A 72,089-nucleotide genomic window follows, 5' to 3' on the forward strand; every position below is an offset into this window, starting at 1 on the left:
ACCATGGAAGTCCTGAACTTTAATCTTTCTCCTACCAGCCTATATTTGGCCTCCAGGCCTCTTTCCTACTTTTCTCCATGTCACTGGTATCTACATGTACTAAGATACTGACTCCTCCCCAGCACTTTACATAAGTCTGTCTAGATATCTCGTGATGTACACAACCTTCGCTCCTAATAGGCAATTCATAGTGCGATTCTTCTGCTCATCACAGACCCACCCACCTAGATTTTAATTATTGAATTCCCCAGTGCTATTATCTATTTCTTACAAATAACTGGGGTCCCCTCCACCATAGAGGTATCTTCAGTTAAATAGTATACCATTGCATCATCTGGAAGGAGAGTCCCAAATATGGGCTCCACTCCAGTGATGGGTTCAAAGGTGGACCCATGAGCAAAAAGATCCAAGCCAAAAACTGAGATAATTTCCTGATCCATGATCTCCTTTTAATCTCTTTTGGAATAATCTTTTTTTACTCTGCTATCCTATGCTATTAGTGCTGACTAGGACTCACTCACTATCAAACAGTGCTTGATAAAATCCCAAACATTTTTTATTGAATAAAGTTTTTTGCTATATATTGTATAAATGTCTATTCTAAAATGCTGTATTTTCTCCACCTCAATATTAAACACTTGCTATTGATTTATTACAACAAATACAAATTCTGGGTTCCTTAATTCCCTCTTCTTCCTTGCATGAAGGAACACTGCATCTATGGATATGGTTAGTGAGTGTGGAAGTGGTGGGGAGCATTATCTCCATGGCATGCTCCTCTCTTCCTCACAATTCTGCTGTCACCCCTCCATGGATGTTCTGCAAGGTTCCACCTCCATGGATGAAAGGGGTCGGATACAGTCAACCTTCACTGGCTTCTTCCCCAAATCTACATCAAAACCCAATTAGGGGAAGTCAAAATTGTCTACTTCAGGCAATGACTCCAGTAACTGACTTTGTCCCTCTCCATGGTTTGGAATGTCTCTCATCTGCCTGGATCATGGGGGATCTGCAAGAATCCTGGAATTCTAACAAAGGTTATTACTGGAGAACTGAAAGTCTTCACTGTAAATTAGTTTAGCTGTATTTAATTACTATAAATATCAGAAAAAATAAATTCTGGAGAGTATTTGTAGCTAGGAGTGTGAAAACACAAATGTGACAAGATTCTTGTCTACTAACGTAAACAATTTTAGAGTATATTCTGTCTCCTTAAAATCCTTCATTTCAAATTGAATATTGTATTCTTTTTCACTTTTTGTCCTAAATGTTGGGCAGGGTTTCTATAAATCATTTTACAGCTGTTGTACTCTACTCTAGTGGCTGTTGCATTTGAATGAAGAATATTATTATGTTAGATTCATCACATAGTTTAAAAAAGTGAATACTTTGTAAAATGAATTTGCTGAATTCTCTTAATTATGGTTTGTGGAATCAAATGATTTTTTTATTCATGAATATATTCACCACCACTATGCATTCATGGAAAGATTTATTAACCCTGAAAGTCTCACTTAATTTTAGCATAGTTGTATGCCCAAATAGTTATATGCAAGCCTGGGGGCTTTTTTAGTTTGTGGTTTTTTGCGATATGTTGTTCTCTCATTTAAAAAGTTTGCCATGCAACCAGAGAGCAGAAACAATATCACATGATTTAGGTGACCAGTGACTCAGTACAAATAACTAATGATGAATGGTCAAAAAGAACAGTCCCAAACAACTCAGTCCGAAAATTATTCATCCAGGGTGTTCAGCTGATACTATGAATAGTAACAACATTCACAGAAAATCAGGATCAGTCCACAAATTATTTGTTTACTAAAATAGAGGTTAAAATCATTAAAAAAATATTCTAAATGAATAGCTCAGCATGCTGTGGTCGCTGGGCATTACAGCTATTGCTGCAAAGGGACAAATGTGTATTTTTTGTTCTCTTCAATAAGTTTATGATAGTGGGTACTGTAAAAATATATCTCCAAAAAGAAAGTGTTTGGTATCCAGTGGAAGAGTTGGCAAGTTAATATGGAGAATTTTGGAAAAAGGAAGAAATTCAGAAACAGAACATCCACCTGGTAAGACTGAGAAGATGCCTGGACCCATATGAATGCTTCCTGTAGCTGATGGCATCAGTCCTCTTAAAACATAATACAAAGTGTTAGTCAAGGTTGGATTTCACTTTCTTTAAAAAATATAAATATGAAATGGAAGTCCTGATTGCCTTACTGACAGCTTCTTTGTCATTTGACTTGAGCATCTTTTAGAATTTTTGTTTTAAGTTTCTTCAAGTAGAAATAAAAAGGATGGCTCTTTATTTAGAACATATCTTTAAAAGCTAAGAATGACTATTACCCTTTTACTAATAAGGCTGAAGTCATTAGGAACATTCAGGTGAGCAGGATATGGTCCACTCTGTGGTGACAATATTTTAAGGATTTATAATCCTGTTGCCCTTTGTGTGCACAGACCCAATGTATGTATAGCCCTCACTAAGGGATCTAAGGGGAGTTTCTTATGCTCTTGCATAGTCCGAATCCCAATGTAGCCCTCAGGATTTAGGAAGAACCTAAAGAAGAACTGGAATGTTTAATGTGTATGTTACACGATATGTATGTGGTACCTAAGGGCTGATTAGAAGACAACTGTGATCCTTTTTTTTTTTTTTTTTTTTTTAAAGACAGAGAGGCCAGTCACTACCCACTGGTAAGTCTGACTAGAAAAAATGGTGCAACCATTCACTAGGGATGAAATGTTATGTCACTTAGATGAAAATGAAAGTTGTAGGTACTTCCCAGCATGGGTTCATTAAGAACAGATTGTGTGAAACAAAAATGATTGATTTATTTTTTTAGACGTAAAAGAACATAGATGAAGCTAGCTTAGCGGATGTGATTTGCTTAGACTGCAGTATCTCATAAGTTACTACACCAACAGATGGTGAAAAAGATAAAATATACTCTTAATTGCTAATGTCAGAAGAGATTACTGGGAGTTGATTGGCAAGAAGAGCCCAGAGATGATTATTAGAGCTGATTAGAAACTAGATTTCTGTTACATGGGAAATTCTGACATTTCAAACAAAACAAAAAAACATGTTCTGAAAAATTCTGATTTGGGACCATCAAAATGTTTCATTTCAATATTGTGGTATCATATCACTTTGCTAACGTAAATATTTTGATTCCATATGGTATAAATGTGTCATTTTGATAAGGCACGTTATCATTTTAATTAAGTTCATATAGACTTTTATAGTAAAATATTAAATATAATCTATTACATAAATTTTAAGTATACTTGCTCTCATGGGGGGGCCCAGTGTGTCAAGCAGGGCCACCCCATTGGCCCAGTACTGGGTTGGTATACCCCATCACATGATCATCAGGACTCCCTGTTGGATCAGGCAATTGCAATGAGGGGAAACACAGAGCCCCTGGCAGGGCCCGGGTAAACTCTGTCTATGCCTCCTGAGCCTCCTGGCTGGGGCAGTTGGGGCTTTGACCCTCTGGGCAGGGCAGAGCAAACAATCAGTCTATGGCTGGAGCCCTCCAGTATCCACACCTACTGGCAAGTTGGGACATAGGGAAACCCATGCCCAACCAATTCCACCAGATTTCAACCCTGGGCCATTTGAAGCTGGGAAATTCCCAGTTAATGGTTCAAGCATCAGTTTCTAATACATTCCCTGGGTCATTTTCTACCGCAAGGCTCACCTCCTCAGCTGACAGCAGCTCAGCATCCCAGTCAGACTCCATGGTCGGCTGGTTGTCTGCAGTGTAGTTTGGATCCACAGTTCCCACTACTTGGAGAGTCGCAGCTGCCTCTACAGGAGTCTGCAGTACACATCCTTCCTCGTCCTCAACCAGCTGGAGCTGGGCTACCTCCTTTTATCTGTCCCTTTCACCTGGAGCATGCACAGCAGGGATGAGGGGGCATGTCTCCTGGGCCCACAGTGATTGGTCAGGCCCTCTTGGCCCAGTGCAGGGTTGGTACGCTCCGTCACATTTACATATGTAATATTAAAATCAATAGTTTACTATAAAAGTAAAATGAAAATGAGCTGAAACAATAAAGTCAAAACAAATCAAGTTGTTGAAATACAAGAAAGTTGAAATGATTCATTGGGGGGGGGGGTTCCCATCAAAAGTCTCATCCAAACTGACACATTCCCCAAAAAGGTTTTGATTTAGACAAAACTGTATTTTTTGACAGAAAACTATTTGTCAAAAAAAATTCAACCAGCTCTACTTACTGTACTTGCAGTGAAGAGTTGGGTCTTACAGGACTGATTGCTAAATTGTCTTATGGATGATCTCCCTTCCCATTTGTGATCACATGGACCACTTCCCCACTCATTTGTGAGCATATAATATAAACAGGCTTAAGGGAGAAAAAATATCTATTATGGACTTAGAATGAGGCATCTGATTTGGGTATGCACATTCATTACTGTGGGGTAAAGGGATGGACTAGCTAGACCTTTGCTTCTGTCCATTCATAAATGCTGTTTCCTTTTATGGATTCTACTCAGATTATTAGGAATTAGTTAAATAAATAAACAAATAATATTGGCATTACCTATTCATATCTTTTCAGATATCACACTGCAGGTTAGTTGGTTATGTTGTCCATCATATATGCACAGTACATCCAGCAATCAAATCTGACTGCCTTTCTTTCACTTTGTTTAGCTATAAATAAAATCTCACACAATGGCAAAGTCAACAAAATTTATGTTCTTACCAAAAGCTCCTGGCATGTGGTGTCAGAAAGAATACTTATACTCTTAAAATTGCTTTTGGAGGCACTGTAGAAATAAGCTTGAATGTTTCAATTTTTTTCATCAGCTCTAAGAAAAAAAAAGGTTTCATAGTTGTGCCATTCATATTCACCACTTACAACTTCATAAAATGCTTTATTCTTCTTCTGCATATATGTCCCCATCCTAAAAAGCCAAAAACGTTAGCTCAACAAAGCAAAAGATATTAACAAAGTATTTCTAGACTTTTTTTCCCCTCCTCATGTAGGTTGTTAGCTAGTGTAAATCAGCATGGTGTCATTGATTTTAATGGGGCTATATTAACTTACACCTGCTGAGGATATGGCCCTAAATATTTCATAAGCAAAAGATCCCTTTGATTACATTTTGCTTCTGTTAGGTAGAAGCATTGTTCCATTCAAACACAATCACCACCTATTGTTCTAGCTGTGTATTCCCTTTAAAGTAAGCAATCACCACATGGTTTTGAATGTTCCTTGCCTATGTAAGCCATTAAAAAGGCACGTATTAAATCACTGATATTTAATAAGGCTTGAAGAGATACAAACGATAGAAATAAATCTGAAGACTGCATAAAAGCAGCTCCAGATTTTTCAAAACTTCTAAACTGTGATAAGACTCTACAAGGGTAAATTAAACTCAACAGTATTTATGAATATAGACTCCTGCCATATCTGGAGCAAGAATTGGGGCTGGGCCTTCCACAGAATTATAGATACACTCTGTTAAAGCTAGTTATAATTGAAGAAGTAATAATGATACTGAAAATAGAATTGCAATGAATTGCTTTGCAGTGTTACAAATCAGTCTTTCTGAGCTTGCATTACTACTCATTAACAATATTTGGCACTCATTAGGGTAGCAACCAGTATTGATCTACAATAGGATGGATAAAATAAAGAAAAAAGTGAAACCTTGTCACTGACAGATGAGAAAAATCTCCAAGTTCAGGAGCCACCAAGGAGAAGGAGATCACTCCCTTGTCATCTTGTTCATCTTATTAAAATACCACCTAGAGGTCCTAGCTGAGAATGGGGCCCCATTGTGTTAGGCACTGTTCAGACACATAGTAAGATATGGTACTTTCCCCAAAGACTTGAAATCTAAATATACAAGGGATGGGGAAAGGAAGAATGACTATCCCCACTTTACAGATCAGGACCTAAGAGAGATGAAGTGACTTCCCTTGTAACTCAGGAAGTCTGTAGAAGAGTCAGGAACTGACCCAAAATATCTTGGTTTCCAGTTGTGAGCTTTAACCACAAGACCATCTTTCCTCCTCTTATCTGTCAATCAGGGTGACACTTTGGGTGACCAGATGTCCCAATTTTATAGGGACAGTCCCAATTTTAGGGTCTTTTTCTTATATAGGATCCTATTACCCCCCAACCCCTGTCCCAATTTTTCACATTTGCTGTCTGGTCACCCTATGTGTCACCCTGATTGACAGATTCTCCGCAGTGCCCAATCTCTGATTTATCCACCAATTTCCCTGATGTTGAGGCAGCTAGAGGCTCATTTTCTCAGAGAAACAGAGGAGAAAACAAGGTGAAGGTACATTCTAGTACATAACCCAACATTTAAAATAAAATTCCATAAATATCTGCAAGGCAGAGAAAAAGGAAAGCAGCACAGAGAAAGCCACTATAGGACTTGTAAGGCATATATTTTTAATAGGGGTCAGAAAGACTAAGAGGCAGAACAAACATTTTCATGAAATATCAGGGGGGCTGTCCTTAACATTATCCAGTCAGTAGTTGGCTTCAGAAGTTTTTATGTTTTTAAGCTTCCTCCCTAGATAAAACAGTAGGCAAAGTTTGCATCAGCAGCTTTTATCTGTTATGTGCATTGCACAAAAGACTAACAAGAACTAAAAACTTACCATTATAATAATAAAATACACTTATAATTCCAAAGATCTCTATAGTCTTTACATTCAGGAATTACTTCACCCACCACTGAAAAGAAACCATGGGAAATTAATGACACTGTATCAAATTGAAACAGCAGCGAGTTTAGGCAGCTGTAATTACCTACAGTGAAAGCTGATCAGGACACTAATAACCCCTAATTTCATGAGTTTCTGTGGGATTGCTATTGACTGAAGGATCTGGTTTTTTGCTTCTTCCAAATGATGGCACCTCTTATAGATCAATGACTCAATGATTTTTGTTTTCATATTTAAATAATGACCTGGCTTGACTTTTCTTCGTGTGTGAGATCTGACAGGATTACAGCCACAGGTGAAGTGGTATGGCTGCAGGCTTGTAGCCAGAGAAGGGGATACAATACATTCTAGAGAAATCTAGCTTGAATAATTGGAAGCCCAGTTCCCTTACTGAAGAGAATCCTTAGTGTCTAGTTAATGCTTTATAGGATTTTTCCCTGCATTTGTGTGATTTTGTATGACCAGAGTTCCCACAAGAGTAAACCAATGGGAAAAGCAGTCCTGCTCTTATTAGTTTGGTCATTGCACAGAATTGCAGGAAGGATTTTGCCTACAGGAGACAACAGTTTACACTCTACCTGCCCTACAATCTATAAAAATGTATGTTCTGTTAGCTATCTTGCAGACAACTGTGGGATTTTAAGATTTGCTGTACTCTGGAATTCAGCTGGTTTTTGGAGGACCTGCATTTTCCCATGAAATCTCCTTCCCTCTCTTTCAGAACTTGACTAACTAACTAGCAAATACTCAAGCTAAGTTTCAAGCTCAGGCTCTAGTATGTCATTAGTCATTGAAAAATATCTATTGACCTTCTTATCTATCCCCAATTTAGTGTGGGATTGCTCCCTTCAATACCTTCCCAAGTACTTTTTTTAGTCCAGTGTTAAATGAATCAAGTGTTGGGGCTTTTTCTCTATCCCTTAGGATGCTATTCTACAATATATTGCACTTTTCTGTCATAACATTTCCTGATATTCAGCCTAAATGATGTCTTGTTCATTTTTATCCCTTGATTCCTAGTCAGAGCCTTGGGGGACACTCTAAACAATTCTGGTCCCGTCTTTTTATTTCAACTCTTCAGATGTCAATAGGTAATCATCATATACCCTTATCCATTTTGTTTGGCCCTAATAAATACAAGGTATTTTTTTTAGTCTTTTCTTCTAAATCTATCCATCCGGCCTTTTAATAATTTTGTTGCTGTCCTCTGAATGTACTTCAGCTTGTCAATATTCTTTGGCACTGAAGAGTGCAGATTGTATGATGTATTCTCCCCACCAGACTCATCAGGTTGATGCTTGAGACTCTCTGACTCTCATAGCTAGATCTGGTCCCGATGCCACTTGTGCTAGGCAGCTCTAAGTTACATCATTGGTGTGTGGTCTTTCAGTGGAGGATATGGAAAATAGAGCTCCCTACGTGCCCACCTGTATTTGTGGAAATTTATGCGAGACATTTGTGGTCACCTGCACAGAAGAATTTATTGGATTAGGGACTTGGTGTTTGCATCACGTAAATATTGATAGACTACATTATCCCACACTTGGTCATTGCTTAGCCCAGCTAAAATAAAATACCATTCCTTTTTCAGTACAATGAAGTACTGTTTGTTAACAGAGAAAAGAGGAAAAACAAGGACTTCAGAGTTAGGAGAGCAATCCGGGGGCTGCAAAGCAACGGTGCTCAGGTAATCTGTTTTACCCAGCTAATACTTGGACTGTGACCAAGGGAATTAGGAAAGAGTGTTGTGTGTGTGAAATCCCCCACACCAAACACAAAGGAAAAAGAAAGACTGTGAATACACAAATCCACAGTTACATGGAGATTGTTTAGCAACAGAGACACCATTGCCCTGCTAAAACATGATGCATGGGGAAGATCCTTTGAGCTTATAATTACTTCAAGATAAAGAAGATCTAGGAATTGAGGAGAAAATAATAAAGCTGCTTTTTGAAAATCATAATTTTAAGTGTACTCTTATTCATAATCACTGGCTCTTAACAATCCATTTTGGCCTCCTTTATAATGATAATATGTAGAATTTACATTAAATTAACATCAGTCCGGTAAAGCACTTCAGTGGGTTCTTATTTTTAAACATGCGAGACATCCCTTTGAAGTTAATGGATTAATCTGTCGCTTAAGATTGTACACATATTTAAATGTTTTGCTTGATCAGGGCCATAATGAGTTAAGATTAATCCCAGAGAACCCAGCAGTGCTTTAAAGGGCTACAATATACATAGGGGTCATTCACTCCTCTGAAATGAAGGAATCCCTGCGATTAGAATACAGAAGCCAATCTGTGCCAGTAACAGTGGCGAGCAAATATGAGTGATTTAAATCTTCTTTGATCTTATGTACATATAATGTTACCCATGCTGGAATTTGGCTGGCATGCATGGCTTAAATAGCTCTACTCTTGAAATAGAGGTTAATAGATCTTTTAATGCCCATGAGAAGACTTAATAGTCACTTAGACTGTAAACTCTTTGGAGCAAGGACTACCTGTTCATTGCATGTGAATGCAGTGCCTAGCACTATGGGACTTTGATCCCTGATTGTACCCTCTCAGTGCTACTTCAATACAAATAATTGTCAGGAGTCAGGACCTTCAGTTTTATTTCTCATTGAATGACAGCGCTTTCAACAGCCCAGAGCCCCTTAGATCTATGTTAGAGATTTTGTTCAGTATTGACCCAGTAGAGAAAAAGACCATATTTTCAATCACCTCACTTAACAAAAAGTAGTTTTTTTCTCAATGGTAATAGCTACATTTTAGGCTTAAGTTTAAACATAGTGGACTGCATTTGATTTCGCTACAGGAGACTTAATTATTAATTATTATTATTACTACTAATATAGCAATAATAGCCATTTAAATATAAACAGTATGGTTAGACGGCCTATTTCCTTGTAAGAGAAAAATGTAAGATATCTTACGTGAAAAAACTTGTATTCAATCACTTATGAGAAATAAACAGGACAACATTGCCTTTCAGTTCTCCAATATGTGCCTGGAATGCTCATGCGAGCTGGAGAGTTTCCTAAAATAAATAAATAAAGTGAAATATCAAAATCACTGCTATCCTTTCTTGAAAGCCTCTGAGGTATTTTAAATATACTTTCAAAAAACTCTACCTCCCAGCAGGTGAGAGCACTGGAATACAAGATTTCAGCACAGCATAAAGCAGAAGAATTATTTGTAAGTGTATACCATGAAACAGAAATAACAACCCTAATAGTCAAGGCTGTGAATTTATCATGATTCTGTTGCTTTCATTGTTTATAAAACCATCTATGAGTTTTGACCTTTGAGGATTTTTTCCATGGTTGTGAGCAGTTGTCTGGGCGAATGAATCTATAGTTGAAAGTCTAGGTAAACATAACGGTGACGTTTGAACTGATTTGTATAAAATAAGAACCAACCCAAACTTTTGCCTGGCTATCAAAGTGAATTCTAACCTTCTAACCTTTCTTAGGTTTGAAAAAGTTCTTTTTTAAACTTTTCTCCTTTCCCACTGTGATCAGATGCAAAAGCACATGTGCCAAAATCCGGTAAGAAAAGCTGTCTTTGCGGTATTTCCAACCTAATCAGAGAAAAGAAGTATTAGAAACCTTGCCCTCCACTCCCTCAAACCTTCTCTCACAAAATTTGGAGTCCACTTTTGCAGACCAAAGAGATGTGGATTCAAATTGTAAGTGCTAATTTGAAATCTGAACTATGCCCATCACTAAGGATTTTACCAGTAGTACATGGCTATCCACAATCATTAAGTCCACTCAGGGGCTGTGCCAGGTGTCTGCTGTTGGCTGCAGATCTGGTGTCCACGCTGGCCTAGGTGGGGTCAGTGAAGAAAATTGAGTTGCAGGGTGGAGCAGGGATACACAAATCCATTGAGACAGCAACCTGCACAATTGATGCAGAGGAGATGTGGCTGATCTTCCAGCCTATACTACTGCAGCTGCCCAAGTCCTGGATTGTGGTATGAATGTCACCTTCCTAATCTCTCCACAACCTATCCATACAGAGCAAAACGCTTGAGTTTAAGCAGGTGGACTGTATTACAGCCTCAGATGAATATTTGGAGCCAAAGAAAAGAGCTCAAACAGCTGTGTGGGATACTATTAGAGGACAGGGAATCAGAAGCTACATTACCAGTGACACATATTACTAGTCTGCCAGGCTTCTGTGGGCTCCAAGTACAAAGACTGTTCAGGACAACCAGTCAAAGAAGTGGCCTTTTCTGAAAATGGAAAAGCAATAGGGCTTGAAGGATATAGTGGTTGAAAAGAGGCAATTGATAAGTACCCATCCATGATTTTTTTAAAACAGTTTTGCTTTGATTTGCATCTCACATGATGCTGTGGTACCATAATGTATCCCCAAAGTGATTACTTTACTAACCCAATATATTATTCCATTAATAGCAGAGGGTATTTAAACTCTTTGGTATTGGCAGGACCACGTACTCATCAAAATTAAGCTGTCGGACAATTTCCGTCCTTAGTTGCACCTGTAATAACAGATTAGATTTAAAAATGCATGCATTATAAATGTTATATGATACCCAGATTCTTCAACAATGGGCACAAAAATATATACTCAAAAAGGAATCAAAAACTTATTCTCAAAGATAAATCACAGGATTTCTTAATAGCCTCATCCAAAGAACATGCAAATCAGTTAAAGTAATTCTAACAAGCATACTAAAATGATAAAAGAAACATTAATACAAATAAAGCAGTCACTGATGTTGATCAAAGGAGAGGAGGGGCAGAAAATATATTTAACATTTAGGTAAATACAACTGAAGGCAAAAATGAACATGAAAGCAATAGTCAAGGACAGCAGAGTGTAAACATAATGTGATGAATGCTGAACGATAAGAACACCAAGTTTATATGCTGTTAATTATAGATATAGATATATATATCTCCGATGATTACTAGATACACTGATAAACCTCAAAAAACATATTTTAAACCATCCTTCAGGTAATTAAATCACAATATGTGTTCCCATTAAGTGCCTGAATCCATGTAAATTTCCATCAGTCTCCTAGGACAGGAGGATTGAGCCCTCTATATATGTCTTCATAATTAATAAAACATTTAGTGGGTGCCAAATCCTCACCACTCCCCAGTGATCATGGAGGCCCTCAACCAATGAAATCGCTATGGTTCTGCTGCAGAAAAAGGTGTGTGTGATTTGGAGAACTCCATGTAACCATGTGGATACCCATAGCCAATCTCTCCTCAAGGGGGGATGCATGCCAGTCACAGAGACAATTGTAGCTGGAGACTGTAACTACCACTGTTTAATGGCTCTGTTGCTGGTAGGGCATCCTGAGAAATATTTTCTCTTGTAGCCTTCACTGATATTACCAGTATGTAGTCCTGACACTCAAGCTATGCACTGGGGTCCACCATAAGACCCTTCAGTGATAATGCCCAGATTAAAAAAAAACCACAACAACAGTGGGCTGAAAATTATTGTGTGATGAGTCAGGAAATCTTCGCTTACTAGAGCTGGTTGGAAAATCCCAACAAAATATTTTTTGTTGGGATTTCCCTATTCATCGAAACCAAAACTTTTTGCAGGAATGTTTTGATTTTGATTGAACTTTCAATGGACCCCAAGTGGGGTTTTGATGAAAACTTCCTTGGTTTCCTGCCAGCTTACTTGCTCAGTACCTCAGCAGTCTTGGAGTCAGCAGGGCAGGGGCCCTTGTTTGTGTTTGTATAACACCAAGAACTGTGGGGTTCTGATATTGGTTGAGGTCTACAGTTGCCACTGTAACACCAAGAGTAAATAATATCCCCCACTTGGGTCTCTGAGGGATCCATGAATGGTGATACTGAGGTGTTTTCACCTCTTTCACACAAGTGGGCAACAAATCAGTATCTATTCTGTTCAAGTTCACATTCTGTGTTTATTACATTGTAGAATCTGATCTCCTATGTAAAGTTATAGAGTACAATTCAGCCATATGTCTTTAGTGAATACATCGATATATGCTGCTAAATTTGTCATCCAAAATTCAGCTGATTTCCAGTCTATGTACACATACATGCACAAATATGTGTAATTTTGAGATGAAAGGTACTTCTTAATCATAAGGTGTGATTTTATTATTCAACGTATTTCATGTCTGCAAATACTGTGTTGGTATTAATTCCATGCCTTCCTGCTGAAAAGTCATCACAATTAAAGGATTTTTATATTTAACCCCCTTTCATACCCCATAGCTTACTTGCATTATTGTTACTTAATGGGAAATTTTCATTTTCTGAATTGCTCCGCATTACAAATGTAATGAGTAGTTCTAAGCTATTATGTGAAAGCAACAGTGAGGTTAACAATTATTGTTATGTGATTACATGTTTGTTAAACCACTAAGTCTTCACATCAAAATATTTTACTTAACTTTAGAGAAGAACTGTGAATTAAATTAAAGTTATAATGGGCAAGTTGCAATGAATTTCAGGTTAATTTTCTACCTAATAATGCCATCTCTTTTTTAATGTTTGAGCTCAGGTGGCCTCACTTTTGGTTACTGAGAGTAATTGCGTTCAAAATAGATTTGATTAAAATATATAGTGGGGATTATTTTAGTCAATATACCACTTAATTCTATGTCTCTACATCGTAACATTTGTTAATGTATTTCTATCTGAGTTGATTCACCAGGATAGTTTGATTTAGTTTGCTGAATAAAAGCAGCTGATATTAAGAAGGTATGTCCACTTTCTATTGTAGTTAAGAGGTAGAGATGATACCTTTTAAAAAAAAATATTTTTTTGATTTTGTTGAGGTGACAATGTTTTAACTTGTCTAAAATATCAGGAAGGTTAAACATGAATATAACCTTGAGATCGTGGCCCTGATTTAGCGAGGTACTCAAATACCTGCCAAATTTAAAGAAGCACCATTGAAACATTGTGGAATCAAGGCCTAAGACTGCATGATGAGAATGAAAAGCCATATAATTACAGAGTGAAAGTGTTGCAGAAAAATCTGAATGGTCCCCTCATTGAACGCTCATTCTTGTAAAACCACCAACTGGATTATGGTGATGAGTGTAGTATTTTTGTATTAAAAATCTGTTTGTAAAATAAAAGGTAGTGCAGAAGAATTCTTAAAAAAGAAAATATGAACCTAGGCTATATACCACTCTTAGAGCAGGCAGTTTTATTCATGCAAACATCAAAATTTCTGCTCTGAGCAGTACATAGTGTTTTCATACTGAACAGTGTTGGCATTGTGATATCGCATACGAATTTATTCCTGATATAACAAAGACATCCACCGAATAAGCAAAGATATATACATGCATACATAGCACACTGACGCACCCTTGATAAGAGGAAACAAATCTGCACGGAGGACTATTATGCTGCATTTCTCAATTTGAATTTACATTATGAACTAATAGAAAGATGATGAGTAAATTTGATTTTAATTCTTAAATTCTATTTAAATCCATAAACTCTTTAAATGAACTGGACAGATTTATAAAAAAATCAGATTTTAAATTTCTTTTTTTAATAGAAATATGAATTATCACTTTAAAAAGTATCACAAATATTTTTTATGATGCTGTTTGTTTAGATTTTGCAGGATATTTATTGGATGATCAAATGGTTCATAATTATCAAATTGAATTTAACATATTTTCTCAACCCCAATTATATATTCTGCTTATCTTTTAAGCAGATAAACATTAATAACTGTATGTTCTTAATTAACAAGGTATTTAAATTATCACACTGTCTGGAGTGGCTCACGACTGGGAGCGCCTACCTCTGGCAGACTGCGGTGTCTGCACTGTTTCTGACAAACTTGTGGTATGTTCTATAATTAGATTTCACCAACCCATGAACAAATGTGAATTCCTATGTCACTCTATGATTTTTTTAACTTTTGGAGTCACAGACCATGGAGTCACAGACATTCCCTTACGCTTTCCAGTTTATCTTGCCACCCAGCCAAGCTGCAGTTAATGATAAACGGTCATTTACACCAAATATCACAAAATATTCAGGTTGCTTCCAGTCCCAAGAGACCAGTCACATACCCCAGATCAATTGGTACCCTAGATCTTACACCAAAGGCAATGCCTGTAGCCAATCCTGTATTAAACTATCTTAAGTTTTATTAACTAGGAAAAAGGAATAAGAGTCATGTACAGGCTAAAACAAGCAAACATATACACAAATGAGTTATCATCTATGGTTTATAAAGGTAACAGAGATGTGGTAATCTGTCAATTCAAAATGTCTTTCAGGGTAGAACCAGGTTGACTCTGGGGATCTCTGGTTTGGTTTACTGCAGTGGTTACCAACTGGTCTCTCGTGATCCTGGTTGATCCTGGAGACTCTCCCAGTTGATCATGATCCCTGGGTGCTCCCATGCCACTCCCAGAAGTAAACAGCATGCCCCTGCATCTCCTATTGGCTGGGAATGGGGAACTGTGGCCAATGGGAGCTGTGGGGGCGGTGCTTTCAGGCAGGAGCAGCACACAGAGACTTCTGCTCCCCCCTCCGCCGGGGCCACGGGGGACATGCTGGTTGCTTCCGGGAGTGGCTTCCGTAGGACAGGCAGTGAACCTGCCTTAGCCCCGCTGCACTGCCACTGACCAGGAGCCGCCCCAGGTAAGTGCCGCCTGGCAGGAGCCCACACCCTAGCCCTGAGACCCCTCCCACAGACCACATCCCGCACCTCCTCCTGCACTCCAACACTCTGCCCTAGCCTGGAGCCCCCTCCTGCACCCAAACTGCCTCCCAGACCTTGCACTCCTCACCCCCTCTTTCACCTCAACCCCATACCCCAGGCTCAGCCCAGAGGGCCCCCCCCCACATTCTAAACCCCTTGGCCCGAGCCCAGAGCCTTCTCCCCCTTCCAAACCCAACCCCCTACCCCAACCCAGTGAAAGTGAGTGAGGGTGGGGAAGAGCGAGTGACGGGCCGGGGGGGGGACACAGTGAGTGGGGTGGGGCTTCAGGAAAGGGGTGGGGCCTTGGGGAAGGGCAGGGTAGATCCTGGGTTGCACTTAAATTGAAAAAGTGATCTTGTGCGTAAAAAGGTTGGAGATCACTGCTTTGCTGTCTCTATCCCTGTCTAACAAAGTGATGAAAAATTTACTTGTGACCCTGTTTTATCTTTTATATTTGGCCTTCCAGCCCATGGGATGAGCTCCCTTGCACACAGCATTTCCAAGGTGTGATAGGGCCATTCATCAATCCTTTGTATTGTGATGTTTTTTAAAGGCCAGTTTAATCTGCGTTGTGCAGGAGGTCAGACTAGATGATCATAATGGTCCCTTCTGACCTAAATATCTATGAATCTATGAATCTATAATCTTGATATGGCCTCTTTAATGGCAGCGAGAGGGGAGATCGCTGTGCCTCGGTTCACAAGTTCAGAGCAAACATTTTCAAAGTTATAAAGCAAAATGTCCATATTTCCTTATAGCCTGGAATACAGACATGACAAGTGAGATTAATGTTTGCAGCAATTTACAAGCATTTCACAGAATCTAAACACTGAATACATTCTATAAGACTAATACCTAATGTGAACAAAACTAACATACAAGTGAGCTGGTTTGGTTTCCAGCTATGAGTTTGTTAGTTCTTAGCTAATGCCTATACCCTTGGCCAGAGCTGGTGCTTTGGTTAGCAGCTCACTAAATAATATATAGTTGTCTTAAAACAGTATGTTCTTAGAAGCACTAGTGAATAGTCACTACATACATTAGCTAATTATTAAGAACATGTTTTTCTTTGGGTAATGAACTGTTTAATAACTATGCAATATTAGTTTATAGACATACAGATATTTTACAAATAATTAATTGGTATGTAATTAACTTGAGGAATTGAATTTGTAACTTCAATTTGAATTAGAGCCACTTTACATGTATTTTAACATTCACCATCTGAAAATTCACTGAAAATATTTCAAAGGGAAAAAGTCTTGTCTCAGTTATACTCATGCAAGCCTACTTGTCACGAAGAGGCTGCGCCACTCTACTTGGGAAGTAAAACAGGTTATAAGAGCCTGATCTACAGAATCACTGAAGTCACTGGGAGTCTCTCCACTGACTTCCATGGGCTTGGAACAGGCCCACAGGGTTTGACTAATAGCTACAGAATCAAGGAAATGCTCAGTTATGCGTGGGCTTGAGTCTGCTCTCACACTGTCTCTGCAAGCATGCAATTACATTGATGCTATGATGATGTGAAGTGCCTTACCCGAGGTCACGTAAGAAGTCAGTGGAAGAACCAGGAAAATAACCCAAAAGTCAAAAAGAAAAGGAGTACTTGTGGCACCTTAGAGACTAACCAATTTATTTGAGCATGAGCTTTCGTGAGCTACAGCTCACTTCATCGGATGCAAAAGTCAAGACTCCCAGTCCAGAGCCCTGTCCACTGGAACTTGCTGGTGCAAATGAAATCAAGATCAGACTCTGGGGTGCCACCTTAGGCTTTTTTTTTTTTTCAAAGTACCCAAACAAGTTAGGCATTCCCACTGAAAGTCCTGTTAAATGAGTCAGAGGGACAGTATTGGAGATTATTGGCTACTGTTTTTCTACAGCAGGGGCACAGCATGGACAATGGACTGCAACATAAACTTTCCTCTACCAAGCTGCCTGTGTGCCTCTACCCTGACCACGGAGACACGGGAAAATTCAGATCTTGTGCCTCCAAATAGACCATCAATAAGGATGCCAGTGTCAACTGAGATAGTGTTTTTGTTGTTTGTTTAAGTGATATGGAAAAATTTCCACTAGGGACTGGATTGAGATTATCAATTCATTTCATACAGGCTATTGTAGAAGCATCAAGATAATATGGGCCGGATTTGAATTGATGACCTAGCTGTGCAAGGCGCTATATCCTGTCACCGAGTCTGACCAGCCCTACGAATGTCCTTACATTTGTGAAATTCAACCAGTCTTAAGCTATGATTTCAATAGCTGTTGTTTGCTGAATTCTGAAGAATAGTAGATGCCATCCTTGAAGAACTGAGACTCTGGTGTCAGGTCGTCTCAAGTGTTATAAATACGAGTTTACTTTTCCCACAAGGAAACATTAAATTTTTGTCTCCTCTTTTCAGAAAACTACAACAAAGTGGATAGCTCTTCATGAAAGATGAATGGAAATATATTTATAGGGCACTCAAGCTTAACCGTTCCCAAGCTCAGCAGTTAATAGAGAGGGTAAAATCTGATCAGGATGAATGGGAGTGTCATGAGACGGGGTCTAAAATGATTCCTATTATATGTCAATAGCAACATTCCCACTGGCTTCCATAAGAGCCTGACTGGGCCCATAAGAAGATTCAAAAGTGTAGTGTTTATAGTTGCTTTCTGATTTCTATCTTTTCCTTATGCTCTCCAAGGGCCTGATCCAATACTCTCTGAAATCAATGTAAAAACTGCTATTGACTTTGCTGAACTTTGGATCATGCCCCTCGTGATTTTCTCCAAACTGAACTCCAAGCCCACAATGAATCCCATACATTCAGTGAATAATGGGGACTTTTCTTCATTTATAAGCTTTTTTTAAAGCCTTTATATATGCAAGAGCAGTTTGCAAGCATCTCCTTCAATAAAAAATCCATAATTCTTCTCAATTTGTCATGGAATATTTAATCATCATTCCTGGTCAAGGCTTCAGTTGTATGTCTTATTCAAAAGAGGGATTAATGTGATTAAATTAATGTGACTTGACTGAGTTATCAATATTCTATGAATGAGGATTCATGGGCATATTGCAGTCTTCAAATGGATTGTCAGAGAAGGCCACTTCTAGATATAAATGAACTTTATTTTTTTAACATGGCTTTGAAAATGTTACATCATTATCTTATTTATCTCTCATCTTCCCAACACCAGCGTGTTCATGAAGACATGCATGCTGCAATCAGAGTACTTTATCATGGCTTTCAACAGGAAATTACCTTCAAATTATGCAAATTACCTCAATCAAGTAGATAAATGTAAGCATGAACAACTACTAAGTGTTGTTTGGGACTCATTGATATGCAAGTTATCATATTTATCATTCCCACTGCTGGTCTATAGCCCATTTGAGCTCCCAGTGGTATTAGTGTTATCTGCTTTAGTTTCTGTCCTCTGTTATTTATCTTTGCTTTGTTGTTTTATCTTTGTTACTGTCAATCAGAGTGACAATAATATACATAAAAGCATTAAAGAAACAAATAGTTGTAAAGGCATCTGGTGACTGATAACTAGAGACAGAGAGGTGGTATCTTTCTTCAATAATTTAGAGCTTTACTGACAATATAATTCAGTGTAAGTTCCTGATCTCTAATCTATGAAAGGAATAAGAATAACAGAAGTGAACAAGAATACTAAAGAAGGCCAAAGTTACTGAGAGAGAAACAATAAAAGAAAATTGTATAAAAATATAAATTCTTATAGTGTCACGTGCACTATAGGCCAGATCCTCAGATGATATGTATTGATGTAGCTCTCCTGTCTTCAGCAGAGGTGTGCTAAATTACATAAACACAGCATAAATGACATGTATAGAAGATGTTATACAATACACCTGAGACAACTGAGACTTCTAATTTATGCAAACTATGATCTCCATTGTTTTGCCCCATTTTTTCAATTTAGTCACCTATTGCATATTATCTAAAACCTAAATTGTGAATAGGATTGGGTGAAACTTTTCAACCAATTTTTTAAAATAAAAAATGTAGATTTAGCTACTTTGATAAAGTGGAAGGGGAAATTTGAAAGGAAACACGCTTTATAAGGGCTCATTAAATAGTTATTGAAATTACACAGTAGTTGGTAATATGATAAATATACACATGTAGAGAGATGCAGTTTATTCATTGGTTGGTATTGGAAATGTGGAGTAAAGAAAAAATGTTCCACAAAAGCAAAGCTACGTCTATAGGGATGATCAATGTTGTTCAAAGAATTATTCTCACTTAATACTAAGTGGTGATGGTAAAGTGCTATTTACACCTGTGCCTTACCTTGTACATTCTCTTGATCTGATAGAGTCTTCCTGGAAGATGGAATTCAGGTCTGACACTGTGTACACACAACACTTTTCCATTGATAGGTATCTCTGGGCTGTCAAACTACTGTTTGAGTTACAGAAAATAGATGGAGAACAATCTGAAGAGAAGGAAATTGATCCAAGATGTGGCTATCATTTGGAATTTCAATTAGTACCTGTCATATGAAAAAAGGCAGTGTCTGAATCCCGTTTAGAAAATAGCTATTGATCCTAATGTACTGTAAAGACAAATACTGAATATTAACTATAGTTGACACTATTTGCACCTTATTCCTTAAAATGTGTTTGTTTATGTGCCAGGATCTCTCTCTCTTCAGCTGAATGATTTATTTTATTGATTTTGTTCTTTGTATTATGCTAGTCTATCTTTGCTTTACACATGACACAACTTCTTGTTGATGCTTACAGCTTGTTATTAATCTTAGCTATTCTGATTATTTTAACTGTTGGAAAGAATAAAGAAGAGTAGGGTACAAAATCTTAAATGAGTAGAAACCTTATACAAATAAAAAAAATGAAGACATCAGTGACGAGATTAATGCTGTATTATATATTTGTTTCAGAGTAGCAGCCGTGTTAGCCTGTATTCACAAAAAGAAAAGGAGTACTTGTGGCACCTTAGAGACGAACAAATGTATTTGAGCATAAGCTTTCGTGAGCTACAGCTCACTTCATCGGAGCTTATGCTCAAATACATTCGTTAGTCTCTCAGGTGCCACATGTACTCCTCTTCCTTTTATATATTTGTGTTACAGTGGTGCTTAGAAGGCCCAACGTCACACAGCAGGTCATTAGGATAGTTGGGAATCCAATCCAGATCTCTAACCTAGTGCCTAGGGTACCCCACTGCCTCTTTTTAGGTTTCTTCCCACTAATGGCATTTGATGGGTGTCTTCTTTCCCCAAATCTAAGTTGCAAGAAGAAACGCCTAAGTCAATGACTTTCAGCCGACCCCCTGCACCACTTGCATGAGTAATTCCACTGACTCAGTGAGACTTCTCACACAGGAAAGGTCATCAGGCTCAAGCCATGAATCCAGTGAAAGAGAGAATGCTATGATTTGACATCTCCAACAGCACCTGGGTCTTCTGAGTGAATTTTTAGTGAAATTAAGTGACACAGATGGCAAAATGGCCACAGCAGCAGCGTTTTTCTTAAATAATGGTCGACTGTTTGCACTGCAATGAGGAACTAAACAGGATACTTTCAGACCAGATATTACATCATTGCAACGTTCCTGGCTCCTCCGTGAAGGTTCTTGAGGTTTTCTGAAGATTGAGACACTGGCTAAAGGGGAATCATAGTTCAGAGAAGATAAGTTAGGTATGCAGACTACTGTCATAGCAGGCGCGTCTTCCACAAGAACAAATGGCACTGCTTCTTCAAAAATCCCTCCTCAGCAAGTCAACTAGTTCATATTTCAGAACTGGAAATATCAATTCCTGGACAACCTCTTTCACTTATTCTTAACAGACTCAGTCAAAACCATTTTTAACAAGGAAACAGGTTGTCCGATGATCTGTAGCTTTGGAAAGGCAAATGTAGTAAATAATGCATGTACTAATACATGTTTATCACCACAGGAAATGAAACTGCACCAATGTTAGAAAATGAAAAATAGCTGTCCTGTTTTAAAAGTCTGAGTCCATATCACTGCCATACTTGTAACAGTCCTCCTGAGGTTGTCACTGGAAATCATAGAATATTAGGATTGGAAGAGACCTCAGGAGGTCATCTAGTCCAACCCCCTGCTCAAAGCAGGACCAACACCAACTAAATCATCTGAGCCAGGGCTTTGTCAAGCCGGGCCTTAAAAACCGCTAAGGATGGAGATTCCACCACTTCCCTAGGTAACCCATTCCAGTGCTTCACCATCCTCCCAGTGAAATAGTGTTTCCTAATATCCAACCTAGACTTCCCCCACTGCAACTTGAGATCATTGCTTCTTGTTCTGTCATCTGCCACCACTGAGAACAGCTTAGCTCCCTCCCCTTTGTAACCCCCCTTCAGGTAGTTGAAGGCTGCTATCAAATCTCCCCTCGCTCTTCTCTTTTGCAGACTGACTAGTCCCAGTTCCCTCAGCCTCGCCTCGTAAATCATGTGCCCCAGCCCCCTAATCATTCTCATTGCCCTCTGCTGGACTCTCTCTAACATCCACATCCCTTCTGTAGTGGGGGGACCAAAATCAGACACAGTACTCCAGGTGTTGAGGGACAGAATGAACTACAGAATCAGGGGAGCATAGACAACTGGTGCCTCCCCATATTGAGGGTCACAATCTAAAAGAGTGGATACATAACCGCCCCAAGTGTCTCCCCTGCCCAGTAACCCCCTCGCTTCTCTGTGCCCAGCTTGGGGCTGCCACATTCCCCCCGTGTCATGTTACCTGTGGAGGGGATGGGGGGGCTCTGTCCTTTTCCCACTGCACCTCCCCATTACATGTTTGGCCACTGTCCCTGGCAGCTAGGCAGGGAGCAGGATAGAGCTGCTTATGCCCGAGAGAGCCTGGCCGGGAGACAGTGGCAGCCCACTCCTGGCCCAGGCTCAGTTGCTGTGGACAGGGGCCAAGCATGCCAGGGTGGGAAGGGGGATCGGGCTCACTCAGCCCCTGCCCTTGGCAGCAGAGCCTGGGCAGGGGAGGGCCCATTGCCACCCCAGCTGCCGGGGACAGGTGCACAGTGAGCTCAAGCCCACCCTTCCTCCCCCCACCCCCAGCAGCAGAGCCCAGGCAGGGAGCGGACTGCCATTGCCTCCCAGCTAGGCTCTCTCAGGCAGAAACAGCTCCATCCAGGGAGACCGAAGGTGCCAGAGGAAAGGTGCAGGGACAGAAGGTCAGAGCCCCTCTCCCCCACCACCCCCGCCAAGCCAATCTGCGGTTGGGGGACTTGACCCCACATGCCCCCCCCCCCCGATGTATCACCTCTGCACGGGAGGAATATATAGTAAAGGTTGGTTACACAGGAGTACTGATAAGAGAATGATCTTAATTTCCTGACTTCAGTCCTCTGGCATAGTTCAAGGTTACAGGACTCCTGTCACATGATGAGGGACAGTATCCTGGGCCTCCAGTTGCTATTACTATAGGATGTCTCGGGGGAGGGAGGAGAATACTGGTGAAGGGACTATTATATCCTTATTTATGGTTTTGGCAATAAAAATATCCATGTATTATGGAGGAGCAGTAGCAGCCTCATAACTGAGGTTAAAGCTAACTCATCATTATAAGCCCAATTTTCAATCCTTTCTGAAAGTCACGACAATTAAGCCTACTGTGATGCTGTATGATTGAAGCATGACCATTTGTATAATTAATATTGCCACTGTTAGACAATTGCAAGAAATCATGTACAAAATATATCATGTAAGGTGTCAATGGAAAAGTTATGATTTGCTTAGTATGATTATCCTGTTTATATGCATGCATCACTGTATGTGAAGTTATGGATATTGGCTAGATAGATCTATATTTCAAATGTGTTTGCTCCAGGGATAACACCCACAAGGTAATTTACACCCAGCCTGGTGAGTACATTGTGAATGAACTATTCAAGTTGTGATGGCCCATTAAAGAACACTTAAATCTCACAATGGGCCATCAAAGAGCCTTCTACCTGCTCCCTGAGCCTTCTTGTGGATGTTTTAGCCAGAATAGGGATAATGGCTTCTCCTGTGAGTCATCAAAGCATGTAGGGACATATGACTTGCTCATGTGCCCCTGGACTCTATCTTGTGCCTGTACTTTTCCACAATCTGTGCTTGAGGCTTTGTCTGGAACAGTAAAATTCCATCCACATGGGAGAGGATATAAAAGACCCTGGAAACATCTCCATTTGGTCTTCATGTCCTGCTTAATTTCCCTGGACTGGCTCTCGAAAAAGGAATCTCTAAACAAGGATTGATGACCCCTTGTTTGGGGTAAATTAGCCTGTTTGGGTAATTTTCAGAGAGAGATTTGCAAACTAGCAGTTTATTCCACCACTGCTACAAACCTGAAATAAGAACTATGCAATGATTGTTTATATATGAACTATTAACCATTTTAACTCATTTCTATTTCTTTTCTCTTATAAATAAGCCTTAGATATTAAATACTAAGGGATTGGCAACAGTGTGATTATTGGGTAAGATCTGAGTTATATATTGACCTGGGTATATGACTGATTTTTTGAAATCAGAAGAACACTTTGTTTGATGATATTGGTTTTCAGTAACAACTTATCATAAAGTCTAATGTCTGGGTGGTGAAACAAGAACTGAAATGCCTAAGGACACTGCATTTTGGACTTCTTGTTTACCAGTGTGATGAGACAGATGTTTACTTTTGTTTCTGGCTTGGTATATCTAATAATAGCATAACCATCAGTTTAGAGTACGTCTACCCTATTTCTCAGCAGTTTGTCCAGAATCTGGCATCCTCGACTGTGACCCACTGAGGCTCAGTGACACCTACCTTCCAGAAATTTTGCATGCTACATCTTGGGATGAGTTAGAGTTAATCTTAATTCATTGTATACATATATAGTATTTTTAGCTAACTGGAACAAGCTATTAAAATGAATGTCCATTTGCTATCCTTACAATTGACTCCCTCGGTTGCCTATAGCTAGAGTGGGGACACACTGCTGTGGAAACATCACTCCTCTAGCCTCCATAATCTCATATCTATGACTTGTCTCTGCTCATGGAAGCAGAAGGGACGATTTGTGATTTGTTTTTAGCTGTCAAATCTTTTCATTTTGTAAAGGTTGAATCAAGACATTAAAGAATAAATAATTATTTAGAAGCAACAGAATATTTAAAGGAATGTAAGGAAAACAACAAGACAATAATGAAAGTGTCTTTTAAGGTAGGCACAACATATCAGGTTTCAAGTTTGGATGCTATAATGCTGTCTGAATGTAATAGGCTAAATTTACCCCTGAGACCGGGCCTTTGGCTTTGATGGAGTTAATCCAGGGATGAATTTGGACCAATGTAGTAGCATTTGAGAGAGAGAGAGAATGTTAATACATTGGTCCAATAATATGCACCCTAACCTATACATGTATTAACACTCATATTAACCAATATATGTATTAACAGGTGCATGCTATTTTCATGCTAGCTTTATATATATTTGTATATAGTTATATATATTTATATATATAAAGCTAGCATGAAAAGGATGACAGTAGCATGCACCCTATCCCCAAATAGTATCTTTCAGAATGATGAACCAGTGAACTACTTAGGTGCATGGTCCACAGGAGCATTCAAAACAGTTCAAATAAGTTAGTCACATTAATTAGCAGTCTTCTATTCAGTAATCTTTTCCCATGAACATTGTCATACTTCAGCCCGCCACAAAACTTTAATTGGAGCCCCAGGTGATCTTAGCATTATCTTTCATGACTTCAACAACGTAATTAGGCAGCACAATAAAAACCTGTTAAAAGAAACTAGTCAAATAAATTTATGGAATTGCAATATAATCTGCCTCTAATGGAATCAGTAAATCAAACTGAAGAAAATCATTGGAATGCACTCAGAATTCAGAGTACATTCCCACACAGAAGGGAATATTTGAGTTGCAGTGTAACTCGAGCCACAAAGTTGCCCCCATAATTACTTGATTTGAAGCCACAATTGAATGATGAGTCCAAAAATGCAGGCACATGTTTGGAGGGGTACAAATTGGACCTGCTATATGAAAGACATCTGGCTGAAAAACATACCCTGTTATGTCTGATCTCTTGTATCAGAAGAACAAAAGTGACATGACTGACTTGCTTAGCTTACCAAGCAGACCTCTAGGGAAAGCTTTACTCTGTGTTGGGAACACCTGCAGGAGAAGCTCGTTCTGTTATTTATTATGACAGATTTGAAGATATATTAGCTCAGTGGCTCTCAACCTTTCCAGATTACTGTACCCTTACTTGTCTTGCGTACCCCCAAGTTTCACCTCACTTAAAAACTACTTGCTTACAAAATCAGCCATAAAAATACAAAAGTTTCACAGAACACAATTACTGAAAAATTGCTTACTTTCTCATTTTTACCATATTATAAAATAAATCAATTGGAATATAAATATTGTATTTACATTTCGGTGTATAGTATATAGACCTGTACAAAACAAGTCATTGTCTGTATGAAATTTTAGTTTGTATTGACTCCGCCAGTGCTTTTTATATAGCCTGTTGTAAAAGTAGGAAAATATCTGGATGAGTTGAATGTACCCCCCTGGAAAACTGCTGTGCAGCCCCAAGGATACCCCTGATTGAGAACCACTGTATTCGACCGTGCAAAGATAGGTGCTGATATTCTGAAATTATTGGTATGTTTCTGCATTAAGTGTGACCGTAAAAGCTGAAATACACCACTCAAGAGACAAACATGATACATTTTATGTTTTTCCCAGTGTGCAAAACAGAGTAAACAAGACAAAATGTTCTAAATTCTATACATTCTGCTTAATTTTGCTACACCAGTTTACAGTAGCTGAGGATCTGCCCCTGAGCTTTTAATGCAGGCAAAAATTTTTGGCCTATTATATTCATGTATGTAGTTGTATGTGTCTGTGTGTGTGTATGTGTATTCACACACACACACACACATATATACATACCCCACACACATGCTTTAGATAGATATAGATAGATACTTCATAAATGTGATGAAGATCCATAGATTCTAAGGCTAGAAGGGATCATTGTGATCATCTAGTCTCACCTCTTGTATAGCACAGGCCAGAGAACTTCCCCAAAATAATTCTTAGAGCAGAGCTTTTCGAAAAAACATCTAATCTAGATTTTAAAATTGTCACTGATGGAGAATCCACCACAACCCTTGGTAGATTGTTCCAGAGTTTAGTTACTGAAAATAATGGTTCTGCAATGCTATCACTAGTGTAGGCAGATGATTCTGAGTTTGATGCATTCAGCACTTACATTTCACAAGTCCAAATGACTACACAATTCAGTGGAAAATCAGGCCCTAGAGCAGTGGTGGGCAACCTGTGGCCATCAGGGTAATCTGATTGCGGGTTGCAAGACATTTTGCTGATGTTGACTGTCCAGATGCACAGCACCCCGCAGCTCCCAGTGGCTGTGGTTCTCCGTTCCCGGCCAATGGGAGCTGCGGGAAGCAGCAGGCCATAGGGATGTGCTGGCCGCCACTTCCCACAGCTCCCATTGGCCGGGAACGGTGAACCATGGCCACTGGGAGCTGTGGGGGACCATGCCTGTGGACGGTCAACATCAGCAAAATGTCTCAAGGCCTGCAATCAGATTACCCTGATGGCTGCATGTTGCCCACCAGTGCCCTAGAGCTTTAATAATTCTTTTCTGATTTTTGCCAAACTTCTTAGAAAAACCCTACCTTAGGCTGAAACGTGTCATGAGAAATTTCAGGATTTCACATATGTGATTTAGGTGACCAGTTAAATAGTTTGATATTTTGCTGTACTCATTTACCTGAACATTCAAATTTGCCATTCAAAGGATTAAACATGTTTCCACTAAGTATCCATTGAACAGTTTTAAATAATTGATAAAGGTTTAATCCATGAAACAATTTACGAGTAACTTAAGCCTCTGAGTAGTCCTTTTGATTTCGATGGGGGACAGTGTCTTGACCCAGCAAAGTCTGCTTGGTATCTCGAGATAATTTAAGTAGCAGTTGCCTCTGTACCACTACAGTGAGACTACTTATGTGCTGAGTGTTACTCAGGCCTGGGCTATACTGCTGCTTAAGTTGATGTAAGTTACATTGCTCAGAGGTGTGAAAAAATCACACTCATGAGCGACGTAGCTTAACTGGACCTAATACGGTGTGCACACCACGCTATGTCAGCGGGAGACGCTCTCCCGCCAACATGCCTTCCTTCCACCTCTTGGGGAGGTGGAGTACTGAAGTCACCAGGAAAACACTCTGCCATTGACTTTATGTATCTTCACCTGACCTGCTAAATCGACGCTGCTGCATCGATCGCAGCAATGCCAATTTAGCATGCAAGTGTAGACAAGCCCTCAGATAATGTGATTTGCTAGATTGCGACATAGATTCATATAAAGTCAGTGGGTGAAATCAATGGGAGTCAGTGGGAATTTTGCCTTTAACTTCAATGGGGCCAGGAAATAAGTGCTAAATTCAGTCAGTATATATTGTTCATGATGTATAATTTAATCACATCTTGTCACTAGTAATTACTCCCATTACTTTTGAGGGTAAGCACGGGTTGGTAGGAAGAGGAGGGTGGCTTATGTCTACTTATCTTCAGTGGAGCTACATCAGTTTACATCAGCTGATGATTTGGTCTTATGTTCCTATAATACTCAAATATCACTTTAACATTCTGCAACAGCTGTTCAGAATCAAACAGAGCAGCCTCTTTTCTGTTTCAAAGCGTCTGTCTTTTTTTTTTTCATTCTTAACTTTATTTTACAGTTGAGTGTATTTACTTCACAATAATGAAAAACTGATAACCCTGGACAATGAAAGCCTTGACTTATCAGCAACCCAATATGCCTGTAATGATAGTCTCTACGGGCCGATGATCTATAACAGAGATCCTCCTCCAAGGGTACATGAACTTAAAGGAAACTCAGTGGTCCCTATCTCAGAAATTCAGATCAAAGCATGGATTAGGAATGGCTCTTGGTCCAGAAACTTTAAGGATTAAAAGAAATACAAGAGTATGTCGAGGAAAAATAGTGGTACTGAGCTAACGACAATACTGAGACACTGAACAGATTTTGCTTGTATTGTCCTCCACTTTGATTAAAAGGGATTATTTTTTCTAAGGATTAACAGTATCATTTGTTTGACCCAACACTGTTTCCAGAGCTGTAATGACACATTGTATTGGTTAATATGAAATACTTTCTATTCAGCAGATATTGGTTGTGCACTGGACTGGGCAGATTAGATTTCAACACTGATTAAAACAAATGCAACAAAAACTTGTGAAAATAGACATAAAAACATCCTGAAAATCCACCCAGGCTATATGCCAGGAGGGATCATTACTCTACAAACAGGGAAAGTGGTTAGAAGCCTCGGTACAAAGCAGGGAATAAAGCACTTTAATAAAATACATTCCATTGAGTCAGCATTTTTTATTTGTGATCTGGAGCTACACTACCCAGGTGTTACTTTCTAGTTCTTGGCATGCTGGAAAGGTAGGTTATTCTCCAGAGTGTGTGTATAATAGATTCAGGGGAAAAGAAGAAAAGAACCGGTACCATTTTACTATTTGTATAACTGCTGGCTCATTTGGGCAACTTTAAATTTTGTTGTGACTGAGGAGCTTTTAGCCAGATTGCGGTAATACCGTTACCTGCCAATACCATGCCTTTGACTTCACCCTGAGAGTGGCTGTTGATGCTACTTACCTACTCAGTTGATCCTATTATATGTGTATGTAATGCCATAGCTTAGAAATCCAGGTTCAGCAGCAGGTGTTGCATTTAGATGCACAGAGCTTTCAACATCTGCTGCTCACTGATTCATAAAGGGAGCTTTGACAGCATCCAGAGCTGTTTGCTTGCCTTTTTACTTGGAGGAAAGCTGCTGTTAGAGATGGAGGGAGGAGGTAGGGGCAGAAGGCAGAGGGAGGGTGCAGGAAGGTTCAAGCACATCCTCAGCCCCTCAAAGACCCATTTAATTTATGTCCTCCATGTTATTCAGTTCCAGTGATAAGGCAGGGGAGGCAACCAGGCTGATGCGTGAAGCAAAGACACACCAGTATTCTAACGGGCAGTGTCTGAGGGCCCTTGAAGCAGCCTACAGTCTGGAGGAACGGGCAGCATCCTATCCAGGCTTTAGGTGGTAGTGACGGAGGGCAGATGCCAGCTGGGGCAGCGGTGGTTAACTGCTTTAGATTGGCTCCAACCATAGAAGCAGCAGTAAAAGCAGAGAAGAGACACTCCTAACAAAATGCGAGGTGTTCAGGCATTAGGTGGGTCTCTCCAGTTTCCCTGAGGCACAGCTTTGTCACACACTCTATATGTGGTCTGTAGGAGGAGAAAAGTCACACAAGTTTCCCGTCAAGCGCTCATCCCCACGAGAGCCCCCTGCTATTGAAAGTTTCACAATCAGAAGCAGTCACTGGTGCTAAGTCAGGCTTAGCATTTTTTTGAACTAGCATTTCAGGTAGACCCTTTCCCCACCCAAAGTGACCATCTCACAGTGTTCCTACTAGTATGTGCAGGATTGCTGTATGGTTCTGAGCTGATCATTTGAGATGTCTCCGAACATTACTGAATCATTTTATGTAGAGAGGAGAGGCATGGTTTTGAGCCACTCCCTGCCTCCTCTTGCAGATGAAATGGAGCCAATTTGCTTCTACTGGGGTCCATGTATAAATGCTAACCTTTACCAAAAAATAAGCCAAAGATCTGGAGGAATTGCATTTTCCTGTGTGTGTACTCGGGTGAATTCTAGCACTTCACAAACATTAAACAAATAATCCTCAGAACAGCTCTAAGAGGTAGGTGAATATTGGCAACATTTTAGAGATAGAGGGGAAAAATCCATAGGATTTAGACCAATATTTCCAAAGTTGGGTGACCAGAGAGAGAGACACTTAATTCCATATTCATGCACTTAAGCAAATGGCCTGATTTTCAGAGGTGCTGAGCACCTACAGCTTTGTGTATCTTCATTTGATTAAATATGGTCTAAAGTGCCTAGAGTTATGCAACCAAGTTTGTAACTTCTGGTTAATCCCTTGTGATTTCCTATGGCCACAGAGGGTGGGTGAAAAAGCCAGGAATAGAATACAGGAGTATTTTGCTTTCAGTGTCATGCTCTGTTTGTTTAGACCATGCTATACTAATTGTTGCACCCCTTGTAGGTAGAGGCAACAATGGCCACTTAGTAGAGGAACCAGCTCTTCTGAAGGTAGCCAGCTGGGAGTGGCATAAGCAGCACCATCCCTACAACTATCAGGCTGAGTTCCACCAAACGCCTGAGGAATTCATGGCCATGTGTCTCAGAAGTCCACAAAGGCTTTGACTAGATGCTAAATCATGAATAGCTTGTAATCTGTGCGGGGAAAATCTCAGTGATGAACTCTCAACCCTAATGATGAGTTTCTATTTTCCAGTCTATCTCTACAGCACAAAGAGCTAGAAACTTCCTTTATTCAAAAATAAAAGATGGGGATTACTACTTTGCATTTGTAGGTCCCCAGAATCAGAACAAGGGCATTACCGTGGGGCCAAAGGATTATTCTATTAGGAAGGTAAGGGCTACAACATACACTTGGTTACCAAGGTAAGTTAGTAAGAGGATTATCTTTCCTTTAGCCACATCAGCAATATACCATATATAATGTAATGACAGTAATGAACTAAATTATAGCTAAACTGAGGGAGCTACAGAAGTTCACACATCTGTTCTCAGACAGTGATTTTCCTACAGGAAGTGACCTTCCTGTTTTTTTCTAAGCTGTACACAGTGTGAATTAACTTCCTTCCTCTAGCGATTTCCAGCAATCCCGAAAGGAATAGTGGAAATTACTCCAATACTTTAGACTTTCACAGTCTGGATGTGCTAATATTTAGGAGCCTCACTACAGAGCAGAAAATAAAATATTCTCATTTAAAAAGTTGTGCCCAAATATTGTCCAAATAAACTCAGTTATAGTAACAGGAAGAAGAAGCACGTTAAACCCTGATTTTGCATGTGATTCCACCTCAAGACAGATGATGACCCAACATCTGGCACCTGAGAATGGCTGTGCTTGAAAAGACCAGGAGGGTTCAGAGGCAGTTAGCCTACAAACTGTGCCAATGATATAACAGAAGAAATTTCAAAAAAAGAAATAGACAAAATTCATCCCATTAAAAGCTTTATTTGGTTTGGGCATTGGCAGGGTAGAAAGGAACTTTGATACACAACATGGTTGCCCTCCAATTACAGAGAGGGGAAGTATTGTTAAAAAAAGAGAAAAAAATCACAGAAAACAAGACTCCAGGGCCCATCCACAAAGCAAGCCAAGAAATCTGAGCAGTGAAATGGGTGGGATGGAAATCAGAGTTTGGTAGATTGCGATTGTATTTTAAAAAAGAAAAAAATACTTCAGATTATTAAATACTCTGTGCTAAGAAAACCTTTGGAAAAGGGAAAGGAGAGTATGGGATGGGAGTAACAGTGTACAGGAGATGTGGTATATATTCTAGGCTGACATAAAAACATCTTAAAGAGGAAAATGAAAAGTCTTGGGGTTTGGTGAATTGGAATGAAAATAGTAGGGGAGAAAAATGAACATCACACAAACCACACCGGTTTGCTAATGAAGAACAGATTGTTGCTGACCCATGTGTGAATTTACAAGATACAAGAAAGTTTACCTATCCCTTTGTCCACTGTGAAATGTTTAGTCACAATCCCCTAAGCACACAGGGACTACTCTCTAATACTGTAGCATCCTATGGGGCAAAAGCGACCTCAGAGGCAGGTTGGGACGGGGAAGAGTTATAACCCTGTCCCCTCCCCTATCACTTACTGCACCCCCTTAAGGGTATTCATAGTTCCTCCTGTGCACTTGGGAGTGTGACCATTTGCTTCCACTAGCAGAACTTCAGACCACCAAGCCACAATACAGACCGAAGGGACCTAGCGGGGACAGGTAATACTGCACCTGTGTGATTGGCTCTGGCTTTTCTTTCAGTCCTCAGGCTCTGCATGATTATGAATGTTCATCCTCACACACTCTTCTGCAACACTACTAATCCATTCCCAGAAGCAATTTATACATCCTATTTCCACAAGCAGAAACTGGGTTTTCATATTTTTCCCCTTCTGTGTATTTTTACTCAAAGGGTGTGATACGGCCCTAAACCCTTCAGATAATAAGACACTACTAAGACCACCTCAGAAATAAAATACTTACGATCAAAATGTTCTCAGAACCGCTTCATTTGGATGAACAGAGCTTTCTTCATATCTCTTGGGTGGCTGCTGGCTGTGAATGAGTATTATATCAGTCTTCTGGATGGTCATTGCCCGTGAACCGTCTCTCTTGTGCTCCCGCTCCCTTAGCATTTCTTTCCTTAGGTTGCTACTACCTCTGCTTAATACTGAATAAGGGATGTGTCAGCCATAAGTATCTTTTTCCTGATCCCTCTCTGTTAATGAATTGTCTGGTTTTGATGAGAATTGTGATGTATATTAATTGTGTCTTCTTACATAGGCTTGTTGCTAATGCTGTTTTGCTGTGGTTTGGTTGTAAAGCTTGTTTTTTTTTTAAAAAAAGGACATTTTTCCCCTGGAAAAAATCAAGTTTTCCGCTAAAAATTGAAAATGTAAATATTTTGATTTAGAATACCACTGTGGTGCCTCAGTGGAGTTGCAACCCAGTTGCCCCGTACTCCTCTATCGGCTAGGATCACTGGTCAGCCTTCTTCTACCATGATACATCACAGTCCCCCCTCCAGCCCCATAATGCACCATGGACGATTTTGCTGTTTTACCTGCTCACAATCCCCCCCGGGAAGTCAGCAGTACTACTACTAAGTAACTCATTGAAACATGTGGCCCCACAGCTGTAACCGGTACTAACTTCTGTCATTACTAACGGCTGCTCTCTGCAAGACAGAAAGGGCCAAAATTCACAAGTGGCATAATTACATTGGGATTCATTTGCAAAACACCAAGAAACATAAATTATTAATCAATTAGCTCTCTATGGAGACACACACACACACAGGATGTGCTCACTTTATTGGGGAGTCCACAGCAGTCTTGATGAATTCCTTTTACTAGTCAGTTGCCATTCACTTTCCCACACCTTCCCTTTTCATCCCCTCGTGAGGTGGGATACATTTCTCATAGGTCCCACTGCATTAGGTTTGGAGAGGTGAGATGCTGGAATTGACTTGGCTTCATGGAGAAGCCCAGACCCATCTTGAAACTCCTAGAGGGAAACATTAGAGAAAAGGAAGCCATTAGCTCAGCTACAGGGTAGAACACAAAACAAGGAAAGGAAAAAGAAATCAGAACATGAAAAAATTTAGACTAAAACCAGTCTGAATAGGAATGTGAGAATAATCTCAAGCTCCTTTATCCCCATGGGCACATTCAGCTGTGTCAGTAATGTAACCCAAGCTTCCAGACCCACAGTCTGCCAGCAGCTTGGGGAGGTACTAGTGGCTCTCCGCAATGTATTTACAAGTGTAAGGGCACAGCAGGGCATAGTCCCTGAGCCTCATGCCACCTGAACATTTCCAGAACAATTTGACTTATCTCCAACGTGCATCTGAGTCATGGACTTTAGAACAAGGCATCACTCAGTATCTAGCCCTAGGCAACATGTTTTTGCAGTTAGACGCTTTGTCTTTGTTGCAAAAAAGATGCGTTCTGTTGATTGAAATAGCTGTCTAAATGTAAAATTGTAGTGGAGACAAGGTACAGGAAACTTTTACCTTGATGTAGTTAGTCAAAGCCAACCCAGTATCTCCTGTCTGGGGTTTTCCTCAACTAGATACATTGAGGTAAAAACTACAGTGGCTTATTTCACTAGCCATCTTGAGTTAGCTACCCCAGTGTAGAAATACACCTTTTGTTACAGTGAAGACATAGCCTTAGAATAGCTAGATACGAGGATCCACAGATGTGTGCTAATCCCTGAGCAACTGCTGCATCCGACAGAGAAGCAATTGACAGGCTGTGAGCCTTGCGGGGCCAAGCAACCCAGGATGTGCAACTCACAGACGGCCTTACTGGAAACGCTTCCAGAGTCCCTGGTTGGTCCAGGAGCAATATTATAGCCTAGAGAAGTTGACTATGCAATTAGGTGGATCCCCAAGCAGCTGCTGTGATGCCCCTGCCTCTTTGCCTTGCTTTAGTTCCTGGCTTCGGACTTTTGCTCTGACAATTGTTCCTGGGTTTTGACTCTAGCTCCACCCATGAGGTCTGACTGCCGACTGGCTGTAGCAATATGTCGCTTTAGCCTCCTCTCTCTTCTTAAATGTGGGGTATTTTAGCCACTTAAAAGCAAAATCTATCCTTTATCTTTTTTTTTTACAACCACCCTCAACCCTTCAGTCCCACACAGTGTTCCCTCTCCCCTTCCCTTCCTTTTCAGTCTCTATCTGTCTTTAGCGCTGACTCCGATATTTAACAATAGTTTTCAGTGGGATTTGGCTGATCTCCAGCTGCCAGGTTTTCCCCAGGTACCGTAGGTGCTCTGCTTTTCCCTGCTGCTCTTCATGCTTCACAGAGGAACACCAATTTTGAGTGAAGCCTGTGGGTTAATGGCTATATTCAAAAACGTCCCTCTGTGAAGCATGAAAGACAATAGAAAACAAGAAAGCAGTCTGTGGGGACAAATAAAAAGGAAGATGACTTTCTGGGAATCAGCGGTCTGATTAAAAGATGGGAAGTCAGTTGGCTTAAATTATTGAATGAATTAATTAAATGAGGCTCTTGTACATGATGGCCAGAAAGCAGTAGCCAAGATGAGTCCAAAGGCTTTTTAAGATAACTATTAAGATAACTATGTTCAGACAGAGTTATCCACCAGAGCTGATGACCTGCAGCTTTATGCTCCCATTGAAGTCAATTCAAAGTTCCCACTGACTGTAATGGGAGCAGAATCAGCCCCCAGGACTGTGGCAAACAGGGTTTTGTAACCCAGTTATAATTGTGTTTCACTCCGGGCTCACAGGCCATGCCTACAGTGGCATTTTTTTTTGAGAAATCTAAACCCAGGGTTGTGAGTTCAATCCTTGAGGGGGCCATTTAAGGATCTGGGGCAAAAATTGGGGCTTAAAATTATGGGGGGGAGGGATAGCTCAGTGGTTTGAGCATTGGCCTGCTAAACCCAGGGTTGTGAGTTCAATCCTTGAGGGGGCCATTTAGGGATCTGGGGCAAAAATTGGGGATTGATCCTGCTTTGAGCACAGGGTTGGACTAGATGATCTCCTGAGGTCCTTTCCAACCCTGATATTCTATGATTCACTATGCCAGTACCATCAGTGTAGCTCCACTAGGGGGAGCCCTAGAGGAGATACAGCACATGTGTTTTTGTCACCATGTTGTCTGACTCTATCAGAAATGTCTAGATGACACAGTGGTGAAAACATCTGTGCCCTGCCGATTCTAGTGCTACCCCTATTGTGGAGATGCATCAGTAGTAGCACAATGGTGAGGGATTCCCCCCAGAAAGGCTAGTGTAGGCAAGGTTAGAGGGAGGGCCAACAGCAGTTTGAAATGGTTGGACTCTCTACCAAGTCAAATGAATATGTTTAACCATAAGAGTAGTGTAAGTGGGACATATGAGGGCATTGTTCATACAGGGTAAACATACTGGATATGCAAAAAGAAAAGGAGTACTTGTGGCACCTTAGAGACTTAGTCTTAGACTTAGAGTCTTAGACTTAGTCTCTAAGGTGCCACAAGTACTCCTTTTCTTTTTGCGAATACAGACTAACACGGCTGTTACTCTGAATACTGGATATGGTTAGTCTATGCATGAACTGTTACATAAATGGTATTATTTAAAAGATAGGAAGAGTTTATCATTATTTCCTAAACTGTAAGGAACATAGGGCCCTATTCTCATTTGGGAATAAGGAGTAATTCCACTGAGTAAGTAAGAGGAGAACCTGGCCCTGAATGTATCCTTCACTCTACAGAGTTTTAGTTTAATAGTCTGATTAAATGGTACTTTACCTTGCTGATGACAAAACCATGTGAACAACTTGTTGTTGTCGTTTAATCTTCTACCTTCAGTAAAAATAACTCAAAGATATTGTGACTATTTTTATACTCCTGATTTCACACATTCATTCTTTGTTTAAATGTTACAATTAAGGATTTTAATGTCCAGAGTATGACTGTTAATGTATATTTGTAATGGGGTCAGGATCAGGATGTCAGCTACTATAGGGCCAAAGACTGCCATTGGATGGAATCAAAGGAAGGTCACATCAGTGTAGTCCCAGCTAAAACATAGTACGCTCATCATGGACAAATTTGAATTGACCAAAAGAAGAGAAAATATTCTGTATCCAGTGTAGTCTTAGCCTCCTGGAATATGAGCAAACTGAATCCACACAAAGAGATAAAAGAACAACTCATTTTGAAATCTTACTATCGATATGCAGTTCCATAGCTACAGTTATGCAGCTACCATGCTATAATGTGTTTCCTTCTGCACCAATTATGATTGCCATTATCATGATCCCCTCTGTTTCTTTGTGCTGTATCATCTTGAAGAACTTCCTGTGTTTACTTTTTGACAATGAACACTAACCCGTTTCTTTCTCTCTCTCTCTCTCTCTCTCTCTTTTTTTTTTTTGTTCCTCCTAAAGGAAGGTTGAGAGCCGCATAATAGATGCATTTTAAAAATGGAGTCTCGGAGAGATGAGGTCAATCGGAAAGCATTAACGTCCTATGAAAGTGGTGAATTGTGTGTCTAGTCCTCATTAACTGAGATGAAGAAAACTGCTTTTATGGCACCCAGAGACATGACAATGAGGCTGGCTGATCTGCTGGTCTTCCAGCCAATTGATTGGCAGGCTCCAGTTTATTGAAAATTCAGTATTCAGGTTATTAAGAAGCACCTTTCTCCATTAATAAGAAAATCCTATCCTGGTAGAAAGGAGAGTCATTTATATTCTTATAGTCTGAAAGTAGGGAACTATGTGCCAGTCAGGGAAAAGGATGAGAAGTGGCAACCTTAACAACTGGAGTTACACAACTGTGCTAGGAACAATGGATTAAACTACAACATAGAACTGAAATTATTCTGTTAATCAGCTCTGTGTGACCTTTTCTAATGCTTACAGCAGCTAATATAATATTTTATTGAAAAATAAGCTTTGTCTTGTTTCTGCAAGAATTTCTATGTGAGAGAAAAAAAGTAAATTCTCAAAAATTCTCAAAAAATCCTGTCCTTAACATACTGAGCAACACAACAGGGGAAGGAGCTGGACTTGCTCTGCAAAATTACCCTGAGTAATTGGTTTGTGGATGGTTAATGGGAAGTGGAGGAATTCATGTTGTTGTGCAACTTACTGCTCCATTAGAAGGAGCACTATATGCTCCCCTTGGGAGAACATATGCACAAAGGGTTAAGGGAATAACCAAACCCCCAAAATAGGAAATCAGGCCACAATATGCCACTAGGTGTGTTAGGACTCAATCCAGCAAATGCACTGAAGCATCTGAGTTGTCCTGTTGAATGGAGGGAACTACTCATGTATGTAAAGCAAGATATGGGTAAATGCTTTGCTGGATCAGGGTCTTAGTTATTTATTCATATTAACACTCAAGAACGATAGACTAAAACAATGCCTGGCTTCTGTACTACAGTGCTGGGTGAGGAGGAAACTGCACCCTCTTCCTCCTGTACATAAGCAATCAGCAATTTGCTCTGTTTGTTCAGGTGCAGTTCATAAACCTCCTCTCATTTGTTCCCTAAATCTGACTGCATTTATGAATCAGGAAGGACATATATCTAACAGTGGAAACAAGGGGTGGGATTTTCAACACCACTCTGAGCTGACCTAAATTTGCTCTCATTGAAATCAATGGTAAAACTCCTTTACTTAAATGGGAACAGAGGGAGGCCAATTCTGAGTGCTTTTGAAAATCCCCTCCAGATTGCTCTTGCACAAAGGGGCTCTGATTAACATTTTCTACTCTCAAGAATTTTTATTTATTTGAAAGAGATGCTGTGACAATGGTGATTGCATAATACACCAGGCTTGGTTATTGTAATTCCTTATATCTAGGAATGTAACCACTTGCCCCATCAAAGCTCCAACTGACACAAAATACAGCAGCCTGTCTGCTTAACAATGCAGGTTGCCATGAATACTTCATGTTAGTGGTCCACTCTCTGCACTGGTGCCCCACTGAATACAGTGTCCAGTCCAAAGTGTGTATGTGTCCAGATGTTCAACTGCCTCCCTGATGCTGTTCCTTGCTACTTGTGTAGTCACCCCTTCTTCGGTGATCACAACATCCCATGACAACCATGCAGCTTAGAGTTCAATGCCAGAAGGTACCACCAAATCCTCTAGTTTGACCTCCTGTATATCACAGGTCACTACACCCTATCCAGCCACCTCCACACCAAGCTCAACACCAGAGTTAGACCAAAGTATTATAGCCCTTAGGGACACAAAACTATTGTCTGCCACCGGCAGAGAACAGAAGGGACTGAGGTGTACCACTAGTGACCAAAAGGAAGAGGCTTGTGAGTACAGATGACAGAACTCTCACAAGGTATGCCTACACTAAAAGACCTGCGTGGCCCAGGTCTAGGGTTGCCAGGTGTCCGGTTTTCAACCAGAACGCCCGGTCGAAAAGGGACCCTCCCCAGCCCGGTGCAAATGAGCGAGTGGGGGAGAGTGCGGGACAGCGCATGACGAAGAGAGAGGGGGGATGGAGTGAGCAGAGTGGAGCCTTGGAGAAGGGGCGTGGCAAGGCTGTTCAGTTTTGTGCGATTAGAAAGTTGGGGGTCAGCTGACTTGGGCTCACAGGGCTCAGGGCTATAAAACTGCAGTGCAGATGTTCATGCTTAGGCTGGACCTTGGCATCTGAGACTCAGCAAGGGAGGAGGGTTTCAGAGCCTGAGTCCTGCCCAAATGTCTACACTGCAAGTTTTAGACCTACAGCCCAAGCCTCACAAACCCGAGTCAGCTGACCCAGGCACTGAGACTCAGTGCCGTGAGATTTTTATCACAGTGTAGAAGTACCCAGAGGGGCTGGACCTAAACTTTGAGCTCACTCCGACAGAGACAAGAATGACCCTTGGAACTGCTGGCAAGACTTATTTCTTCAATTTAGCTTTCTCTCAGTAATTTCTTCACACACCTGTACACTCAAAACCACACCCAGTCTTTCTCTCACCCACACATACAGTTATCAAAGAAACAACCCCCCACACCTACACACTAATCAAGCTGTTTCACTTACAGGCTCAGAAAAAAAGGAGAGAGAAATTGCATTTCTATTTTTAAATGCTGGTGAGGCATTCAGATCCTATGGGTTCAGATCTAGAAAGACAGATGTCACATTTTTGTCTAATTTCTGTAGTAGATCATACTAGTCCTATCTGTATTTCTTCTGCAGACTGACTGACTAGTAATATTCTATACCACAGAGGGTGTCATATCATATTATGTGCAGAGACGATTAGAATGTTATTTGAATCCCAGTGGTGCTGAGAAATAATGTTTCATTTGTGAAAGTGTGTTTGATTGAGTTGTCAGTTTTGAGAGTTTAATGCCAGTTTGCTTCTTATGTTGATCACAAACTCAGGCAAACATAAATATTACACAGATTTTTTTTCTGTGTGTGTGTTTGTGTGTGATATCTTAAAAAAGTAAAATAAACCTTTACTCCAAATATTATTATGTAATATTGATTCCATAAAAGAGGAACATAGGATCTGCTGGACACAGAATCTGCTGCAGAGATACACCTGCTTTCCCTACATTACTCTACCTACAAAACTCCCAGAAGAATCTGGAGGGATTGATTTCTGAGTAAACATTAATATATGCATCACTTAGGTAAATAACAAATGCAGGAGGATACAATTGTCCTCAGGCATTTGAAGGATGAATGACTCAGAAGGGCTACAGTGTACTTAGAGTAGTCTAAGGGCTTGTCTACACTACAAAATAAAGTCAACTTTATCTAATGTGACCTCGAGCCCCCAAATTAATGAGGTTGATTGTGCGTGGCCACACCATGCTCATTATCTCAATGGAGTGCGTCCTCACTAGCAGTGCCTGCATGATGGACAAAACAGTGCATCGTGGATAGCTATCCCAAAGTGCAACTTGCCGCAGTTGTTTTGGGAAGTTTGTGCAATGCCTCATGGGAACAAAAATTGAAGCAGGGGAGAATGGGAACATTGCGTTGGCATCCCATGATGCACTGTGCTCCCTCCCTCACATCAACGGCAAATAACCCAGGTTTTCGCACCTTAAAACCACCATGTGTACACCACAACCCCAAAAGCATGGCGCCTGCTCAGTTGTGCACTCTTGCTGTGAGCCTCTTAAACACCTCGCACCTTCTTCTGCAGTACTTCCAGAGCCAAAGTAGGGTCTGCCGCATGGAATATAGTGATGTCCTGCAAGCAGCCCTGCTGCAAGCCATTGAAAAAAACAATTCACAGTTGCTGCTGGCAGTCACAGAGCAGCTGCACTCTCCTGAGTGCCATTTCTGGTCCCATGAAACAAGCACTGATGGGTAGGACCGTATCATTTTGCAGGTATGGGATGGTGAGCAGTGCTGCAGAACTTTCAAATGAGTAAGGCCACCTTCCAGGAACTTTGTGCAAAGCTTTCGCCTGCCCTGCAGTTCAGCAACACAAAAATGAGAGCTGCTCTGACAGTGGAGAAGTGAGTGGCGATCGCTATTTGGAAGCTTGCAATGGCAGACAGTTACCAGTCAGTGGGGAATTAATTTGGAGTAGGTAAATCAACTGTGGGAGCTGCTGTGCTCCAAGTGTGCAAGGTCATTAATTGACTAATGCTACGAAGGGTAGTGAGTCTGGGAAATGTGCAGGACATTGCGGATGGTTTTGCTGCAATGGAGTTCCCTAATTGTGGTGGGGCGATAGATGACATGCATATCCCCATCTTGGCACCAGACCACCTTGCCAAAGAGTACATAAACCTCAAGGGATACTTTTCAATGGTCTTGCAAGTGCTGGTGGATCACAGGGGGCATTTCACCGACATCAGCGTAGGATGGTCAGGAAAGGTTTATGACACATGTATCTTTAGGAACTCAGGTTTGTTCAAAAAGCTGCAATCTGGGACTTTCTTCCCAGACCACAAAACTAACATTGAGACATTGAGATGTCTATAGTTCTCCTGGGGTACCCAGCCATGAAGCCATACACCGGCCATCTGGACAGCAGTAAGGAACGGTTCAACTATAGGCTCAGCAAGTGCAGAATGGTGGTTGAATGTGCCTTTGATCATTTGAGAAGGCGCTGGTGAAGTCTACTAACAAGGTTGGACTTTTGTGAGGAGAACATCCCCATGATTATAGCTGTCTGCTGTGTGCTCCGTAATATCTGTGGAAAAAAGGGGGGAAATATTCCGCAGGGGTGGGCAGTTGAGACAGATCTCATGGCAGCCATTTTTGAGCAGCCAGACACCAGGGCAATAAGAAGAGCACAGCAAGGGGTGCTGTGTATCTGTGAGGCTTTGAAAAGCTGTTTCAATAATGAGTCAATGTAATGTGAGCTGCTTGTCTGCACTGTGCTTTCCCAAACCTTCACCTGGCTTGTATCACTGTCCCTGTAAAGCCAATCCCTCCCCCAAGCCCACTGCTTCTACTCAATACAGAACATTTATTTCTCAAATCCATTTACTTTATTTGACAAACATAAGTAAAGAGGGAGAACAGAAATAAAATGTAACTTTGGGGAAAAGGGGTTGTAAAATTGGAACGGGAGAAACATTTTCAGCTGTGTAACATAACACCGCATTCCAGAACATCAAAGGTCTGTGAATGGGCACCTTCTGTTCCTTGTACCCACCCCCTGAGTTAAGTGAAACGGATAATGGACTTTATGCCCATGCCTCATGGAACACTTAGGGGCGGGTGATTCTGGGCCAGGCAATGCTGGCTGGCTGTCCACCAGGGTCTGCAGAGGGACTCTACCCACCTGCTTCTGTTCTGCAGTTCAACCAGACGCCTCAACATGTCTGATTGGTCCCTCATAATCCGAAGCATCTCATCCTGCACTGCACGCTCTCGCTCATTGGAAGCTTTCCTGCTCTCCATGTCCATGTCTAACTTCTCAAACAGTGAAATCCTCCATGCTCTCCGCTCTGTGTCAGCTGTCCTGGAGGCATTCATTATCTCAGTGAACATGTCCTCCCGCGTTCTCTTTCTCCTCCTTCTAATCAGTGAAAGTCTGCTTTCAGGTGTTGACGACACGCCGAAGGACACATTCCCAGCTGTCAGTCATGGGGAAAAATAAAGGAGCCATTGTACATGAATGAAATGTTTCCATAGCAAGGCCATTTTCATTAAAAAAAAAAAAAAAAAAAAAAACTATTACATTAGGTGCAAGCCATAATGTAATCAGAATCCACAACCATTCACTGTGCCATTTTGCTGTCCCAGCCATGGTGAGTATGCCCTCCCGCCCCCCAGGGTCATGGGTGACCACACTTTTAATGACGTTTATGGGAGGCTCATGTCGGGAGCAGAGGTAGCTAGTCAAACAATGGCCCTTCCCCATAGCACCATGGGAAACTGTTTACAAACAGGGCGGGGGAGATTTCACTCCCAAATTGCGGAATCTCTCATTCCCCCAGTCCCCTATCAGCCACTTTAAACTTCTTGCCGACCCATGCTGAGCACGGTAAAGGCACATTAGTGGCCGCGTTTTTTGGCGATGTGGAATGTGGGGCGTGGGGTGGGTCTACATGCCCTTTTTTTCCCATGTAGGAGCACTTTTAATGAGAACTTCCCCGTTTCCCCTAGGCGACCCTATGTGATATCAGTCTCCTGAGGGTAACAGAGGCAGAAAAGAAGGAGATGCTGCAACCGTCTGGGTATAGACTCAGTCCGTATGCTACTATGCTGTGTACCCCAATGCCAGCAGAATTAATTCAGGAGTTGCGTGGGAAAGTGTCTTACCATGGTGGAAGAAATAAGAATGCCCTGCCCAGAAACCTTCTGCAAAGGATTGCAGAGTACCTCCATGAAAGTTTCCTAGAGATATCCATGGAGGATTCCTGGGCTATCCCAGTCCACATAACAGTCTTTTCCAGAGGCCACCCTCTGCGTAGCTGGAGTGGCCTCTTGTAAGCAGAAAACCACAGCACCTCGCTTTTTCTTCACAGTAAACATGCAATCCCACCGAATGTGTGTGCAGGCTAAAGTTTAACTGGACTTTGATTTGAGCGACCATGATGTCCTGCGACCCACAGGGCTCCAGGGTTCAAAATATTTCCTGGCTCTTGGGGAGAATGGATCTACCGCTCGCCTGTCTCCCATTATCCTCCTCCTCATCTTCCTCATCCACCATATTGTCGTCCTCATTGTCCCTAGACTCACACACCTGCGGTGTGTCCACATTGCGTGTGGAGGTGCTGGTAGAGTCACCCCCGAGAATCGCACGCAGCTTGTTGTAGAACTGGCATGTGTGGGGTTCAGCTCCAGAATGACTGTTCGCCTCCCTCGCCTTTTGGTACGCTTGGCGAAATTCTTTTATTTTCACATGGCACTGCTGTGTGTCCCTCGTGTAGCACTTCTCCCCCATTCCACGAGCGATCTTTGCATAGATGTCAACCTTTCTTCTGCTGGATCGGAGCTCTGCCTGCACAGACTCTTCTCCCCACACAGCGATGCGATCCACCACCTCCTGTGCAGACCAGGCTGGAGAGCGTTTGGGGCATGTAGTCTCCATGATCAGCTGTGGTCAAGCTGGAACACTCCCAATGCTGATCAAACAGGAAATGGAAAATCAAAATTTTCTGGGGCTTTAGCAGGGGAGGGGCTGTTTCCTGTGTACCTGGCTGCAGTGCAGCAGAGTTAAAAATGATCTCCAGAGTGGTCACAGATGAACATTGTGGGACACCACCTGGAGGCCAATTAAGTTGAATTACACAATGCTGCATCTGCACTACCTCGCAGTCAGCCCATGAAAATTGAACTAAGTGCTACGCTTCTCGCAGAGGTGGATTACAGAAGCGACATCAGAGGTGATTTAGGTCGACATAAAGGACCCAGTAATGTAGATACATACATTAACAGGTCGACTTAAGGTGGCTTCCTTCGACCTAACTCTGTAATGTAGACCAGGCCTGAGAAGGGTTGGGGGACGGGGGAGGAGCCACAAGCAACTCAATATAATTGACCAAAAGAAGCTGAATACTGGGGGGGAATCATGTCAGTGACTATTAAATAGTCTCTGAAGGGAAACAGTGAAAGTCAAATTGTTTGAGTCATTTAAAACTGGCCTAGAGAAAGCTCTCAAGAATATACTGGGTGCCTTATCATGGCCCCAATTCAGGAAACACTTAAGCACCTGATAAAATTTAACATCACTAGGATTCAAGCATATAGTTTGCTGATTAAGGACAAGTTTACTTACATGCTTGAAATTAAGCACATACTGAAGTTTGCTGAATCTGGTCCTATATGAGCCCAAACATCATTACACCATCTAGCCTAGAAATTAGACAGGTAACAGACCCTACAATATTAGATCAGCCTGTCTAACTTCCTTCCAGTACATGATTATTCTCTAGACAATAAATTTAATACTTCTCCCATTTCTGTCTAACCATACGTGTCCCAATTTTGACACAGGAGAGTGTAACAAAATGGTCTGCTCCGTTCAGGGCCAGGTGGCCTGGGGTCATCCATCCCTGTTCTGAGGCAGAGTCACTTTAAGAAAAGGTATTCGAGCCTAGTAGAGGGGATTAGCAGACCCAGCTGGGAAGGGGTCAGGTGACTGCCTGATGAGCATCTGCTCTCTATAAGGCTGAAAGGTCTCAGTTTCAGAGGGAGAGTTATAGGAAGTGGACTGGGTTCTGTGGCAAGCCCTAGAGCAGTGGGACTCCCAGGCAGATGGTCAGTTGGAGGACTGGGGAAGACCTAGCTCAGGAAAAATTAGCTGTTGAATTTATGTTGAACTGTTTTACTTTACTGAAGATTATTGGTGTTACTAATAAATGGTGCTCTGAAGGAAGGGTCTCTGGGCATGGTGTTTAATCCTTTCTGGGCTGGGGACATAAGCTATCATCCTACATAGAGATTTTCATGCTTGGGGGTGTTTTGTGAGACACAAAAGCCCTACGATAAGGAAACTTTTTCTGTTTAAGAAAATGGGGTGGAGAAGGAAGATCTGGATAGAAGGAATTTCCCTTCAGTGGGAAGGTAGTGCAATTTATATAAATATTAAACTGCTTTAAAAAGACTCCTTAGTAAGTATCATGAAAATCTAACAGTCAGTGTAATTCAGAATTGACAAACTCAAGGTAAGAGGCAAGATCCCTAACCTCAAATGAGACTATTGAGCAACAAAATGTCTGAAGGTAACCAAATGGCAAGTGATAATGAAACATCAGGTTGGTCATCTTTCAAACCCTGGTGGCTTTTTTTTTGAGGGGGAGTGGGGTTGGCAGAATACCATCACATCACTTATATACACTGATGGAGTTAAGGAGAAATATATTCACCCCTTTAACACTGACTATAGTGCACATTTGGCTTATGTGCTATAAGCTGAAGAGATAGCAATGTCAGTGGTATCTACACCTGCAATTTTGGATCTCTATTTTGCCATTTTATTAATTTTTTTAAAGAGAAGACTTTCCTGAAATGCAAGAACACTACTACTACCTGGGATTTATTTAAACCAGTCATGTTTGCTTCGCCCATTACCTGCAAGCCCCCTGGGCTATCCTAGGAAAAATGTGGCTTCAGAAATTATTTACTTTCTTAGATATTCCTGTTATGATCAAAATATTTGTCCTACAGAAACAACTATAAAAGGACAAGCACATGTGGTGTCAAAAATGTATTCTCAGGAAACAGACTGATGTCTATACTGTAGTATTTAATAAAACTGTGGGAGAGGTAGTTAGGAGCAGGGCGGGCTCTAGGATTTTTGCCGTCCCAAGCAAAAAAATTTTTGGCTGCCCCCGCTTTTTTTTGTGCCCCCCACCCCGGCTCTGCCCCAACTCCGCCCCTTCCCCGCCCTTCCCCAAATCCCCAGTCCCGCCTCCTCCCCCGGGCGTGCCACAATTCCCCCCCCCCATTGCTTCCTGCAGCTCCCCCGCACTGCAACCCTCCGCTCTAGCTCCGCTCCGCTCCGCGTGCTCCCCTGAACACGCCGCCGCTCTGCTTCTCCCCCCTCCCTCTCACGTGAGGGAAAGGCAGCGCATTCAGGGGAGCAGGCGGAGCGGGGGGGGGGGAGCTCAGGAAGTAATGGGGGGGGTAGAGGAACTGCTCCCCGCCCCAGCTCGCCTCCGCTCCACCACCGTCGCCTCCCCCGAGCGCACCGCCACTCAGCTTCTCCTCCTTCCCCCACAGGCTGGCCGCACCAAACAGGTGTTTGGCGCGCAGCCAGCCTGGGAGGGAGTGGGGAGAAGCGGAGCAGCGGCGGCGCGCTCAGGGGAGCAGGCGGAGGCGGAGCGGAGGCGAGCTGGGGCGGAGGGGGCATATTTCTAGGGGCGGCATGGTCGGCGCCAGAATGCCGCCCCTAGGACTGGGCCGCCCCAAGCACCTGTTTGTTTTGCTGGTGCCTAGAGCCGGCCCTGGTTAGGAGAAATTAATTCAGCAACTAAATGTAAGACTGTTTCAACAGTGCACACAATCAGAGTTTTAACTTGCCCTGTGTTCATACTCAGAATTCTCACTGACATCCATCATCACTCTCATTGGAACCAAAGTCCTAGATCATTAAAATCAGGCAAAGATTACAGTATAGCCCATCTAAAATACACAAGCTTAACCTAAATAATCCAAGCAGAGGAGTTTTTAAAAAGGCAGTTTTTGCAGGGGAGAAGAAGTGTTATTTCATGTGGAAAGCTAATGTTGCCATGGAAATGATGAACTTCTGAGTCAAACTCAGAACACTTCATTATTTTAACCAAGGGTAGAATTTTGCAATTTTCATCACTAAAAGATGCAAAAACTTCTCATGAAATGAAAGCTGGTAGTTTTACACCAGCTCTAAAAATGAGCAATCATTAAAATAAGGGTCTGATGCTCTCTCAGTTTACAGTGGTTTTGGACAAAATATTTAGTAGCTATTGACAAAATGTATCAAAGATTGGAGCAATACATCCATTCTTTAGAATCTGGGAAGCTCATGCAGCTGCAAAGGGATGAATAAAATTAATATACAAGTAATCAAATATAACCAAAAAGTGCATGCAGATAAATTAAAAAGGATTCAAGCTTCATTTCACTAAATAGTAATTGACTAACTGCATTCATTACTACTGATTTATATTTTGAGCTATTGATGTTAGATTCTCTATGATAGTATGACTTGCTATCATTCAGAATAAAAAATATCAATGCTCTCAATTTATAGTATCTTTGCTCCAAGACACAGACAAAGGATAACGCCAAAGATTTTCTAGATAAAGGCTGTAGTTCTTTAAAGCATCATTTACTTATATCCATAATACAAACAAAGAATAAGTTTCCTATACAATAAAGGCCTCATTAAAACCATCTGCCTTGCACTAATAACGGATAAAAAAAAGAAAGAAAAAAGCTGTCCATTGTTGGGGTATACCAGACTTCTCAGCCAGCAAAACAAGCAGTCAGCAGGTGGTCTAGGAGGAGCCATACTCTACATTCAAACCAGGGCTGTCCAGCCTGACATGGCTAGCCAGTCATGGCCCACAGACTTCAGTAGAGAAGCTGTATTCTACTTCAGTCAGCAGTGGTGTTAGCAAGCAAGCTTCAGCACTGTTATACAGCCCAGGTGTTGGGCTATGGTCACTCTGGCCTTCAGTATGTTCTGCATGAAATTGTTGCCATTGTTTCACCTGTACCTCACAGAGTGCTGCATCTTTTATTTTTTATCAGACCAACCTGTGCAACCTTTTGCATCAGCAGATAAAATGTTCAACAAGGAAGAAAGAGTTTGACTAGTCATGCAAAGCCTAATACCACTTTAAACATCTCCCTGTGCAGGTCTACAGTCCTTAAGCCTTTCAATCTCTTCACTTGTTCTGTTCTTTGAAAGTCCTATGGCGATGGGAGAAAAGTGACGGGAACAGGGAGAGGATGCTGCCGAGGGTCTTTAGCCACAAACCTGCACAGAGGCAGGGTGAGAAGGGAAAAATAAAGCTGAGCAGCTTCAATCAGCAGCAGACCAAAAGGACTCCAAACCTTTTTGTGTTGGACGAGTTGAACTCTGCACACAGCACACAATTTAATGGTACCACCCATGTCTGGAATGCAGGTGAGACACTGGTAGTGATCAGTCCTGGACAAATACTGAAAAGATGGGCTGAACTCTTCAATAAGATTCTGAACTGCTCATATACCATGTCAGCTTCAGCACTGGATAAGAACTATCTGAGAACTAAGGAAAGTTGTCAGGCAAATGTCAAAAGGCAAAAGAGTGGGTGCAGATGGTATTCCGGTTGAGATATTCACTGCATTGACATTTTTGGGGGGTGGGGGAGCTTAGAAATATATACTTCTTTTTTGACTAGTCCTTCCATTACAGGGGGGACATATCAAGGCAGGCATTGAAACCTTATGTTAGCCATGGGGCTGAAGTAGCCTTTACTGAGCAGTTTCACAGCTTGGATGGAATTCCTTGCCTTCACCCCAAACAAAGATACCCAGAACATCTAATTGGCATGATCTTTGGGTCTGAATTTGGACCACAGTGCAAATTACTTCACCATTATTCTGTGGTATCTTATTTGTTCCCCTGTTAAACGGGAAATATCAGATGCTTTTATAGACCTGAAGTTTCTGTTCCTGTGTATACAATGAGGGTTTCTGAGACAAAACTATTTTGGTATTTTATCAAGAGCTGACAAACAGTGATTTACTGAAACCTAGACAGTTGCACTGTATGGGGACAACACTGAATGTTCATGCCATCCACTGAAAATAGGTTAGGGACAGCTTCCAGCTGTTAGTCTATATTGCACTGTATGCTACTAGCAAGCACAGATCATGAAATGATGGGTTTCATGATTCTAAGGAAGGGAAGTAGGGAGAGCACTGGAATATGAACAATGGACTTCAGAAAAGCAGACTTTAACAAACTCAAAGAAATGGAAGGTAAGGTCCCATGAGAAAAAGCATAGATCCTCTATTTAATGGAGAAAGAAAGTTAATAACTGGTGATATCAAGAAGGCTGAGGTGTTAATGCCTATTTTGCTTCTAAATAGGTTAATAGCGTGGAGATACTCAACACAATTAATATTAACAACAAGGGGGAAGGAACACAAGCCAAAATAGGGAAAGAACAAGTTAAAGAATATTTATATAAGTCAGATGTATACAAGTCAGCAGGGACTAATGACATTCATTTTACGGTACTTAAGGAACTAGCTGAAGTAATCTCAGAACTACTAGCAATTATCTTGGAGAACTCATGGAGGACAGGTGAGGTCCCAGAGAACTGAAGAAGAGCAAACTTTGTACCTATCTTTAAAAAGGGCAACAAAGAGGCTACAATGAATGATAGACCAGTAATCTTAACTTCAATACCTAGAAAGATACTGGAACAAATTACTGAACAATCAATTTGTAAGCTCCTATAGTACAACAGGGTTATAAGAAATAGCCAGCATGGATCTGTCAAGAACAAATTGTGCCAAACTAACTAATTTCCCTCTTTGACAGGGAACTGACCTAGTGGATAGGGAGAATCTGTAGATGTAGTTCCATGTGACATCCTCATAAGCAGAAATGTGGTCTAGATTAAATCACTATAAGGCGTGTGCCCAGCTAGTTGAAAGGGTAGTTATCAATGGTTCACCATCAAACCGGGAATGTGTATCTGGTCGCCACCTCCTGGGGGTCTTTCCTGGGTCCAGTACTATTCAATATTTTAATTAATCATCTGCATAATGGAATGGAGAGTATGCTTATCAGATTTGCAGGTGACATTAAGCTGGGAGCAATTACAAGAACTTTGGAGGACAGTGTTAGAATTCACAGCAACCTTGACAAATTGGAAAATTGGTATAAAATCAATAAGATGAAACTGACAATTGATAAGACAATTGCAAAGTACTACACTTAGGAAGATAAAATCAAATGCACAACTAAAAATTGGGGAATAACTGGTTGGGTGGGAGTACTGCAGAAAAGGATCTGGGGGTTATAGTGGATCACAAATTGAATAAGAGTCAGCAATGTGATGCAGTTGTGGAAACGGCTAATATAATTCAAGGGTGTAATAACAGGAGTGTTGTATGTAAGACACAGGAAGTAAATGTCCTGCTCTACTTGACATTGGTGAGGCTTTGGTTGGAGAATTGTCTAATTTGGGGCACCACACTTTAAGAAAGGTATGGATAAATTGGAGAAAGTCCAGAGGAGAGCAACAAAATGATAAAAGGTTTAGTGAACCTCATCTATAAGGAAAGGTGAAAGAAAATGGGCATGCTTAGTCTTGAGAAAAGAAGTGATCATGGACTCCCTTACCTTTTAATGATGTTTTACACAACATATTTTTCTGTGTATTCCAATGCTTATCAGTAACATTGGGCCTGCTTAGTACAGACATATGAAACCCTTAGGGAAAATTCAGGTGTTGTAAGAAGTAAAACTAGCCAGAAAACTAAAAAATAAATATTAAAAAAAAAGTTTGTTGAAGAATGGCAAAAAAATATTCCCCACAATTTATCATATAACTTTTTCTCCATGTTTTGCAAAATGTAGTAGGAAATGAGTAGTGGGTCAGTAACTTTCTTTTTAGTTAGTATACAATAAATATGCAAACTTGGCATTTGTTTCAATAAATGTTTCCCCCCTCCCCAATGAGACATAAAACAGATATCCTAGCATATGAGTTCACTAAAGCAGCTTTTTTTTTTTTTATAAGAGTAGGAGTATAAATCCCAGTAATAAAGAACATTTCAACTTGGGAAATTACTGTGACCTACCCATATTTTCCTTCTACTTTCAACAGACAAAAAAATCTTGTTCACTTTCTCTCCTAAAATGCTGCTATATATGGCGCTATTAATTAATTATTACTTTTTCTCTGACGCATTAACAGAAACTGAGGGTTATAGCAATAAACTAAGCAACCTCTTCCCATGTGAACTGGAAAGATGACAACTAGTAGATATAATGCCTGAAGTCACAGGTTAAGTGCCATGAAGATTGAGTTGGGCCTCTCTCCCTCCATTATGATCTTTGATCTCTTCTAGGGGTCTAGAGTTTGAAAATGGGTGCTTTTCAGGGCTGGCCCACAACATTTTGGCACCTGAGGCAGGGAGCTCAAATGACGCTCCCACGCTTGGGCCAAAACTTTGAAAGGTCTCAGTTCTGTCTTCTTCCTGTTCTACTCTTCTCATGGATACTGCTCTGCTACCTACCCCAATAAAGGAGACCTAACAACTTAAAATGCCTTGTTCAAAAATTTTAAGTAATACTTAACTTTCAAACGCCTGAACAGCAAATGTAACTTTCCTTGTCTGCATAGTAAACACGGGCATTTTTATCTGTTTGAATAATCAAAGTGGTGCTTTCCGTGCCTTCTTGGTTGCAAAGATTTGAACTGCTTCCTGCTGAAGGCCCACAGTCTGGGGCAGCTCATGCTCTATTGAGATGGCTGCAAGGCCGACCAGCCTCTCCTGTGTCATTGTGGAGCGTAGATGTGTTTTTATGAACTTCAGCTTGGAGAAGCTGCATTCTCCACTGGCAACTGTTACAAGAAGTGTTAGAAGTATGCGCAGAGCAACAAAAGCATTTGGAAAGAGGGTGGTCATCTTATCTGTGCTCAGATATTCCAGAACAGCCTTTGGAGTTGATCCTGCTGAAATGTATCTTGAAAGGGATTTCAGTTCATCACCTAAACCACTCACATCAATATCACGCATGTCATCATGTGTCAACACTGTCTCTAGTGCCCTGCATTGCTGGTGTAGGTCTTCTTCAGGTATAGTGAGGAGTTTTGGAATATCGTACAACATCCCAAATATACTGCTGTGTTCCTTGAGCTGCATGAAACGTTCTTCAACTGACTGTATTGCACAATTTAGCACCTGGTTAAAGAATTCAACTTTGAATTGTTGTTTTGGGTCTCTTATGGGATTCTACTGTGCCTCGTAGTCAAAATGTCTTCTTTTTCGGTGACTCTTGTATTCTTGAATGGGTAGGAAAATAGCTTTAGTGTGAAGTTCCTCTGCCAACTTCTTTGCACTCTACAAAACGTTTTGAAATCCCTCGTCTGACCAGTAAGACTGTAGGTATGACTTTGCTTTGTCCAGTTGTTCCATTGCTCCAGATATATCAAGGTCAACACCTTGGAGTCTCTTGCTTACAACATTTATTTCAAACGGTATGTCATGCCACAACACTAAGCCACACGGAAATTTGAAGTTATGTATGTTTCTGGTGATTTTGTTTCGCTCTGCCACTGTACTCCCATGAACAGTTCCTGTCATAGCATTATCGTCCATAATGGCAACTGTGGCATCATCTATCTTCCCAATTTGGTGTTTGATAGGCTTTATCGCCTCCACTCGACTTTCCCATCGTGTGGCACTCAGTGGTTTCAGTGTCAGAGAGGATGTTCCCAGATGTTGCTTCAAAATTTGCCATTGATGAGTTGATGCAGAGAAAAATACAGATGCTTTGAATTACATTAAAAAATTCAGCAGTCTCACTAGAAGCTGATGCTGCATCACGGATCACCAAGTTCAATGAATGAGAACTGCATGGGACAAAAAAAGCTCGAGGGTTTAACTCTCGGATCTGTGTCTGCACTCCTCTGTTCTTTCCTCTCATGTTGGCACCATTATCAGAGCCCTGACCTCTCATGTCAGCTATCGCAATTCCCGTATCTTCCAGCTTTTTAAGAAGCACATTTGCCATACCAGCTCCTGTAGTATCATCACTGTCAATAAATTCTAGAAAATGCTCTCTGACAGTCACCATTGCAGGGACATTGTCACTAGGTTCTGTTGTTGTTACGAAATGCATCATTAAAGTCATTTGTTCCATATCAGATGTCTGATGTCAGATGTGCAGTCCAGAATAACAGAGTAATAACTTTCTGACTTCAGATCTGCCACACTCTTCTCTTTGACTTTTGTTGCCAGTAACTGTATGATCTCATTTTGAATTGTTTTTCCAAGGTAGTGGTGTGTGTACATTTCTTGGGTGGTGACTCTTCTTAGATGCTCCCAGAGTACAGCATCAAACTCAGCCACCAGCTCCACAATTTTAAGGAAGTTTACATTGTTTGGCACATACAGCTGATCTGAAGTGCCATGCAGTGCTAGGTTTTGGGTAGCAAGCATTCTCAACATGGCAATGAGCCTTTTCAGAACATTTTGCCAGTAAAGAGACTCTGATGCAATCTTCTCTTGATGCTGATCATCTATGGTGGCCTTTAACCTTAGTCTCATCTCTTTCCACCTATGGAGTGCTCTCTGGTGATTTGCTGCCTTCTCATGGCATGCCAGATTTCTAGCCAGATTTTTCCAGACCTTTGTTCCTGTAGGCCTCAATGTGGCTGGAACATTAGACTAGAAGAGTTTGCAATAAAAACAGTATGCAGCATTCTGGGTTTTTGAGTAAATAAGCCATGGCCTCTCCACTTTGTCATCATTGGGGATTTCATGCCAGTGATGTGTTGGATGAGAACTTCTATTTTCATTGTCTTTGGGTAACATGAAGTTTTTCACCTGCTGTGGCCCATGCAGTACAAGGAAGTCCCTTAGGCTACTGCTCAAGTGGATCCACAGTCCTGGATCATCTAGACTTAAGGAACTAAACTCAATAGCAGCTGTTTCTTGCACCTCCACCACAGTCTTCTCTGATCTACACTTTTCTTCAGGAATGTGCGTGGTTACATCCATTTGAGATGGAGATACCGATGCTGCAGTAGCTGCCAGGCCACCTGCACTCCGACTAACTGGAAGATCAGGCATCTTCTCACCACTCACATCCTCATTGGGGCCGGAAGGCTCACCGTGAACATTTGTGTCTATGTATCTCAGGAGAGCTCCTTCCTGCTCAGATAGAAAAGCTTCCGTTGTGTTCTTTCTTTTTCTGAATGCTGCCCCAGAGGGGTGTTTTCTTCTTTCACTCATGGCTGCTGTTCTGTGCAAACTATAGTGGCTCTCCCCACTCAGTTGAAGGGGACAAATAAGCAGGCTGGTAGAAGGGCCTGAGTGAGGGAAAATATCAGCTTCTTAAGGGCCTAACTGGCTCCTACTACTTCACTTGGCTGCCTGTTCTCCTTAAGTGGGTTCAGGGAAGCAGCAGGAAACAGGAAGCTCCTTGAGAAGCTGGTGTTAATCAGTTCAGGCTCCTGGGAGTGCTAGAGAGGTATATAAGAGGCTCCTCCTCCTCTCTCTCCCTGCAGCTCCTGCTGCTTTCTGTTATTCCCTCTCACCTCTTCTCCTACCTGCCTTTTATGTCTCTTGTGCCCTCCTTCCTCCAGCACAGCACTCCACCATCTCTGTGCATCTAGAGCAGAGAGAATACATGTGCACCAGGAGCAGACACAATTTTCTACACTCTGGGTCCTAGTGGCGCCCCCCGCCCCCGCTTTCCCTTCCCCCAATCTGCACCTGAGGCAGCTGCCTCATGATAAGGCCAGCCTTGGTGCTTGTTTTGTAACAACAAAGAAGTCCTACTGGAATTTTGCTACATATACTATAGATCACAGTTGTTTTGATTTGTTCTGTTCTGTCTTGTTTAATAAAGGAAGTTTTTACATTGAAGGGTGATTCTATTCACCTTGTTTATTGATAGGTTTTTATGTTTGGGGTTTTTTTTACATCAATATAAAAACTGTACTTGTATTTCTAAGGCTCTAATGGACACACGTCTTCGTGTTGTCTCTTCCCTTTCATATTTTATAGTTAAATTTTCATTTTCCTATCTGAAGCACTCATGCCTCGGTGTTTGCTTTGTTCTGAATGTCACTTTGTACCAATAACATTCAGAGAGCATTTCTCTGTAAAGGTCATATACCCAGACTGCAGGTGGCAGCGGTAAATCCATAGAAGGTTGCAGAATCCTATCTGTAAATGGATCAAAATAAACCAATGTGCAATTGTTTCCCTTGACTGGAAATTGCTTTATATTGATTGACACACTCGTCCCCTGCTATGACATCCACAATGACATTAGGGTTGATGCCAATCAGTATTGTGCGCCCTATTCCTAGTGTAATTATTTTGTTTATCTTTGCGTATGTAGCAAGATTTTATAAACTTTAATACTTCATTGTAAATTCACACATTCATAATGAGAAAAAAAAAACAGTTTTAAAAAGTCCCTTTGTATGTTAGCCCAAACCATAAGCCTCACTTTGGCTATATCTGAAATATGCAATTTTAAATATATTTTAGAGAATAAGGAGGAGGTTTATGCAACCTGAGTTTTTGGTCATCTTCAGATACGTTATGGTTTGAATCTCAGATTCTGACCTCAGTTACAGCAGTATAAATTAGAGCTGGTCTGAATTTTTTTTTTTTCTGTGCAGAAATGTTCAATGGAAATGTTCACATTTTTGACAAATACTTAACAAAACGTTTTCATCTGAAAAACCGCAAACCAAACGAATTTTCCATGGAAACCAGATGCTTTTCATGAAAAAATCATTTTGTCAAACCTAATTTTCAGCTAAAAACCAATTTCGACAAAAAAAATTCAAGGAGGCCTAGTATAAATCCACAGATGCCAGTATAAATGAGACTGGAATCTGGCCATCATCTGTATTGTTGTATGGATTATTCTCTGAAAGCTTCATACATGCTGCTGGTGGTGGTGTGTAGCAATAACTCACATTATAAATCTAATAATGAACCAATGGTAATACCCTTTCACTTTCTGTACAGTATATAATGTGCTTTTTTTGTGAAGATTTGGAAATGCTTTATAAACATTAATTGAGTCACACAATAGTGTGGTGAGATAGGTCATTATTATTATCCCTATCCTATGGATGGAAGAAACTGAGAAACACTTCAGAGTGAATCAATGGCAAACAAGTTCACACTACATTTCAGAAGTAGAACCTAGCATCCCTGACTCCCCAATGCATATACAATAAGTGAATAGTATTAGTATTGTTCTTGTATTTAGATTTAAAGTAAACTATTTCTTCAAAACAAGTAAATATTCTAGGTGAAATCCTAGTACCACTAAAGTCATTAACAAAACTTCCATTGACTTCAACAGAGACAGGACCTCACCCTCCTCATCCAAAGCTGTCCAAAAACATACATAGTCTACACAGTATCCACATGCACAGAAAGATACAGTCCCTGCTTAAAGAGTGTACAACCTCACTTGCAACCAATTCTCTTTTAATCTTTAAAGGCAGCAAGTTTGACTCCTCAGTAAAATAACTTAGTGGTACAGATATATAACTCATAGAGAGACAAATTCAGGTACATTTGAATACAATGAGAGACAATAACCCCTCACCAAAATCTGAAGGTTAAAAAAGCAGTTAGCTACAATCATCTAGCAATGGTAATAGGTATATGAAATACCTATGGGGGAAAGGTAATTCTGCTGCTTTGATAAAATAAGAACAATCTGAATTTCAGGCTCCACTTCTTCCTGCTGCCTCAAGCTTTGTTGCAGGGGTTCTCTGTTGAAGTGAACAGTGTTCTCCAAGAACCAGATGTAGCTCTGGGAAGTACGTATGCAGTGATGCAGAAGCAATCTTATGCTCTACTTCCATAGTTATCTCAGTTAACTATAAAAATACATCATTGCAGAAGAGAGTTGGTATTTCACCTCTGCAAGTGTGGTTCACCTACAACAGTAATGTATGACAGCACATCTGGAAAATACTGATCATTTCAACACAGAGGCACTGCAATGAAGTGAAAAGTCCAGACTTTCAGTCCAGATTTTCCAAGACTTCTAAAGGGCTTAGGCCCACTCATAGTATCTGTGCAATTTTTCCTTTTAAAGAAAATCACCACTAATGGCAACTTACCACCGTGAGAGCTCTTCGCATGCAGTTACGTTTTAGACAAGTTATTGTTACCACTGTTTGACCTGGGCCACACGAATAGGTATTACACACACAACATTAATAATGTACACATTATATCATATATGAAGATTAGGGAGTGATGCTAAATTGTATAACTGTGGATTGTATTATGCTTTTCCCAGAATGCTATCCGCTCTTGTTCACTCCCACTAAACTAGGGTATATGCCATAACACTTTCTAACAGTTGAACTCAGCTCTTGGCACAGATAAACACAAAACCTCTCAGAAACAAGATTCATGAATAGTATGTTTTGGTGCAGTTACAAGGTGCCTCCACGTCCCATTGACACCTGGAATATAGTATACAAATAATAATAATAATAACAATAATAAGGAAGGGACAGGAAAGGACAGAAAACTAGATAAGGAATTTGTATGAATTGATAGCTTGAATTCTGGGTGACATGTAAGGGGATGACTAGCTTGTAAACAGGCCTATTATAAATGCAGGTAGTCTTAAATGCATATTTTTAAAGCAGACCTCCTATGCAAGGTGAATGCTATGAGGTTGCTTCCTGGAAAGGGTGGTACATAGGTCTCCTTTTTGTGTTATACTATTTTATCTTTGACTAATACACTAACAAAACTTGGCTATTTGGTCTCTCAAATATTTTTAATATTGAACCATAAGTGTAGTCAAGTACTTGTCTATACCTAGTTGACAATGTAGGCCCTTTTATGATTCAGACTTTAGTGTTTATATAAGAACATATTCTCTCTCCCAGTTCAGTTTTTCTTTTTTATTTGAACCTCCAACATGGTTCCCTCTGCCTGTGATGATCTTTTTTGATGAAAATGATTATGATGTCCCAAAGTTAATGTTTTATGTAATCCATGTAGGATCAAGTAGTAGGAGAAGGTGTACTAAGTAGGTACAAGTTCAAATATATATACTTATATATATATATAAGTGTTTTAGAACAAAGAAAAACAAAAATCCTACCAGGCAGAACAATACTACAAACATTTTCCCCTCAATTTGTGTGTGTCTGGGCAGGGGAGGGGCATGAAGAGCCTTCTCTTCCTACTTGCCATGAAAGGCTGGGGAGGAGGTTTGGAACTGCACAGACACTTCTGGAGCCGGCTGACCATGAAAAGGGAAGTATTACACTCCTATCTGCCAAGCCCTGGTGAATCATCTGGGGCTCTGAGGCCTTGTCTACATGGGATTAAAAACCCTCAGATGGCCCAGGTCATCTTATTTGGGCTCGCGGGGCTGAAAAAACACTGTGTAATGTTCCGGGTTGGGGAGGAGCTTGAGGTCTGGGACCTGTGAGGGTGGGACCTGTGAAGGAAGAAATGGTTCGGGACTATTTAGAACAACTGGACATGCACAAATCCATGGGGCCGGATGCGTTGCATCCGAGAGTGCTAAAGGAATTGGGAGATGTGATTGCAGAGCCATTGGCCATTATCTTTGAAAACTCATGGCGATCGGGGGAAGTCCCGGAAGACTGGAAAAAGGCTAATGTAGTGCCAATCTTTAAAAAAGGGAAGAAGGAGGATCCTGGGAACTACAGGCTGGTCAGCCTCACCTCAGTCCCCGGAAAAATCATCGAGCATGTCCTCAAGGAATCAATTCTGAAGCACTTAGAGGAGAGGAAAGTGATCAGGAACAGTCAGCATGGATTCACCAAGGGAAAGTCATGCCTGACTAATCTAATTGCCTTCTATGATGAGATAACTGGCTCTGTGGATGAAGGGAAAGCAGTGGACATGTTATTCCTTGACTTTAGCAAAGCTTTTGACACGGTCTCCCACAGTATTCTTGTCAGCAAGTTAAAGAAGTATGGGCTGGATGGATGCACTACAAGGTGGGTAGAAAGTTGGCTAGATTGTCGGGCTCAAGGGTAGTGATCAATGGCTCCATGTCTAGTTGGCAGCCAGTATCTAGCAGAGTGCCCCAAGGGTCGGTCCTGGGGCTGGTTTTGTTCAATATCTTCATTAATGATCTGGAGAATGGTGTGGATTGCACCCTCAGCAAGTTTGCAGATGACACTAAACTGGGAGGAGTGGTAGATACGCTGGAGGGTAGGGATAGGATACAGAGGGACCTAGACAAATTGGAGGATTGGGCCAAAAGAAATCTGATGAGGTTCAACAAGGACAAGTGCAGACTCCTGAACTTAGGACGGAAGAATCCAATGCACCGCTACAGACTAGGGACTGAATGGCTAGGCAGCAGTTCTGCAGAGAAGGACCTAGGGGTGACAGTGGACGAGAAGCTGGATATGAGTCAACAGTGTGCCCTTGTTGCCAATGGCATTTTGGGGTGTATAAGTAGGGGCATTGCCAGCAGATCGAGAGACATGATCGTTCCCCTCTATTCGACATTGGTGAGGCCTCATCTGGAGTACTGTGTCCAGTTTTGGGCCCCACACTACAAGAAGGATGTGGAGAAATTGGAGAGAGTCCAGCGAAGGGCAACAAAAATGATTGGGGTCTGGAACACATGACTTATGAGGAGAGGCTGAGGGAACTGGGATTGTTTAGTCTACGGAAGAGAAGAATGAGGGGGGATTTGATAGCTGCTTTCAACTACCTGAAAGGTGGATCCAAAGAGGATGGATCTAGATTATTCTCAGTGATAGCAGATGACAGAAAAAGGAGTAATGGTCTCAATTGCAGTGGGGGAGATTTAGGTTGGATATTAGGAAAAACTTTTTCACTATGAGGGTGGTGAAACACTGGAATGCGTTACCTAGGGAGGTGGTGGAATCCCCTTCCTTAGAAGTTTTTAAAGTCAAGCTTGACAAAGCCCTGGCTGGGATGATTTAGTTGGGATTGGTCCTGCTCTGGGCAGGGGGTTGGACTAGATGGCCTCCAGAGGTCCCTTCCAACTCTGATATTCCATGATTCTATGATTCTAATCCCAGAGCATGGGCTCCAGCCCAAGCCCAAATGTCTAGACAGTGATTTTTAGCCCCTCAGCCCAAGCCCAGCAAGCTTGAGCCAATTGACCCAGGCCAGCTGTGGCCATGCCTACGGAACTTTTATCCCTGTGCAGAAAGAACAGGAGTACTTGTGGCACCTTAGAGACTAACAAATTTATTAGAGCATTAGTTTTCATGGGCTACAGCCCACTTTATCGGATGCATAGAATGGAACATATAGTAAGAAGATATGCTACCAGCATAAACACCACCCTATACCAGCAACCTACTGACCGCTGTACTTACCTACATGCCTCCAGCTTCCATCCAGGACACACCACACGATCCATTGTCTACAGCCAAGCTCTAAGAGACAACCGCATTTGCTCCAATCCCTCAGACAGAGACAAACACCAACAAGATCTCTATCAAGCATTCTTAAAACTACAATACCCACCAGATGAAGTGAAGAAACAGATTGACAGAGCCAGAAGAGTACCCAGAAGTCACCTACTACAGGACAGGCCCAACAAAGAAAATAACAGAATGCCACTAGCCATCACCTTCAGCCCCCAACTAAAACCTCTCCAACGCATCATCAAGGATCTACAACCTATCCTGAAAAATGATGCCTCACTCTCACAGATCTTGGGAGACAGGCCAGTCCTCACTTACTAACAGCCCCCCAACCTGAAGCAAATACTCACCAGCAACTACATACCACACAACAAAAACACTAACCCAGGAACCTATCCTTGCAACAAAGCCCGTTGCCCACTCTGTCCACATATTTATTCAAGTGACACCATCATAGGACCTAATCGCATCAGCCACGCCATCAGGGGCTCGTTCACCTGCACATCTACCAATGTGATATATGCCATCATGTGCGAGCAATGCCCCTCTGCCATGTACATTGGCCAAACTGGACAGTCTCTACACCAAAGAATAAATGGACACAAATCTGACATCAGGAATCAAAACATACAAAAACCAGTAGGAGAACACTTCAACCTCTCTGGCCACTCAGTAAAAGATTTAAGGGTGGCAATTTTGCAACAGAAAAGCTTCAAAAACAGACTCAAATGAGAAACTGCTGAGCTTGAATTAATATGCAAACTAGTTACCATTAACTTGGGTTTGAAAAGAGACTGGGAGTGGCTGGGTCATTACAAATATTGAATCTATTTCCCTAAGTTAAGTATCCTCACACCTTCTTGTCAACTGTCTAAATGTGCCATCTTGATTATCACTTCAAGAGTTTTTTTCTCCTGCTGATAATAGCTCATCTTAACTAATTAGCCTCTGACAGTTTGTATGGCAACTTCCAACTTATCTTTATGTAGATAGATATCTATATCTATATCTTCTTACTATATGTTCCATTCTATGCATCCAATGAAGTGGGCTGTAGCCCAGGAAAGCTTATGCTCTAATAAATTTGTTCGTCTCTAAGGTGCCACAAGTACTCCTGTTCTTTTTGTGGATACAGACTAACGCGGCTGCTACTCTGATCCCTGTGTAGATGTACCCTGAGAGTCAGGCTGGATTCTTTTCATCTTGTGCATATAACTAATGATAAAGGTTCTGTAAGTCTAAACAGGTCTTTATTTATAACCATGCAAACTCATCATTTTCACACTATGTCCTGTGTGACTCCTGTGCAAGGCCATTGACTCCAGTAACTTAGTAAACAATTCTATGGATGATGCAAAACAAACAAATACCAATGGAATCCTTAGCTCGCTCTGTTGTAGTTTCATTCTATTGTGCTAACAGGAATGACTAACACTAAGCAGATACAATCCTAATATTCATAGGATGAAATTCACCCAGCTGCAGAGAGCCAGCACAAGGGTTGAAGCGGGATTGAACTGAAGCATAATCCTGTGTTAACACCCTCCACTGGAGAGAACTTCATCAAGAGAAAATAGATCGGCTGAGTTAAGCAGATGCCATGTTTATGTTACCACTTTTCAGAATAGAACTACACATGTAAATCTGCCTTTCATCTTCTTTCATTACCAAAATGCCGGTTAGGTCCCATAATTAGGAACCCCCCACACCTCCCCGCCACACACACACCACCTCTAATTGACTTTCCTACAAGATATTAGCTATGTCACTCAACAAAATGGAAAAAGCTTACATTCATATATTGCCACAATGGCTTGAGACTCATGAGAAAAATTCACAGCGAAAGAAAATTATTGTGTTTGCCAGCAAACCCTTCTCGTTTTTAAAGTGAACTGCAGTCCCTTCAGAAGTCAGCCACATGGCTGCTTTTAAGATACAGTGCAGCCTAACTGCACAGCAAGATATTCTTTTTGATAATTCACAGTAAAAATATATGCCAAAGTACCTGGGTGGCATGTGGCAAAGAGGCTGACATTGGAAGGAGGGAATGGGGGGTTGTTTACGAGGGAAAGAAATGCTCAAATCAGGTGCAAAACTCATCTAACAGTAGGAATACTTGTTACATTAACAAGATTTACTGACAGATTCCATCTGTGCCTTCCCACCAAACAAGGTCACTCAGTCAGATCCTAAGGAGCCTAATGAGCAAAGTGCCAAGTCTCTGGAGTGATAATGGAGGTTTACTCTGACTTACACCTCAGGCACTGGCAATATTTTTAGTACTGAAAAATAAAATAAGGTAGAGAAAAAGGTCACACTTTTTATTGAGCCAATCCACCTTGAGAAATAGCAGGGTATATGTGCATGCCTAGATTTTTTTTTCCCTTCCTGGTGATTCACATCTCATTCTCCTCTCTTTCTTTAACGTGGTCCTTAAGGAATTTCAATGCCTTTACCTTGGTCATTCATTTCTCAGCTGCATCTTGGCTAAAGGATCTCCTGTTGAGTGGCATCACACCCATTCATTTCTAAGGGCAGCAATGTCAATGGCATGTGCTGTGGCTTTTCATCTGGCGACAGAGAAGCTTTGTCCATGAATAGGTTGCCATCCATGGGAACATTGTTTTGGGAACTCTAGTCTGTCATACTCCTAGCAAGCTCTTGGAATTATTAACCTAGAGTAAAGGTACAAAGGGCACAGGCAGTGATTAGAAATGTGCACACACTCTGCCAAACCATCAACAACCTTGCCTTCTATATTTGCATAATCTCCCAATACAGATATTCCATTACAGACTATCTGATCATTAACGTAATGAGTACATTTAGATCTAGTAATGTTTATCTAGCATTTTGTTAACACAAGATCTGACAAACAGCCACTACTAAATGTTAATGTACACTGTGAAACGCTACCGCCAGGAAACCTAACATACTTAATAGCACAATAAATATAGGATAGGCATGCCTCTAATGCAGCCCTAATGCAGCGTGTCAGGAAGGCCAAGTTCGGAAGCGTACAAAATGAAAGATGTGATTAGTGTCTCACCAGCAGGAAAATGACAAGCAAAGAAAAATTATGAAAAAGACAAATTAAAAACAATGGATCTGAACAGGTTCAGTGAAACGTATGTCAAAGCCAGATGCTTCTGAGACGTATAGAGTGTCTGTACCTTCTGAAAACAACGTTCCATATGATGTTGAACATATTGGATATTCCTACGTTTTCATATGCAACAGTGAGGTAGGCAAGATGTTTGTCAGAAATTTAAGTTCTTCCACTACTCTGCAGATAGATGGTTGAAACCTATTTCACCTTATAGTATCTCACATCACTGTACAACAGTTTGAGTCATGGTGTATAACACAAAATCCATGCACTTAAGATGTGAATCTGGTATTTTCATTCATCTGGGAAGACTGCTTTCATGGTTAGTCCGATATAAAACAGGAAGTGACATTCACAAGTCCCGTCAACTTGGAAATCTGAATGGAACAATATTTAAAAGATCTTGGGGGAAACGCTCCCAGTAAAATGCACCTATACAGTGGGAAGTTTCAGCACTTTGTAGGCACAATATCTGTACAATTATGCACGGTGAGAATCACTTCTGTGTGTGCATAGGCACAGTCACACACTTTCCATGCAGGTGTAGTTCTAAAAGCAAGGGTGCCTGAGTCTGATTCCACTTATGCTAATGTAACTCCATTGCCTTCAGCAGTTGCATGTGATTTATACATGTAAATGGCACAAAAGCATCAGAATTCTGTAATGGCATCAGAATTCTGATATTCACTGTGGAATCCACAATGTCTTGGGAGACAGGCCAGTCCTTGCTTACAGACAGCCCCCCAACCTGAAGCAAATACTCTCCAGCAATCAGATACCACACAACAAAAACACTAACCCAGGAACCTAACCTTGCAACAAATCCAGTTGCCAACTGTGTCCACATATGTATTCAGGGGACACCATCATAGGACCTAATCACGTCAGCCACACTATCAGAGGCTCATTCACCTGCACATCTATCAATGTAATATATGCCATCATGTGCCAGCAATGCCCCTCTGCCATGTACATTGGTCAAACTGGACAGTCTCTACATAAAATAATAAATGGACACAAATCAGATGTCAAGAATTATAACATTCAAAAACCAGTCGGAGAACACTTCAATCTCCCTGGTCACTCGGTTACAGACCTAAATGTCTCAATATTACAACAAAAAAACTTCAAAACCAAACTCCAACTAGAGACTGCTGAATTGGAATTAATTTGTAAACTGGAAACCATTAAATTTGGCTTGAATAAAGACTGGGAGTGGACGGGTCATTACACAAAGTAAAACTATTTCCCCATATTATTTTCCCCCACTACCATTACTCACACCTTCTTGTCAACTGTTGGAAATGGGCCATCCTGATTATCACTACAAAAGTTTTTTTTTCTCCTGCTGATAATAGCTCACCTTAAGTGATCACTCTCGCTATAGTGTGTATGGCAACATCCATTTTTTTGTGTTCTCTGTGTATATATATATCTTCCTACTGTATTTTCCACTGCATGCATCCGGTTTTAGCCCACGAAAGTTTATGCTTAAATAAATTTGTTAGTCTCTAAGGTGCCACAAGTACTCCTCATTCTTTTTGCTGATACAGACTAACATGGCTACCACTCTGAAACTTGCCACCAAGAAAGTAATTCTCAAGAAAAGCATGATTTTCTTTTATAAAATACCATTGATTGGAGTCTGGAATCATGGACTGCTATCAGAAGCACATGAATACCGGGAATGCAGAAGTTGATGAGCAAGTTAGATGTCTATTCAGATGACCATGTCCCACAACTCTGATCAGTACCCCTGTAGTTTTGCAACCAAGTTCATAGAGATCCCTCTGTTTCAGTCATCACCACCAACCTGCACTTGCATTAAAAAAAAACATATTTTTGCATTGACCAGGCATACCTGACTTGTTTTGAATTGTCAGATCTCCCATCCACAAGGAAAGGTACAAAATAGGAAGGGGTAATTTCTTTGCATAAAAATCGCTATTTCCAATTTTATAAAATATCCCTATCAATCATAGCCTCCTTATGTTTCAAGTTCTTGTTAGGAAGAGTCAGAACCTCTCTAGATTCTCCAGTCACAAATGGCAGGTCATTAATTCAGCAATATGAATTATACTGACACAGAAATCAGTTTTTCTCACATGCACTGCACAGTTGTGTAGCCTCCTGTCATTTGGTTGAATATGTTTACAAAATTGCAACCATGCCCACCTATCAATATATTACCTTGGAAATCCATTTCTTGTTAGTGGATGACTGACATGATTAGACATCCAGAAAAATGAAGAATGAATACTGTAAAACTTCAAAATTAAAAAAGGGAGGATTTCCATCTTGTAGATGATTCATTGACATTACATCATTAGAATATTTTACAGCTACACATCCCATCACATATAAATGCAAGGGGAAAAGAAAGGTTTTAATTGATTTAATGTGTTTTTATCTCATAGTTCTTATATTAAAAACCTGATACTTATTTACTGAAATCTCAATTCCTCCAATCTCTAATTCACTCAAGCAGATTGCACGGTATTTCACAGTTGATTTCAAAGCAGTCTAAGTCCCAGTTAATAATCACATCATTACGTACACTAAGGATTTTGCCCTTAGGTCAAAGGAGTCAAAATTTGCAAGTATCAAGGGCAATTTGTTTTCTCTCCAGTCATTTTCCATGTGTGTCAGTAATGATTTTTTTTCTTCGAACATTCCCCATGGTCACAATTTCCTGAAGACTAGATACTTTATTCCTTTACAGGAGGTCTGTCTATCTGTGTCCCCATGCCCTTAACATTGGCCTTGGCCATCCCTAACCATTGCTCCAGGTGTTCCTGCAGAGTCTGACGGAAATGTAAACAGTAATCATACCCCTAATATTGCCTTCAGGATATTCACCAGTTACCACTGATATCTCACTAGATCATGCTGTTTCCTCTCCTGAGAACACCTGTTTCTCTTTTGGTCCCTTAAAATGATAGGCTTCAAACAACACAGAGTGTTTTCATGCTCTGATTAATCACTTGAACACTGCTGGATTTCCTTCTAACTTCTCAGCCTTCTTTGTCTTTTTTTGAGTTTTGTGTCACTTTTTAGCACAAAAATAATCTTTATATACAGTAACAATCTTAGTGCTGGATAAAAGAAATAAAATTATGGTCATAAATATTTTGGTTTTCCACCATTTTGAGTTCCAGCAGCTCTGAGTTCTGAAATACAGCGGTACATCCTTATTATGACTTATTATGACCATCCACACCCTTTTACCCACAACTATCATCAGCTAGGTTTTATTACAATAGTGAAGACCTACCTGGCAAATTGAATCTCATAATCTGCATTCAGGAATTGAGTTTTGGAGCACTTTTCCTACACACTAGCTCTGTCTGTCTGTCTGTGTGATTGTGATGAGGATGGGAAGATGGGTCTTGAAAGTCTATCTGAATTTTTTTTATCTAAACTACAGCATGGCTATAATTTTTTATTAAATTCTGTAGACTGGTTTAAATTTGAGAATCCTATTGATTACATCACTATTGAATTCTATATGGCACCTCCTGTAAGGAATAACCAAACAAGCAACTCTCCATAGCCTTCCAGTGTAGAGTCTTATATCTTAGATGTCCTGTGTAGTGGGAGCATATCTTGTACTTGTATAAAGGATGGTTGAACAATCTAAAAGGTTCTTCTATCTCTATTATACTTTTGTGATCCTAATGATCTCGGAGGAGTTCAAAGCTGACCGTTCATTCATGTATGATATAAAAGTCTGAAATTCCTGTATGAAACTTTGTCATCCATAGACTTATTATTTGTATTAATTTCAATAGCACTTAGAGACCTGAACTGAGATTGGGGACCTAGTGTCCATAGTCTTTCCTGACTGCCAGCACACTGTTATGAACACCTGACAATCCTCCTTTATGCCAGATTTTTTAATTTTTTTATGTTTTAGCACCCTCTGGTTTCATCTGATGTGCTTCTCACTGATCTAATTTTTCCTCTCACTTTCCCAGTTTTAAGATGGCTTTTGGCTCCTGAGGCTTCCAGCTTGAGAACCTTATTTTATTAAATAATTAATGTAATACATACAGTTTTGTATTTGAAATTATTTACTACAAAAAGAAGAAAGAAATCCTTCTTACACACACAGCAGCTGTTTTCTAAATTCTGTCAGCTCTAACTATGAAACATGAGCTAAAATAACATAATTTAATAAATGGCATTAGTTGACATAGGCTGAAAGTGAAAAACAATGGCTAAAATATTTTTTTAAATGACACGGGACCATATTACAACCTTCAGTTCATTGCAGATCCTTTCAAAACAGTTCATTTAAAGTGAAGGCACTCATGCTCATGGCTAATGACACATTCGACAATTACTGTATGTTTCCTACCGTGTTCACATAATTACTATTTGAAGCAGCAGCATAGAAAACTAGGGTATTTACACAGATGGCTGTTAGAAAAATACATATGAAAAAGTGATGGCTCTCAAACCTTTCTGTACTTGCCTGTGACAAAACACACTAAAAAAGACTCATGAGTGGATAACATACATTCATGTAGCAGATATATATCTTGACAATTTCTTGAGATCCTCCATGTCACTCATTTTCTCTTTCAATAAAAGGTGTCCTAAGCTTGGGCAGTTCTGGATCAAACTTTAACATATAAAAGTCAAACAAAGGAAACATTTTAAACTTCTAGTGGAGAGAGCAATTTATTGGTTGTCTGCTTCTTCTCAGACCTTCACGGTATAATGCCCAGGTAGGTAGACTATCTCTGCCATGCTCACTGACTGATGGATTTTCATCAAGTTTTATCACTGGCTGGGTTCAGCTGCAATTCTAGATAAGTTTCAGCGGGAGATGGGCCAAATAAATGAAGAAAAGTATGTGTGTGATCTGGAAGGGAGCAAGGAATGGGAAGACAGTAAACTTTTTAACACATAAGTCTTAAGCTTCTCAGAGACATATGGGGCTACATCCTCAGCTTAGTGTAAATTGTCATAGCTCCATTGACTTCATTTACATCAGCTGAGGAACTGCCCTCTGATCATTTTTTTACACAGACATTCCCTAGCAGTTAAGGACCTCCAAGCACAGCCCCTGGAATTCACATTTCCATTAAGGAGACTGGAACATTTTAAAAGATGCTCTCTGCTTGATACATCTTTAAGTGAAATATCACCTTCAGGAAAAGGTCCTGTTATATCTGCCAGATGATGGTCATATATATACACTATAGAGGACTTAACTGATTAACAGAGTTCCTCATCTAGTGACTTTGACTCATTTATGCATTCTGTCCTTTACCATGACTCAAACCAATGCCTTTGTGATCTATAGGCAGACACATTATCATGTCCTTTTAAAAGGCACTGATTGACAACTCACATGTTGGGAGGTATGCTTGATACCATGTTCATGTTATTTTTTTTTGCACAAAGGAAAGCTGGAAGATAACATTTGTAAGAGGAAGTGTTTGTAGGAATGGTTATATAAGTAAAATATTTTGTGTGTGAATTGTGTAATAACCCCCTTTTTGGAAGACTTCTTTAAATGGTGGCATTTACAGTTGCACTGATTTGAGTAAAGAACTAACTACTTCAAATTTCACTTAATGACTTAAAGAGTGACATGTTTTGATGCAGGATTTACCACCTGATCATATGGTACAATTAATAAGCCCAGCACAGCTCAAGATGGGTGTGTTCAAAAGCAGCTTTAAGCCATTTTTGTATTCCCCTCCTCCCCAGTCCTGGGCCCACCAGAACAGACCCCTGAAGAAATTAGAGGATCCTCAGATCTGCTCTATTTTACTTCAGCTTCACATGGCCATAAGGGTCATTCTACAATTGGAAATCATTGGTGTGTAAGGAAATCATTACCAAATCCCATTTTTCTAGAACATGCTCACTGTGCTGGTGACCAGCAGAGAAATAGCATAATAATTGCTATGGCAGCTCTACACCAGCTAAAGATTCACCTGCTCAAGGGAAAATCCTTAAATGGCTAGATAAGCAAATGAACCTACAGCTCCAGCATCTGGTCCCAGAATCCTTTACAATATATGATAAATCAGAGAGATTTGGCAGAATGTACAAAAGAAAACTGACAAATATTTTCTTTTATTTTGCCGCCATTGAGCTTACCTTCTTTTTTACTCAATATATATTTCTACCTATATTGTATTTTTGAGGAAATATACCAAATTTTAAAATAAAAGATAATATTAGAAGAGAGGGACTGTTGAAATTTTAAATGCATGAACTAAGCGCAAAATATTATAACCTAGGGTACCTTCATGTAAATTACAATGGTCCTCCTGGTTTTTATGGCTACATGGGACCAGAAGGGTCATGAAACGTTTGTTTCGGTTTGGTTTGGTTTTTTGTAGCATGGAGACACAGAATGGAAAAGATGGAAAATTGCAATGCTCCAGATCCTCACTTGATGTAATTTGGTATAGTTCCGCTGATGTAAAAGAAGAAATACTGATTTACACAAGCTGAGGATCTGACCCAGTACAGATAACTATGAGACTAGAAGATGAGTAGCAAATACACAGGTACCTTGAAATAAACTTTCAGAGACCTGAGGAACCATCTGGGATTTTTTTTTTTAAGGTGCCAAGACTTCAAAGCAATAAATGTTCATTTGAAAAAGAAACAAACAATAGCACCAACTGTCCTTACAATCTGTAACTTACAAATATGAACATATCTTCATGTAAATCAGTCACTTCATCAGCATGGCAGAGAAGTGTCAAGGTAATCTGGGTATTACAGCATGAAGGGCTATCAAGATGCAGACAGCCAATAAATTGCGTCTACATTCTATGTGGAAGTGCTTCATTCTTTAGCTTTTACGTGTTAATGCTCAAGCCAAAGATAGTCACACCTGAGAAATCTCTTGACTTATATGCCTGATAATATGACTTACATGGCTATTCTTATTAAATACAGGAGAGCAGTCCACATTTTTATTATGACATTAATACTTTAAGGGAAAAATCTGTGAACAGGCCTCTCTGATGCATTCTGAATGACTATCCAACAAAGCCTGCAAGAGTCCTAGTTGACAGTAGATTTAAATCTTAAGTAGAAATCCAACTATATCTATCTGGATTGCTTACAACTTCAAGACTGTTTTCCACTTTGCTTCTGACAATTTAAGACAGTTGAAAGTTTTCTGGCAATCACAAATCATTTCAATTTTAGTACAGCTGTCAAGTGAACACAGATCCACCACTGTCAAAGCATTATTTGGGGGTGGGGAGAAGAGAATAACGTGATTGCACAGCTATTGCACACACTACTAGACATTTATTTTGGGGCAATGGAAATATTAAAACCTCTTTGCAAACCAGTCCTTGCAAAGCTACCTATGTTGAAAAATATGTAAGTCAAATATTCATTGGATATGTCCTGTGGTAAAAATACATTGCAACAATGGCAAGTCAAGCTTCAGGGAGGTCAAGATTTTTTCAACTGTTTGAAACATTTGAGTTCACAAACCTAGGTTGATAGAAACATATCTGAAAACATATTTTCCCTTTTTCTTTCAAGAGTAATTAAAAACAGCTGTATTTTTTCTACATTTCATCCATTTTACTCAGGTTTTGCTTGTGACCCTTCCTCTGTCTTCCAATCAAATGCAATAAGTAGCCCATTTTGATCAAAGACAGTATATTATAATTTATCCAGGAGAAGCACTATTTGATGCTTGCATAATGTACGAAGGGCTATATTTTAAGTTATTGAAATATAGAATGGGCTAAGGAACAACTGTTAAGGATTTTACCTTTTTCTCATATGTAGGCTACTTTGTCTGCGTTGGGAAATAAACCAGTTCTTGTTTTATAAACTTATTAAAACACTAAGCAGACAATTGTAACTCAAATATAAGTTTAAGCAAAAAATGTTACTATCTAGGAGAATTTAATTCTCCTGACTTAATTTACAAGAAAAATATTACAATGGTCAAATTGCTACTGTATGTACTGAAATATAACAAATAAGTCAATGGTTCGATTTATTTGGCTTGCCAGTTATGACGATTAGTAATTAAATCATGCTGAGTAAGTTAAGAAAACAATCATTAAAGTTTTACAAAAAGGTTGATAGAAGAATCCCTTTTCCTTTAACTTGATAAATTTAACTCAAGGTCTGCTAAAAGCAACAGCTGTTACTTTGCATTGATTTTAAGAAAGTAAAATTCTGAATGATTTCCTAGTAGCTTTCTTTTGATTACCTCTCTCCCATTAAGCTTTGTAGTTCACAAAGATTATATTAAACT

The sequence above is a fragment of the Eretmochelys imbricata genome, chromosome 11 (genome assembly GCF_965152235.1).
Source record: "Eretmochelys imbricata isolate rEreImb1 chromosome 11, rEreImb1.hap1, whole genome shotgun sequence".
Taxonomy (NCBI): domain Eukaryota; kingdom Metazoa; phylum Chordata; order Testudines; family Cheloniidae; genus Eretmochelys; species Eretmochelys imbricata.